Source organism: Symsagittifera roscoffensis, chromosome 1, assembly GCF_963678635.1.
Source record: "Symsagittifera roscoffensis chromosome 1, txSymRosc1.1, whole genome shotgun sequence".
Classification (NCBI taxonomy): domain Eukaryota; kingdom Metazoa; phylum Xenacoelomorpha; order Acoela; family Convolutidae; genus Symsagittifera; species Symsagittifera roscoffensis.
The window spans coordinates 949,927-1,020,827 of record NC_087062.1 but is presented as its reverse complement, the minus strand read 5'-3'; the positions used below and the strand labels follow the sequence as shown (position 1 = coordinate 1,020,827).

The following is a 70,901-nucleotide window of genomic DNA, read 5'->3' as shown; positions in this document are numbered from 1 at the left end:
ACGCAATTGTGATACTGGTAGACTCAAAAACTGGTGGTCAGGTGTTGAATCAGTAGACACAATTTTGTTATTTTGCGAAACTGATTTACTTAGTGTTTATTATTCTTACAGTTTGAAGTTCCTGTATGCGATTTTATTGTTTGTATAGAGAACAAATCTTCGACTCTGTGTGCTATGTTTGACTTAATGCTGAAAAAGTATGATCAACCTTTTTTATCAGGTCAGTCAATTTTATCATCAAACTTCATTAGGACAAGCTGTGCACTGGATAGGCGCATAAGTTGTTCTCTGTAGGTCACTTGGATTCAGAGACAAATCATTAAACATTTTCAAAAATGGAAGCGAATCGACTTCCAAAACTTCACTGCGTTCTGCGCACAAATAACCGCAAAACAAAGTGATAACCGCACATCAATTTTGCCACGAGTTATGCAACGAGCGAATATACCTTATCAATCTGGACTTCGCAAATGTAAGTGGATTCCGCAAAGTCTAAGCGCATTGGGCAAATCTAAGCAGGTTCCAAAAAATTGCTTAAATCATTAATTTTTAAGTGGTTTTTGCAAATTAGAAGCAGGTTTTTGCAAATATAAGTGAATTCCACAAATTTGAAATTCAGCTTCCGATTAGCAAGCGTTATTTTCAAATCGAATATAGAATTGTTTTCGAATTGAGAACATGCTTAAAACAATCACTTGAATCTTGGGTCAGTACGAAATCAAACTTCTATGCGTCTCCGGCTTTTAGTCAGGAGGTGAAAATTACGCTTGGATTAGAATCTAAACGAACTGTTTTTTTTTTTCAACTGGAAACATTCCATTCCAAAAAATGTCGGTCTAATATTTGACTGCATATGTTTTGTCGGCTTAGTTGCCACGTCGTAGAACTGAAGTTTTTGCACGCAATTTTCAATGTAATTGCTCTAAGTGTTTGAATTACTTCTGCATTTTTATTTTTTACTAGCCTTGATTTCGTCTATTTTACTGTTTTTTTTTCGCTGAAAAACTTTATTCTGCTTAAATGCTTTCCACTTATTTTCTATCGGCTTAGTGACTCAAATTGGGGTCATTTAAAGGAAAGCGTACATGTTATGCTTTATTCCGGAATGCTCAAAATTTCTTAACTTTTGCCTGCCAACAATTACGTGCTCATTTCTACGGTAAATAATCAAGTTTCGTCGCCTCAGTTGCCGCTTGTTAATGATTTTTTGAATTTTAGTTAATTGATGTCGATTGTGTTTCTGGACATGTTTTCCGCAAAAAGAACATGAATTCAGAAAGCATTTTGATTTTTTAAAAGTGACTTTGAAGTGGATTTTTGAATTTTTTTGAAGTTTTTTTAATATTCAGTGGCTTTCCTTTTCTGCCGTTAAGTGGATTCCATTGTTAAAAGTTTCTATGGATTCATCAAAACTTACATTAACATGAAGTTATATAGGCACATTAGTTTTGTCGCGGGTTCTGCAACACGCGAATATAGCTAATTGTTTCAGGTTCCGCAAATGTGAGCGGATTCTGCATACTGTAAGTGAGTTCCACAAAATTAAGCAAATACCAAAGAATTGTTTTTTTTAATGTAACTTTTTTATTGGTGTTTGCAAATTGTAAGCGGATTCTGCGAATGTACGCAAATTCCACAAACACGTAATTTTTAATGTAAAGAATCTATATTTGTATGTGTATTTATATATTTTAAATTGTTACGGAATTTTGTTGCGGAAACCTTAAATTCTGCTGTTTTTTAGCAAAACAGTGTTTTAGCAATTTATTCCTTGATTCCAAATCAGCGAAGAATTTCATAGAATAGTAGCACTTTTGCGGATTCCACGACAAAGTTTTTAGCTGTTTGCAAAATCCGGTTAACGTTAACCACATTTTTTCCGTACTATAGAATTGTATGACAAGCATTTTTTGTTGTAACTTTTCTATGTTTGGCCCTAAACTCAAATACCAAAAGTTTTCTGAAATTAGAAAACCAACAGGTTAAGCGGCATTGAATCGCAGAAAACACTAAAAATTGCTTAATGCCAAATCAGATAAAAGTTGAATTTCGCACGAAATCCTAACAAAAAAATGTTACGGCGGAAACCAGAAAAATTGCAGGAAACGAGAAAACTGAAAATCTGAAAAAGGGGACAGAAAAAGTTCCACCAATTCATTGCAGTCATAGTTCAACTTTTTAGCAGTAAAACAAAATCGGCGACGACAAGCAATTGTATCCTTAAAAACAGATGAATTTGGATAAAAAAAGAGCCTTCCGACTGCGCAAAGGCCGTTTCTAGACAAAAAACGCGTTTTCTGCAGAATATTTTATTCTCAATAAAGATAGGTTTGCTCGCAATTTAGACGGGAGTTAGCGATTATGGCGACAGCGCTGTGAGCATTTCAAACCTTAGTGTGCTGGTTTCAAAAATTCTTCGTTTTTAAATTTTCGTCTATTATCTATCTAATATCAATCGATCTATTATATATTTAAATGCGGGCTTCACTATCTCGCCATGTTAAAGCTTTTTCAACGTTTTATATTTGCATGTTTTGCAACCCCTAGGGTACTCTGAGGGGTTGCGAATCTTGCCTCCAATTCTCACTTCTCAAATCCTTTAGTTTTCGAGATATGACGTTTTTTATGATTTTTTTCAAAAAAATTTCAAAAATTTAGATTTATAAAAGTTTCAAAAAGTTGTTGATCTCAATCCTGTTGCTGGATATTTTGAGGGTACTCTCAGGGGTTGCAAATCTTGGCTTTGATTATGGCTGCTCAAAACCTAGTAATTTTCGAGATATAACGGTTTTTTGGTTTTTTTTTCAGAAAACAGATAAAAAAATTTCACAAAACTTGAAATTACCATATCTGTAGTGAGGCTCTGTCAAGATACTCTCATAAGTTAAGGATTTTTCCGCCAAATATGACTGCTCAATTCCTGGTAGTTTCCGAGATATGACGTTTTTTTATGATTTTCTCCGAAATTTTCTAAAAAAACTTAAATGTTAAAAAATTCCAAAACTTTGAAGATCTCAATCCTGTTATTGGAATCTGTGAGGGTAATCTCAAGGGGTTGCGAATCTTACCTCTTCATGTGGCTGCTCAAATTTTTGTGGTTTTCGAGATTTTACGATTTTTAGGTTTTTTCAAAATTTTTCAATAAACTCAGGTATAAAAAGTTTCGCAAAACTTGAAATTCTCATCTCTGTAGTGAGGCTCTGTCAGGGTACTCTCAGGAGTTAAAAATTTTGCCTCCAAATAGGACTGCTCAAAATCTTGCAGTTTTCCAGATATGACGTTTTTTGTGATTTTTTTTTCAAAAAAATTTCTCATGAAGTTTGAAATTCCTAACCTGTAGTTGGGGGGCTGTACGAGTAATCTCAGGGGTTGCAAATTCGGCCTCCATTTAAGAATGCCCAAATCATTTTTGTTTAAGAGATACAACGATTTTTGAGATTTTTTGGAAATTTTCATAAAACTCAAATTACAAAATAATTTGTTAAAATGAAATTCCCAACCCTGTAGTTTAGTACTTTCAAAGATTGCGAATATTTCCATCAAAAAAGACTGCTCAAATTCGAGATGTGAATTTTCTAAGAAAAAATTGTTTATCAGAAAAAAGTTCATTCCGCCGAGAAATCTTTACTTTAAATCTCTTTTCGCGCACCTTCAGCATTCATAATTGAAGAAGGATTTTTGCCTGCCTTCCACCAAATGAACTTGAATTAAACTCAAAATTGCGCATATAAATAAAGCATTCATATGTGCATCTATAAGTTATTAGAGCGAAAAAACATCACGACCTTCATATAAACGTCTGAGCTACGTTATCGACTCTTAACTAGGAAAAAGCATTTAATGTTCAAGTAGCACAGGATGTTCTGAGAACAGTAGTTAAAAGAACATGTGAAACAATAGGAAAATAGTTTTAAAACTTTTGTTTTAAATTGGGCATTTAGTAAAGGGTAATGAGCTAAATGAAAATTGCAAAGAATAAATAGAGTTAAAAATTGTTTGAAACTCGTCTAAATCTCAGTAGAAGTTTAGTCTCTAATCAGTTTGTTTCTATTTCAGTCTGAAAACTAAAAATTAAGATACCAGTTTTTTTCAACTTTCCATCTTAATCTTAACCTCGACAAAAAGAGACTAAACAAGTCGAGTTTGGTATGTTTTTTTTATCCCATTGTTTGAACGTGATTCAAATTGATTCCAGAAATTAATAGCATACCTAATTCAATTTCGGATCAATTGAGCAATCTCCCCCCCCCCATTCTCGCGTGGGGGGGAGATAGCTCAATAACCACTTGAAAATAGTTTGAATGACATGAAATCATAAACCATATTTTCCAACGACTGTGGAAAGCCAAAATTTACAATATCAAAGTTTCATTCAAATATAAAAAAGAATCAATAATCAGGCATAAAAAGCGAGTCTTTTCTTTCTTAAAATGACAAAAAGCTTTTGCGTACAATATTAAGCTGCTGCGAAGAACCGTTTCTGATATTCAGATACAAGGCTAGAGCACCAACCCTGGTAAATTGCTTTCCTCGATGAGACTATGGTCGCCTATACAAAAACTTGCAAAAAAAAATAATTTTTTTCATAAACTTCGAGTTATTTTTTCAAAATTTTTCTCGATACTCATATAAAAAAAACTTCAGTCGGTCAAATGATTGCGTGCTATAAACAAAACATCCATCTATTTCCGTTTGATGACGTCTTTTTGAAGAGTTTATTCGTTTTTGCTGGGAGGGGGGGATAGCTCAATTGGTCATTACGGGGGGGGGGGGGGGGGGGGGGTCGAGATTGCCCAATTGATCCTCAATTTCTTTTAACTAAAGAAATTAAACAAGAAATACAGAAATTGAAAAAATTGTAGTAAAATTTTTGTAAAATTTTTGTTCTATATTTTTCTTTGCCTTTTGTGTGTTTGAATTTCTTAATTCTTATCCTAGTGGGATTTAATTTTGTCTTTAGTGTGTTTTAATTTTGCTTTAAAATTTTTTTCCACGCATGACAAGTTACCACAAAAAATCACCGGAATGGATTTTTTTTCGTTACCAAAATCAGGACCAACAAGAATTTGACTTGATAAACGCCTGTAAAAAATTTCTTGTCGTAATTAAAGTTTGAAAAAAAAATAACTGACGCTATAACTACTTCCCTCGCCATTAAGAAACAATGCAACATTAAGATTCTTCTTTGAGCGGAATATAGCGATTTTCATCTCTTTGGCGGTTATCCGAAAATTTCTGATTGATTTAAAAGTTTTTTCAAACAATCATAAGCTTGCGTTTTGCTAAGATTTGATTTTTACTGCGAAAGAAGTCACCATTTCAAAAGCATGTGTTCTCTCTTCTTTATTAATGGTAAGTGTTTGAAGACAGGAAGTGCTATGACGCAATTGTGATACTGTTAGACTCAAAAAATGGTGGTCAGGTGTTGAATCAGTAGACAGAATTTTGTTATTTTGCGAAACTGATTTACTTAGTGTTTATTATTCTTACAGTTTGAAGTTCCTGTATTCGATTTTATTGTTTGTCTAGAGAACAAATCTTCGACTCTGTGTGCTATGTTTGACTTAATGCTGAAAAAGTATGATCAACCTTTTTCATCAGGTCAGTCAATTTTATCATCAAACTTCATTACGAGGACAAGCTGTGCACTGGATAGGCGCATAAGTTGTTCTCTGTAGGTCACTTGGATTCAGAGACAAATCATTAAACATTTTCAAAAATGGAAGCGAATCGACTTCCAAAACTTCACTGCATTCTGCGCACAAATAACCGCAAAACAAAGTGATAACCGCACATCAATTTTGCCGCGAGTTATGCAACGAGCGAATATACCTTATCAATCTGGACTTCGCAAATGTAAGTGGATTCCGCAAAGTCTAAGCCCATTGGGCAAATCCAAGCAGGTTCCAAAAAATTGCTTAAATCATTATTTTTAAGTGGTTTTTGCAATTTAGAAGCAGGTTTTTGCAAATATAAGTGAATTCCACAAATTTGAAATTAAGCTTCCGATTAGCAAGCGTTATTTTCAAATCGAATATAGAATTGTTTTCGAATTGAGAACATGCTTAAAACAATCACTTGAATCTTGGGTCATGATAAAATCAAACTTCTATGCGTCTCCGGCTTTTAGTCAGGAGGTGAAAATTACGCGTGGATTAGAATCTGAACGAACTGTTTTTTTTTTCAACTGGAAACATTCCATTCCAAAAAATGTTGGTCTAATATTTGTCTGCATATGTTTTGTCGGCTTAGTTGCCACGTTGTAGAACTGAAGTTTTTGCACGCAATTTTCAATGTAATTGCTCTAAGTGTTTTGAATTACTTCTGCATTTTTAATTTTTACTAGCCTTGACTTCGTCTATTTTACTGCTTTTTTTTTCGCTGAAAAACTTTATTCTACTTAAATGTTTTCCACTTATTTTCTATCGGCTTGGCGACTCAAATTGGGGTCATTTAAAGGAAAGCGTACATGTTATGCTTTATTCCGGAACGCTCAAAATGCTCAAAATTTCTTAACTTTTGCCTGCCAACAATTACGTGCTCATTTCTACGGTAAATAATCAAGTTTCGTCGCCTCAGTTGCCGCTTGTTAATTATTTTTTGAATTTTAGTTAATTGATGTTGATTGTGTTTCTGGACATGTTTTCCGCAAAAAAAAACATGAATTCAGAAAGCATTTTGAATTTTTAAAAGTGACTTTGAAGTGATTTTTGAATTTTTTTGAAGTTTTTTTTTATTCAGTGGCTTTCCTTTTCTGCCGTGAAGTGGATTCCATTTACAATTTCTATGGGTTCATCAGAACTTACATTAAAATGAAGTTATATAAGCACATTAGTTTTTTCGCGGGTTCTGCAACACGCGAATATAGCTAATTGTTTCAGGTTCCGCAAATGTGAGCGGATTCTGCTTACTGTAAGTGATTTCCACAAAATTAAGCAAATACCAAAGAATTGTTTTTTTTCTAATGTAACTTTGTTATTGGTGTTTGAAAATTGTAAGCGGATTCTGCAAATGTACGCAAATTCCACAAACACGTTATATTTAATGAAAAGAATCTATATTTGTATGTGTATTTATATATTTTAAATTGTTACGGAATTTTGTTGCGGAAACCTTAAATTCTGCTGTTTTTTAGCAATACAGTGTTTTAGCAATTTGTTCCTTGATTCCAAATCAGCGAAGAATTTCAAAGAATAATAGCACTTTTGCGGATTCCACGACAAAGTTTTTAGCTGTTTGCAAAATCCGGTTAACGTTCACCACATTTTTTCCGTACTATCGAATTGTATGACAAGCATTTTTTCTTGTAACTTTTCTATGTTTGGCCCTAAACTCAAATACCAAAAGTTTTCTGAAATTAGAAAACCAGCAGGTTAAGCGGCATTGAATCGCAGATAACACTAAAAATTGCTTACTGCCAAATCAGATAATAGTTGAATTTCGCACGAAATCATAACAAAAAAATGTTACGGCGGAATCCAGAAAAATGGCAGGAAACGAGAAAACTGAAAATCTGAAAAAGGGGACAGAAAAAGATCCACCAAATCATTGCAGTCATAGTTCAACTTTTTAGCAGTAAAACAAAATCGTCGACGACAAGCAATCGTATCCTTAAAAAAACAGATTCTCGAGCCGATCTGCAGTTTTCAAGTTGACTTTGGATAAAAAAAACAGTGCCTTCCGACTGCGCAAAGGCCGTTTCTAGACAAAAAACGCGTTTTCTGCAGATTATTTTATTCTCAATAAAGATAGGTTTGCTCGCAATTTAGACGGGAGTTTGCGATTATGGCGACAGCGCTGTGAGCATTTCAAACCTTAGTGTGCTGGTTTCAAAAATTCTTCGTTTTTAAATTTTCGTCTATTATCTATCTAATATCAATCTATCGATTATATATTTAAATGCGAGCTTCACTATCTCGCCATGTTCAAGCTTTTTCAACGTTTTTTATTTGCATGTTTTGCAACCCCCAGGGTACTGTGAGGGGTTGCGAATCTTGCCTCCAATTCTCACTTCTCAAATCCTTTAGTTTTCAAAAATTTAGATTTGTAAAATTTCCAAAAAGTTGTTGATCTAAATCCTGTTGCTGGATTTTTTGAGGGCACTCTCAGGGGTTGCAAATCTTGGCTTTGATTATGGCTGCTCAAATCCTAGTAATTTTCGAGATATAACGTTTTTTGTTTTTTTTTCAGAAAACAGATAAAAAAGTTTCACAAAACTTGAAATTACCATATCTGTAGTGAGGCTCTGTCAGGGTACTCTCATAATTTAAGGATTTCGCCGCCAAATATGACTGCTCAATTCCTGGTAGTTTCCGAGATATGACGTTTTTTTATGATTTACTCCGAAATTTTCTAAAAAAACTTATATGTTAAAAAATTCCAAAACTTTGAAGATCTCAATCCTGTTATTGGAATCTGTGAGGGTAATCTCAAGGGATTGTGAATCTTACCTCTTCATGTGGCTGCTCAAATTTTTGTAGTTTTCGAGATTTTACGATTTTTAGGATTTTTTCAAAATTTTTCAGTAAACTTAGGTATAAAAAGTTTCGCAAAACTTGAAATTCTCATCTCTGTAGTGAGGCTCTGTCAGGGTACTCTCAGGAGTTAAGAATTTTGCCTCCAAATAGGACTGCTCAAAATCTTGCAGTTTTCCAGATATGACGTTTTTTGTGATTTTTTTTCAAAAAAATTTCTCATGAAGTTTGAAATTCCTAACCTGTAGTTGGGGGGCTGTACGAGTAATCTCAGGGGTTGCAAATTCGGCCTCCAATTAAGAATGCCCAAATCATTTTTGTTTAAGAGATACGACGATTTTTGAGATTTTTTTGGAAATTTTCATAAATTTCAAATTACAAAATAATTTGTTAAAATGAAATTCCCAACCCTGTAGTTGTGTACCTTCAAAGATTGCGAATATTTCCATCAAAAAAGATTGCTCAAATTCGAGATGTGAATTTTTTTTGGTTTTCAAAAAAAAATCCTCTTTTACGAAACTTAATGTGAAGTTTCTCAAAATTTGAAATTCCCAACGTTGTAATTGGGTACTGTAAGAGTACTCTCAGGAGTTGTTAATCTTGCGCCCAAATGCGACTGCTCAATTGCTCTCAGTTTCCCAGATGTGAAGTTTCTTAATACATTATATACTTAGATTTAAAAAATGGCACAAACTTTTATGGTTTTTTCAAAATTTGAATTAAAAAATCGAATGAAAAATTTTACATTTGAAGTTACTCTCAAGAGTTGCAAGTCTTGCGTCCAAATGCGAATGCGCAAATGCTTTCAGTTTCCAAGGTGTGACGTTTCTTAGTTCATTTTTCACATATATAAAGCTTCACAAAATTTTATGGCTTTTCAAAATTTGCATTAAAAAACTTGAATAAATTCGAAGCACCGGAGGTGCGGTACACACTAGTTTAGAATTTAACGAGAGTAGATTTTAATTTTCAGATTTCCAAGCGAAATAAAAATGTTACCTTTGATCTTGTTTTCTCAAATTAGTTTAACTTTATCAAAATTGTGTCAATCATAAATTGTTCTAGAAATTCAAAAGCTTTAAGGACATCTATTTTTTCTTAAAAATTTGAAAGTTAAGATTTTTCATAAAACTAATTTTTTTCTGTTTACTTGCGTTCATTGACTCTTTTCAACTCTCTTGTCTGTTGACCATGTTCTGATTTTTCTCAAAAAAATTAGCATTTCTTGTCTGGCTGTACTTTTTTGGGAAGGTAGAAAAACAATCAGAAGATATTTTGACTAGATTGGGAAAGCTATTTTGACACACTAATGAGAATGAAGAGAACTTTGTTGTCAGTCGCAGAGGGGATGGGTAGTTAAGTATACATTTGGTCTTTAGAGATTTAGAGATAGGGTTCCATGCAGTAGCATTCGAATAAATGAACTACAAATTTTGCTGCTTTCAATTTGCAGAAAGTAAAAGAAATTCTGAGGAAGACTGTAAGAGCAGCAATGCCAATTTTCAGTTTCTTCAGTTTCGGCCAAAGCAGCATCCAAAACGGTCGATTCAATTGCCCTACTTCTAGCATCAGTTATTACAAACTAAAGAAACTGCTGAGCCGAGTTTGAAATCGTTCGGCTTGGTGCTGTTCGGCGCAGTCGCTCATAATCATCGAGCTGTTCGCTGGTAGTACTGGGAGAAATACACCTTCATCAGGAGCAGAGATGATTGGGTGTCTGCCTGATACTTTTGGCTTCTCGGCGCCGGAATTTGTTTCTGTAGCGTTCGAAGGAGGTCTTGAATCAGAAAAGCCTCCACTTTCTCCTTTTTCTTTTACCCGTTGTTTATGTGGATCAGTCAAACGTCTCTGCAGCTTCTTTTGGTTGCCTTTGATTCTCAAATACTCGAACAGATCGAATCCGAAGTCGACTATTTCCAAGATTGTGAGTACACTGAAACCCAGGTAGAGTCCCAAAAGACCCCCGATGTTGGACAAGATGTTCACTGTCTCATAAACAGGTCTTTCTGTTATAACAGTCGTGGACATGTCTTTCAAGAACACATTCACACTTCCAAAGTTGGACCGGAGCAGGTTGATCGCATTTTGTGAGCCTTCTAGTTTGTCTTTCCAATAATTTTCAATGACACCTAGCAAAAATTCTCGTGAAGTGTCGTGTAACTTGGAAGGTTGCGAGTTTGTGGTTATGAAGCGAGCAATGGACTTGTTGGTCGGCCATTCCAACTGCGATGGGATATTTTTAACCACCCCACCCCCCTACTTTTAGATAGGAAATTTGTCACAAGGTAGAACTTATTCACATGCAAACTTTTGAACTAGCTCTTCATGGGGGGGGGGGGGGGGAGATACTTGTTTATATGTGCCTGTGGGGTAGTTAAAAGGATCCCTGAGAAGTTCTGATGTCGAAAGAGTCAGTCTGGCATTCGTTTGGACATTGGCATTCATCGCTGGGACTGAAACTCTTGTCCATCGTACCAACACATCTGCGCTCTTCTATCATGTCGATTGTACACATAGATCCACTAGTATATCTCAAATCATCTGTGCAGTTGCATCTTTCCAGCTTCTCCCTCAAATTAAAATGTAATCATAATAGAAATCAAAATAATAAAAAAAACTACCAAAAAATTCCTTTTTTTTCGGCAAGCGCTCCCCCCTCAGTATAAGTATTTTTTGCCGCCCAAGGCGCCTGTAGAAAAATTTTAGGGTCTTTCAAAAGTGCATATCTCAAAATAGCACAAAGGGGGACACCTTGGGTTGGCAGTGGGTCGAAACACTGAAAAAGGGCGTCAGGTTACGAGCACGGCGAACCAGCGACATTTCGACTGAGAAGCAGAGACCATAAACTTCACGATCGATCCTCAATTGACATTGATTACACTTGATTGCGTGGCGACAATTGATTGCAAGCAAATAAGTGACAATTAAATACAAATGAATTTAATAAGACTTTTTGTTTGGTAGTTCCGAGTAACATTCCATATAGAATCCCTTACCCGCAAAGCTATGGACGTTTTCTTGTTTTGCATTGCGAAATAAGTTTACTTTGAGCTACTTTCACAATTATTATTTATTGCGTCCATTCTATCATTCGTCGCCTCCGCCTAAGAAACATAGTTTCTAATGCATAAGTTTTTTGCAGGGATGATTTTCGGGCGTTTTCATGGGCTAGTCAGCTGCTCTCTTCAATTTTTTAGATTTCTAAATTACATACCAATCCGTTAAGCAGTTTTAATTAAGTTGATGAAGTTCGTTTGAAGTGCAAATAAAGTGATTTATATGAAGTGAGTATGAAGTGTAAAATAAATGATTAATTTAAAAAGGTAAGTGGTTAGTAAAACTACTTTTGTTCGCACTTGAACTGGCAGTCTTCCTTGTTCTCAAATGATGCCAGCGATCCCTCTCCGTATGACGCACAATCACTGTAAGGTGCTGCAAGTTTCTCCATTTTCATTGGGTGAACACTCACCGAGTGATCAAAACCCGGAGGTAAGTTTAGTTCGTTCGACCAGTCGACAAAACTTGAGTTCTTCCCATCATTGTTGTCCCGATGCGTCACGAACATTTTCAAGCCTGCCGCCATCGTGAACAATCCCAAATAGTCAAACACTTCGAGGTTGAAAATAAAACTGAGCCCGAAGTTACGACCGCTGTTAGTTGTCGGTCGACGAAATTTGAATGTGTAGCACATTCCGTAATCTTGAGAATAAGTGTCTTCAATTTCACTACTCGTCACATAACTTGCCATCCGCTCTGCAACTTAAAACCAAATCCTGAAAAAAATCAGATTAAGTTTAGAGGCCACCTTTAACGCTGAATGATTTGCGCATTACAGTACATTCACAACTGCTGCTGAAAATTTTAATGCAGCTAATTACCAGCTTTGTACAGTGCTGATTTAAATTAACCGGACTAAACGCGTTAAACTTGAAATTTAAAACCCGTTTTTCTCAGATTGGATTAAGTTTAGGTGAAAACTTATGAAGACAAAACTTGCTTAGAATTTCAGCAGAATTATTATGGTGTAATTTGTTGTGCGAAATTCGGGCCCAAAATTTCACCCCAAAAATGGGTCATTTTGGCTTTTCTTAGTTAATCAAAAATTACGCCGAAAATACCCAGTTGCTCACAGATATAATTATATCAAAGTCAGCCCCTTACGTAGCCTAACAAACTTTAACAAGGGTATACTCTCCAAAAAAATTGCAAATCGTTTAAAAATTGTTTTTAAATAAAAAGTTGCTGTTTTATATAGTAAAAACGACCTTTTTTGTCTATCAAACAAAAATAAATTAACTTATACAATTTTTTGGAGAATATACCCTTCTTAAAGTTTGTTAGGCTACGTAAGGGGCTCACTTTGATATAATTATATCTGTGATCGACTTGTCATTTTTGGCGTAATTTTTGATTAACTAAGAAAAGCCCAAATGACCCAATTTTGGGGTGAAATTTTGGGCCCGAATTTCGCACAACAAATTGCACCATAATAATTCTGCTAAAATTTTAAGCAAGTTTTGTCTTCGTAAGTTTTCACCTAAACTTAACCCAATCTGAGAAAAACGTGTTTTAAATTTCGAGTTAAACGCGTTTTGTCCGGTTAATTTAAATCAGCACTGTATTAACGCGTGGGCTGATTTAATCCGGAGCTGAAAAAATCCAATTCACGGCTAGCTAGTTGGTCTTTTGAAGCGTTTGGCTAAAAATCTTTTAATTGGCACTTTACTTGGTGGTGGCGATTGAATAAATCTGACAAAAAAATCTTTTTTGATTGCGAAGTGCATATTAACCTCTGGGCTTGTTTTAATTTTTTTTCCTGTTTCGTCGATAGCTGTTATGCCGGTCCCACTGACCTGTTTTCTTATCAAACGGGAAGCATTCCCTTTCACAAAAAATTGTTGGCTCATTGTTTGTCTGCTTATGTTTTAACGGCTGAGTTGCCACATCGTAAAATTGTTTTTATTATGTACGCAACTCTTATTTTTGTTGTTTTTAGTGTTTTGATTTACCTCTGCTGTTTGCAATTATACTCGCCTTGACTTCCTACATTTTACTTTTTTTGTTTTTTCGCTTTAAGTTGTAACTTGTCCAATTGATTTGGCTGATATTTCATCGGGTCTGTGACCTAACTTTGAGTCGTTTCAAAGCAAACATTTTTTTATGCTCCCCTCTGAAACGCACAAAATTTTCAGATAAAAAAATTGATTTCGCCCTTATTAATTTCGGCTTACTGGACGGGTGACTTATTCATTTAATTTTTTGGTAGATTTTTTATGCACCTTTTAAATTTAATTTCATGAGATCAATAATAGCTCATGGTTTCCTGTTTTTTATACACGCCAACATTTCCTGTAAGAAAAAAGAAAAATTTTGAAAAAAAGCCTTAAATTTTCAGTTTTTTTGGATTTATGATTTTTGATTACACTTACGAGAATGTCTTTATTTTTTGTCTATGAGTGAAAAGTTTTTCGAAAAATTTTTTGAAAAATTTTCCAACAATTGCAATTTTGACTTGGCTTTTTTGCTAACAAAGATGTGTGATAAGTGTTGCACGAGATTTGGGAGTGCGCATTTTTCTGTCCTAAATGATTTTTCTGAAACTTTAGCATATACTTTTGTTTTCTCTAGATTTTTTTTTTCAGTTCCACTTATAGTTTATAGCCAATTAAATCTGTAAAGTGTGAAGAATACTCGGTAGCAAGGTTTTAAGCAACAGTTTTGAGTATATTTAGAAATTTTTGAATCTCAACTTTTTGGCATTTTGTTCGGAACGTTTCGATCTATTGGTTATGTGAACAAAAATGAACCGAGTTCGTGTACCCCGAATCCTTTTCATGTTTAGGCAATTGATGATTTTAACTCTTGCACAAAAAATTTTTGAAAAGTTTCCCAACAAATGCAATTTTGACTTGACTTTTTTGCTAACAAAAATGTGTGGTCAGTGTTGCACGAGATTTGGGAGTGTGCGTTTTTCTTACAAAATGAGGATTTTATCTTTAGCATATATTTTTGTTTTCTTTACAATTTTTTCATTTCCACTTCAGTTTATAGCCAATTAAATCTGTAAATTGTGCAGGATTCTCGGTAGCAAGGTTTTAAGCAACAGTTTTGAGTACATTTAGAAATTTTTGAATCTCAGCTTTTGGCATTTTGTTCGGAACGTTTCCATCTATTGGTTATGTGAAAAAAATGAACCGAGTTTGTGTACCGCAAATCTTTTTCATGTTTAGGCAATTGATTATTTTAACCATTGCACAAAAATGTTTTGAAAAGTTTTCCAATAATTGCAATTTTGACTTTACTTTTTTGCTAACAAAGATGCGTGGTAAGTGTTGCACGAGATTTGGGAGTGTGCGTTTTCTGTCCTAAATGATTTTTTTTTGAAATTCAGCATATGTTTTTGTTTTCTCTAGATTTTTTTTGGTTCCACCTATAGTTTATAGCCAATTAAATCTGTAAAGTGTGCAGAATACTCGGTAGCAAGGTTTTAAGCAACAGTTTTGAGTACATTTAGAAATTTTTGAATCTCAGCTTTTGGCATTTTGTTCGGAACGTTTCCATCTATTGGTTATGTGAACAAAAATGAACCGAGTTTGTGTACCCCAAATCCTTTTCATGTTTAGGCAATTGATTTTTTTAACCCTTGCACAACAATTTTTTGAAAAGTTTTTCAATAATTGCATTTTTGACTTGACTTTTTTGCTAACAAAGATGTGTGGTAAGTGTTGCACGAGATTTGAGAGTGTGCGTTTTCTGTCCTAAATGAGTTTTTTGAAAGTTAAGCATATATCTTTGTTTTCTTTAGATTTTTTTCATTTCCACGTCAGTTTATAGCCAATTAAATCTGTAAAATGTGCAGGATTCTCGGTAGCAAGGTTTTAAGCAACAGTTTTGAGTACGTTTAGAAGTTTTTGAATCTCAGCTTTTTGACATTTTGTTCGGAGCGTTTCCATCTATTGGTTATGTGAAAAAAATGAACCGAGTTTGTGTACCGCAATTTTTTTTCTTGTTTAGGCAATTGGCAATTGATTATTTTGATCATTGCACAAAAATTTTTTGAAAAGTTTTCCATTAATTGCAATTTTGACTTGACTTTTTTGGTAACAAAGATGTGTGGTAAGTGTTGCACGAGATTTGGGAGTGTGCGTTTTTCTTACAAAATGAGTTTATCTTAAGCATAAATTTTTGTTTTCTCTGGATTTTTTTTTTGGTTCCACTTCAGTTTATAGCCAAATAATTCTGTAAAATGTGCAGGATACTCGGTAGCAAGGTTTTAAGCAACAGACAGTTTTAAGTACATTTAGAAATTTTTGATTTTTGAATCTCAGCTTTTTGACATTTTGTTCGGAACGTTTCCATCTCTTGGTTATGTGAAAAAAAATGAACTGAGTTTGTGTACCCCAAATCCGTTTCATGATTAGGCAATAGATTATTTTGACCATTGCCCAAAGTTTTTTTGGAAAGTTTTCCAACAATTGCAATTTTGACTTGACTTTTTTGCTAACAAAGATGTGTGGTGTTACACGAGATTTGAGAGTGTGCGTTTTCTGTCCTAAATGAGTTTTTTGAAAGTTAAGCATATATCTTTGTTTTCTTTAGATTTTTTTTTCATTTCCACTTCAGTTTGAAGCCAATTAAATCTGTAAAATGTGCAGGATTCTCGGTAGCAAGGTTTTAAGCAACAGTTTTGAGTACGTTTAGAAGTTTTTGAATCTCAGCTTTTTGACATTTTGTTCGGAGCGTTTCCATCTATTGGTTATGTGAAAAAAATGAACCGAGTTTGTGTACCGCAAATCCTTTTCATGTTTAGGCAATTGATTTTTTTAACCCTTGCACAACAATTTTTTGAAAAGTTTTTCAATAATTGCAATTTTGACTTGACTTTTTTGCTAACAAAGATGTGTGGTAAGTGTTGCACGAGATTTGAGAGTGTGCGTTTTCTGTCCTAAATGAGTTTTTTGAAAGTTAAGCATATATCTTTGTTTTCTTTAGATTTTTTTTCATTTCCACGTCAGTTTATAGCCAATTAAATCTGTAAAATGTGCAGGATTCTCGGTAGCAAGGTTTTAAGCAACAGTTTTGAGTACGTTTAGAAGTTTTTGAATCTCAGCTTTTTGACATTTTGTTCGGAGCGTTTCCATCTATTGGTTATGTGAAAAAAATGAACCGAGTTTGTGTACCGCAATTTTTTTTCTTGTTTAGGCAATTGGCAATTGATTATTTTGATCATTGCACAAAAATTTTTTGAAAAGTTTTCCATTAATTGCAATTTTGACTTGACTTTTTTGGTAACAAAGATGTGTGGTAAGTGTTGCACGAGATTTGAGAGTGTGCGTTTTTCTTACAAAATGAGTTTTTTATCTTAAGCATAAATTTTTGTTTTCTCTGGATTTTTTTTTTGGTTCCACTTCAGTTTATAGCCAAATAATTCTGTAAAATGTGCAGGATACTCGGTAGCAAGGTTTTAAGCAACAGACAGTTTTAAGTACATTTAGAAATTTTTGATTTTTGAATCTCAGCTTTTTGACATTTTGTTCGGAACGTTTCCATCTCTTGGTTATGTGAAAAAAAATGAACTGAGTTTGTGTACCCCAAATCCGTTTCATGATTAGGCAATAGATTATTTTGACCATTGCCCAAAGTTTTTTTGGAAAGTTTTCCAACAATTGCAATTTTGACTTGACTTTTTTGCTAACAAAGATGTGTGGTGTTACACGAGATTTGAGAGTGTGCGTTTTCTGTCCTAAATGAGTTTTTTGAAAGTTAAGCATATATCTTTGTTTTCTTTAGATTTTTTTTTCATTTCCACTTCAGTTTGAAGCCAATTAAATCTGTAAAATGTGCAGGATTCTCGGTAGCAAGGTTTTAAGCAACAGTTTTGAGTACGTTTAGAAGTTTTTGAATCTCAGCTTTTTGACATTTTGTTCGGAGCGTTTCCATCTATTGGTTATGTGAAAAAAATGAACCGAGTTTGTGTACCGCAATTTTTTTTCATGTTTAGGCAATTGGCAATTGATTATTTTGATCATTGCACAAAAATTTTTTGAAAAGTTTTCCATTAATTGCAATTTTGACTTGACTTTTTTGGTAACAAAGATGTGTGGTAAGTGTTGCACGAGATTTGGGAGTGTGCGTTTTTCTTACAAAATGAGTTTTTTATCTTAAGCATAAATTTTTGTTTTCTCTGGATTTTTTTTTTGGTTCCACTTCAGTTTATAGCCGAATAATTCTGTAAAATGTGCAGGATACTCGGTAGCAAGGTTTCAAGCAACAGACAGTTTTAAGTACATTTAGAAATTTTTGATTTTTGAATCTCAGCTTTTTGACATTTTGTTCGGAACGTTTCCATCTCTTGGTTATGTGAAAAAAATGAACCGAGTTTGTGTACCCCAAATCCGTTTCATGAGTAGGCAATTGATTATTTTGACCATTGCCCAAAATTTTTTTGGAAAGTTTTCCAACAATTGCAATTTTGACTTGACTTTTTTGCTAACAAAGATGTGTGGTGTTACACGAGATTTGAGAGTGTGCGTTTTCTGTCCTAAATGAGTTTTTTGAAAGTTAAGCATATATCTTTGTTTTCTTTAGATTTTTTTTTCATTTCCACTTCAGTTTGAAGCCAATTAAATCTGTAAATTGTGCAGGATTCTCGGTAGCAAGGTTTTAAGCAACAGTTTTGAAGATATTTAGAAATTTTTGAATCTCAGCTTTATGGCAATTTGTTCGGAGCGTTTCCATCTATTGGTTATGTGAAAAAAATGAACCTAGTTTGTGTACCCCTAATCTTTTTCATGTTTAGGCAATTGATCATTTTTATCATTGCACAAAAACTTTTTGAAAAGTTTTCCAACAGTTGCATTTTGACTTGACTTTTTTGCTAACAAAAATGTGTGGTAAGTGTTGCACGAGATTTGGGAGTGTGCGTTTTCTGTTCTAAATGAGTTTTTGAAACTTAAGCATGTATCTTTGTTTTCTTTAGATTTTTGTTTCATTTCCACTCCAGTTTATAGCCAATTAAATCTGTAAATTGTGCAGAATTCTCGGTAGCAAGGTTTTAAGCATCAGTTTTGAGTACATTTAGAAATTTTTGAATCTCAGGTTTTTGACATTTTGTTCGGAGCGTTTCCATCTATTGGTTATGCGAAAAAATGAACCGAGTTTGTGTACCGCAAATCCTTTTCATGTTTAGGCAATGGATTATTTTAACCATTGCACAAAAATTTTTTGAAAAGTTTTTCAACAATTGCAATTTTGGCTTGACTTTTTTGCTAACAAAGATGTGTGGTATGTGTTGCACGGGATTTGGGAGTGTGCGTTTTCTGTCCTAAATGACTTTTTTTGAAACTTAAGCATATATTTTTGTTTTCTCTAGATTTTTTTTCAGTTCCACTTATAGTTTATAGTCAATTGAATCTGTAAAGTGTGCAGAATACTCGGTAGCAAGGTTTTAAGCAACAGTTTTCAGTACATTTATAAATTTTCGAATCTCAGCTTTTTGACAATTTGTTCGGAGCGTTTCCATCTATTGGTTATGCGAAAAAAATGAACCTAGTTTGTGTACCCCAAATCTTTTTCATGTTTAGGCAATTGATTATTTTTATCATTCCACAAAAACATTTTGAAAAGTTTTCCAACAGTTGCATTTTGATTTGACTTTTTTGCTAACAAAAATGTGTGGTAAGTGTTGCACGAGATTTGGGAGTGTGCGTTTTCTGTCCTAAATGAGTTTTTGAAACTTAAGCATATATCTTTGTTTTCTTTAGATTTTTTTTTCATTTCCACTCCAGTTTATAGCCAATTAAATCTGTAAATTTTGCAGAATTCTCGGTAGCAAGGTTTTAAGCATCAGTTTTGAGTACATTTAGAAATTTTTGAATCTCAGGTTTTTGACATTTTGTTCGGAGCGTTTCCATCTATTGGTTATGTGAACAAAAATGAACCGAGTTCGTGTACCCCGAATCCTTTTCATGTTTAGGCAATTGATGATTTTAACTATTGCACAAAAAATTTTTGAAAAGTTTTCCAACAAATGCAATTTTGACTTGACTTTTTTGCTAACAAAAATGTGTGGTAAGTGTTGCACGAGATTTGGGAGTGTGCGTTTTCTGTCTTAAATGAGTTTTTGAAACTTAAGCATATATCTTTGTTTTCTTTAGATTTTTTTTTCATTTCCACTCCAGTTTATAGCCAATTAAATCTGTAAATTGTGCAGAATTCTCGGTAGCAAGGTTTTAAGCAACAGTTTTGAGTACGTTTAGAAGTTTTTGAATCTCAGCTTTATGACATTTTGTTCGGAGCGTTTCCATCAATTGGTTATGTGAAAAAAATGAACCGAGTTTGTGTACCGCAATTTTTTTTCAGGTTTAGGCAATTGGCAATTGATTATTTTGATCATTGCACAAAAATTTTTTGAAAAGTTTTTCAACAATTGCAATTTTGGCTTGACTTTTTTGCTAACAAAGATGTGTGGTATGTGTTGCACGAGATTTGGGAGTGCGCCTTTTTCTGTCCTAAATGATTTTTCTGAAACTTTAGCATATATTTTTGTTTTCTCTAGATTTTTTTTTTCAGTTCCACTTATAGTTTATAGCCAATTAAATCTGTAAAGTGTGAAGAATACTCGGTAGCAAGGTTTTAAGCAACAGTTTTGAGTATATTTATAAATTTTTGAATCTCAGCTTTTTGACATTTTGTTCGGAGCGTTTCCATCTATTGGTTATGTGAAAAAAATGAACCGAGTTTGTGTACCGCAAATCCTTTCCATGTTTAGGCAATTGATTATTTTAACCATTGCACAAAATTTTTTTGAAAAGTTTTCCAACAATTGCAATTTTGACCGCAATTTTGCAATTTTGAAAAGTTTTCCAACGATTGCAATGCTAACAAAGATGTGTGGTAAGTGTTGCACGAGATTTGGGAGTGTGCGTTTTTCTTACGAAATGAGTTTTTTGAAACTTTAGCATATGTTTTTGTTTTCTCTAGATTTTTTTTTCATTTCCGCTTCAGTTTATAGCCAATTAAATCTGTAGAATGTGCAGGATGCTCGGTAGCAAGGTTTTGAGCATTAATTTTGAGTACATTTAGAAGTTTTTGAATCTTAGCTTTTCGACATTTTGTTCGGAGCGTTTCCATCTATTGGTTATGTGAAAAAAATGAACCGAGTTTGTGTACCCCAAATCCTTTTCATGTTTAGGCAATCGATAATTTTAACCATTGCACAAAAATTTTTCTTACTTTTTAGCCTAGAACCCCTTCAACCGATAGTTTCTTCACTTTTTGGTTGAGACACGTTATACTTTCATTTTTGGCATTTTCCTAATTTTCAGCCTAGAACTTTTTCAACCGATAGTTTCTTCACTTTTCGGTTGAGACACGCTATACTTTCATTTTTGCATTTTATTGTATTGCGAGTGGTTGCGAAGCTCAGCTTCGACTCTGGGGAATAAATTATTTTGATCATACTGTAACAGCATGTTTTTTGGGGTAAAATATTTAAAATTTTGAAGCTGAAGGTTGCGTACAATCGTCACTGCCTAAGTTTGATGGGACCAGCGTAGAATATTGAACTAAATATTTTTGTCGAAGTTTAAGGTCACCAGCGATAATTTATTTTGTTCTGACCACCTTGCTGAAAGGGACCGAAAGCAACTATGGGTTAATTAGCTGTTTTCCCGCTCAGTTTTAACTACGTCAGAGAAATTTCGACTGGGATCAAGTGCAATATCATATGAAAGCTCTGGTGATCGTGATTCAGATTTTTAATTTTTCAATTTAAAATACTACTAGTGTAAAAAAAACTAGTCTGTATATTTTTGGTCTAGACTAAGTCAGGTTTGGGGCGAGGTTTTTCGTGCGATTAAGGGCAACTCAGAAATTTCAAAGGGGTTCAAGAGTGATACTATGGTGAAAATTTTTCAAATTTTATCAATTGTCTTGGAACGTCGTCACATTTATTAAAAAATCTTTTTTTTTCAGGAAAAAGTTAAGAACTTGATCATACCAAGTTTTTACTTTTGCTGTTTGACTTTTGAGTTCTTTGTAGAGTTACTTCAATTTCGCTTGCTTGAAGTAAAAACAACTTGTGTAATAAACTTAATTGATTTTTAGGTTCAAAAGTTTTAATTTCTAGATCCGCCCTGTAATGATGCCTCTGAAATATCTGATGAAATTTTCTCCAAAGCCCAACGAAAAAAAAAAGGATAAGATTTTTCATTCAAAAAAGTTAATACTGTTTTTCCAGCTAACACCAGCGAGTATGAAAATTCTATGTATTTTTTTCGAAGTGACTTAACCTGCAGACAACAATACCATTTTAAAGGACACTAGTTTAAATATTTATGCTATACAACTGATTTATCTTTCACCCTGATTTGTACAATATCTGTTAAAATAAAAAAAAATTTGCAAAAAAACTTACTGACGTTGCCTTGTCCCAGTTTTTTTTGGAATCCACAACATAGCCAAAAATAGCTAAAAATGAACTCCTCAAAATAAACAGAAAAAAAAATTGCCTTTAGAAAAATTTTTGGGTCAAACGGACAAAAATGGATGTCGTGAAATAGTGTCAAAGGGTGGACTTAAAAATGCCAAAAAGGGACCTTTGGCGAGGGTGTCGAATCCTTGAGGGGGACAGGGGGGAGGTGTCAGCCTCTCCCCCCTAAAACCACCCTTGCACACTGAACATTGAAGAAGCCCTCTTTTCAAAAAACAATCGTGGCGAAAAATTGAAAACTTTTGTGACGATTGAAAAGTTGGTAAAATTAAATATTGTGGCCAAAAATTTAACGAAAATATCATGAGCAGATTTGAGGACTTGTCTGAAAAAATTATGTATGATTGTTTGAACTTACTTCAAACTCGTGGCTGAGCTCTTTCACTTCTTCGGGAGTTGCCATTGTGAACCAAGTGGCGAATCTGGGTTTAGAACTGAGTTCTCTTAGAAACTCCACGTACTCCACATAATCCACATTAAATTTGGTCGGATCTCGCCAAAACTGCAACTTACTTTTCCATCCACATGTTTCATCCAGACCAAACTGGCAGTCCTGTATCCCATCGCCGATCTGAGACTCCGTTACGTTCATGTTGAAGTGGCCATCGTCGTAGTCAAATCCAGTTCGCGGGCAGAAATAAATCTCGGGGTTGCCCGTTTCGAGCTCTCGCATGCTTTCGTTACACGAGTTCAGAAATTGGTCCGACTTGTCTCGGGGACAATCGTCGTACCCGTCGCAGAGGTGTTCACGCGGAACTACAGTGTCACTATGACAACATATGAAAAATTTGGTCAAGTCGGTCTCCCGACAGATTTGCCTGTTTTCGTCACTTCCGTCATCACAATCAAACAATCCATTACACCTTGAAAGAGAAAAGTGCCCAAAATTAATTAATCAATTATGACTGATATGCAAAGAAAGGGTATACTTCCGGCCACTTTTTCACGGCGCTAGCAAATTAAAGTAAACTAGCAAGCCTTTCTCCAGTAATCACTCAGCTCGAAAAACATAGTTGCTGTTCTGATCAAGCTATAAAACTTCGAAATCTCAAGCTGAGCCAGATCGTAAATCGGTTTGAGAACTCTACGTATCATAGAACGAATCAGTTCACGAAAAAATGAAACTTACTCTGAGCAAGCTATTCAAGCGACGAAACCTTAAATAATTCAAGTTAATTTCGCGAAGCGAATCGGAGTACAAAGTTACAAAGTATTTTTAAGCAAGCTGTCAAAGCTATTGAACTTCAATACTTCAAGTAATTTGATGGTGCGAATTGGTTGCAAAACACCCACGTTTTACTGAAGGAAGTTAATGAAGCTATAAGCAATTGAAATATTTCGAGTTGTTTAGATCGAAACACTTTGCGGAAAATTAGTTTTTTAAGCGAGCTAATGTAACGAGCTAATAAAGCGAATCAGTTCGAAAAAAAAAGAAATTCACTTAATCAAGCTAGTGTAGCTATGAAAAATTGAAATATTAAGTTAATTATTAGAAGGAAACGTTTGCGAAAATTAGTTTTCTGCGCGAGCTAATCGAGCCATGAACTACAAAAAATCTCAGCACTTTGTCGACCGAATCGTTTGACCAAAAGTTGAAGTTTTCTAAGCAAGCTACTCAAGCTATGAAACTTTGAATTTTTGCAATTTATTGCGTGGACCGAATCGGTCGCGAAAAGTTTCATTTTTTCTAAGCAAGCTTTTAAAGCTACGATTTTTGAATTATTTCAATTTAGTTCATAGACTGAATCAGTTCCTGAAACAATTAAGTTCTTCTAAGCGAGCGTTTTCAGCTAGAAATTTTGATATAATTCAAGTTATCTATAAACCGAATCAGTTTGCGAAAAACTTGAAGTTTTCTAAGCAAGCTTTTCAAGCTATGAAACTTTTAAATTTTTCAAATTATTCCGTGAACCAAATCGGTGCGCAAAAGTTTCCGTTTTTCTAAGCAAGCTTTGTAGGTATAAAACTTTGAATGATAAAGCTACAAAACTTTGAACTTTCATAAGTTTTTTGGGTAGACCGAATCGGTTCGCGAAAAGTTTAAGTTTTTCTAAGCAAGCTTTCAAAGCTACGAAACTTTGAAATACTTCAATTTAGTTCATAGACTGAGTCGGTTAGTGAAACAATTAAGTTCTTCTAAGCGGCGAGCTTTTTCAGCTGGAAGTTTTGATATAATTCAAGTTATCTATAAACCGAATCAAATTGCGAAAAACTTGAAGTTTTCTAAGCAACCTATTCAAGCTATGAAAATTGAAAATTTTCAAGTTATTTCGTGGACCGAATCGGTACGCGGATTTTTTTTTTTTACACAAGCATTATAAGCAAGCTTTTCTAAGAAGCTTCAAGCGATAAATAATTGAATGATAAAGCTAAGAAACTTTGAAATCTTTATTTATTTCATGAATCGAATCGGTTTTCGAAAAACATTTTCTCAGCATGGAGGTTGCTGTTTTTAGTTAATTCGTTTCAGACTGAAATTAATCTGTAAGCGCAAAATTTTGGACAAAAATAAGCAAGTACTGTCTGTCCTTGAAATTGGATCAAGTTCATTTTTCTCTGATGGTTGCTTTGAATGATTCTTAAACGTGCTCGATAGAAAAGTTGAAACGTTGCATCCATAGCGCATTCAGACTTTCGTTTAATATATAAGATACAAGCTCAAAAACATTTGATTAAGTCAGCGGTATAGTAAACGTCAATAACTCCGTTGACTCCATTTTTTTGATAATCGGGTGACAAACTTTGAGGCAGCAGGACACATAAAACTGGACCAATAAAAATTTCACCTGCGGAAAAATAAATAGCAATGTTTTCCAAAGTTGAATTTTTTTTTGAAATAATGAGAAAATAGATTTAAAGTTTTACGACTGGAAAAAATTATAGAGCAGGGTGTTTTTCAGGCACACTGATAAATCTCGTAGAAGTTCAACTTTTAAACTAATCTTTAAACCTATTTTTAGTCGTTTTTTGGGTTCGAAAAAACGCAAAAAGTTCTTCATGTGTCGAGAAAAAAATGGTTTTGGCCATCCAAACTCAAGGGTAGCCACGAAAATGCAACTGAGCGTGTATTAGCTTTGCGATCAGCAAGGTTATTGCTATAGGGTACTACTTTCTTCCAAAAAAAACATTGATCACGGGATGACTACAACTGTAGTTATCTTCATCTCTACTTGCGTCAACGAACAGACAGATGAAGAACTGAGCATTCCTGAGTATGTCGATTCGAAATGTTGCTATGTTGGTTGTAATTTAATCATTTATGATTTCATCATATCAGTTTTTTTTGTTTCTCTTTTTTTCTTTTACTTTTATTAAAAAGTGTCTGTTAAATTTTTATTTTGGCTTAGAAGCTTTTTTGTCGAGTCGGTTGAGCAGCAAAAAAGTTATCTCAGTGTTTTTAGGGTAAAAAGTTGTTTAAAGTTTTTGACAAAAAAAAATTTTTGGCGCACCGCGTGTCTACTCAAGATCTATCCGTGTTGTACGCCTTTGTTGTTGATTCTTCGTCTTTCATTTGCAAATTTGACTCTTTTTGATTGATTTCCGTACTTTCGTTCTCTCGTTTGAGTTTTCGTCTGATCCGCTTTTTCTTCTTTCATGAATGAACAACAAAGGCGTACAATGCGGTGCAAATCTCTGGATTGAAGCATACACAAAACCAAAAAACTATATCTACCTTTGCCTGCGTCAAGAAGCATAAACGGCAATTCAGGCAGTGAAGTTCGAGCATAGACCTAAAAAGTATCAAATATGCGAGTTCAGAGATTGGTCTGACTTGTCTCGGGGACAATCGTCGTACCCATCGCAGAGGTGTTCACGCGGAACTACAGTGTCACTATGACAACAATGAAAAATTTAGTCAAGTCGGTTTCCTGACAGATTTGCCTGTTTTCGTAACTTCCATCGTCAGAATCAAACGGTCCATTACACCTTGAAAGAGAAAAATGCCCAAAATAATTAATCAATTAAGATTGATATGGAAAGAAAGGCTATACTTTTGGCCACTTTTTCGCGGAGCTAGCAAATGAAACTAAATACAAACTCAAAAACATTTGACAATCCAGCGGTAAAAAAAACGTCAATAACCCCGTTGACTCCATTTTTCTTTATAATCGGGTGACAAAATTTTGAGGCAACAGGACACATAAAACTGGACCAACAAATATTTTACTTGCGCAAAAATGAATAGCAAAGTTTTCCAAAGTTGAATTTTTTTTTTGAAATAATGAGAAAATGGATTTAAAATTCTACGACTGGAAGATACAATAGAGTAGGGTGTTTTTCGGGCACACTGATAAAACTCGTAGAAGTTCAACTTTTAAACTAATTTTTAGACCTATTCTTAACCGTTTTTTGGGTTTAAAAAAATGCAAAAAGTTCTTCATGTGTCGATAAAAAAATGGTTTTAGCCATCCAAACTCAAGGGTAGCCACAAACATGCAACTGAGCGAGTATTAGCTTTGCGATCAGCAAGGGTATTGCTATAGGGTACAACTCTTTTTCCATAAAAAAACATTGATCACTGGATGACTACAACTGTAGTTATCTTCATCTCTACTTGCGTCAACGATCAGACAGATGGAGAATTGAGCATTCCTGAGTATGCCTATTCGAATTTTTTCTGTTTTGGTTGTAATTTAATCATTTCTGATTTCATCATATCAGTTTTTTTGTTTTTAATTTTTCTTTTTAGTTTACTAAGTGTCTGTTAAATTTTTATATCGTTATAGAAGCTTTTTTGTCGAATCGGTTGAGCAGCAAAAAAACTATCTCAGTGTTTTTTGGGTAAACATTTGGTTAACAGTTTTTTCTTTAAAAAATTTTCGGTGCACCGCGTGTCTGCTTAAGATCTGTCGGGGTTTTACTGCTTCAGAAGTATTATTCAGATGCTCATTTGATAACCAATTGTCTATTTCTTGGCATGTTTTCATGAAAGAAGTTTTTGCTAAAGACAAAATCAAGAAAAATGTAGAAAAGTTTTGGCAGATCAATTTTTCACTGATTAATGTGTTTTCTAAGGCTTTTGTCTCTATTTTCATTGGCTTGTTTTTCAGGCTATGTATAGATTTTATCGCATGTAATACGATGCATCGCGTTGTTTTCTCTCCAAAACTTCTACAGTTGAGGTAAACCAGTTCAACTATTTCGGATGTTTTTTGTTTTTGGAGAATAAAATTTTGAAGTTGGTACACAGATAAGCATCCTAAGCTATTGATGCATCATTTTTTATTGGTCTTGTACGTCAAAAAAATATATATGACCCTCACGGCTCCAGAGAAAGTATAAACGTAATCTCTTTAGCATGGCAAGTCTGTCGATCATTTGTGGAAAAAAAACAATTTTCAATAGACTTCATTACGCCGTTTCTTCATTGTCTCAATTAAGAAAGAACCAGAGATGTACTCCAACAAGAGTTTTTTGACGCGAAACATTTGACAATGTCAGCGGTATAGTAAACGTCAATAACCCCGTTGACTCCATTTTTTTGATAATCGGGTGACAAACTTTTGAGGCAGCAGGACACATAAAACTGGACCAATAAAAATTTCACTTGCGGAAAAATAGATAGCAATGTTTTCCAAAGTTGAATTTTTTTTTGAAATAATGAGAAAATGGATTTATAGTTTTGTTACTGGAAGATACTATAGAGTAGGGTGTTTTTCAGGCACACTGATAAATCTCGTAGAAGCTCAACTTTGAAACTAATTTTTAAACCTATTCTTAACCGTTTTTGGGTTCCAAAAAATGCAAAAAGTTCCGCATGTGTCGAGAAAAAAATTGGTATTGGCCGTTCAAACTCAAGCGTAGCCTCAAAAATGCAATTGAGCGTGTATTAGCTTTGCGATCAGCAAGGGTATTGCTATAGGGTACTACTCTTTTTCCATATAAAACATTGATCACGGGAGGACTACAACTGTAGTTATCTTCAACTCTAATTGCGTCAACGAACAGACAGATGGAGAACTGAGCATTCCTGAGTATGCCTATTCGATTTTTCTCTATGTTTGTTGTAATTTAATCATTTCTGATTTCATCATATCAGTTTTTTTTTTTGTTTTTTTATTTTTTCTTTTTTTTTTACAAAAAAAGTGTCTGTTAAATTTTCATATCGGCATAGAAGCTTTTTTGACGAGTCGGTTGAGCAGCAAAAAAAAGATCCCAGTGTTTTTAGGTTAAAAATTTGCTTAAACGTTTTTCTAAAAAAAAATTTTCGGCGCACCGCGTGTCTGCTCAAGATCTGTCGGTGTTGTTACTGCTTTAGAAATATTATTCAGATGCTTATTTGATAACCAATTGTCTTTTTCTCTGCATGTTTTCATGAAAGAAGTTTCTGTTAGAGACATAATCAAGAAAAATGTAGAAAATTTTTGGCAGATCATTTTTTCGCAGATTAATATGTTTTCTACGGCTTTTGTTTCTATTTTCGTTGGCTAGTTTTTCATGCTATGTGTAGATTTTATCGCATGTAATCCGATGCTTCGCGTTGATTTTATCTCTAAAACGTCTACAGTTGAGGTAAACCAGTTCAAATATTTTGGATGTTTTTTGTTTTGGTACACAGATAAGCATCCTAAGCTATTGATGAATCCTTTTTTATCGGTCTTGTACATCAAAAAAATAAGTGACCTTCACGACACCAGAGAAAGTATAGAGATAATCTCTTTTGCAGGTAAGTCTGTCGATCATTTGTGGAAAAAAATAATTTTCAATAGACTTCATTACGCTGTTTCTTCATTGCCTCAATTAAGAAAGAACCAGAGATGTACTCCAACAGGAGTTTTTTGACGCGAAACATTTGACAATGTCAGCGGTATAGTAAACGTCAATAGCCCCGTTGACTCCATTTTTTTGATAATCGGGTGACAAACTTTTGAGGCAGCAGGACACATAAAACTGGACCAATAAAAATATCACTTGCGGAAAAATAGATAGCAATGATTTCCAAAGTTGATTTTTTTTTGAAATAATGAGAAAATGGATTTATAATTTGATACTGGAAGATACTATAGAGCAGGGTGTTTTTCAGGCACACTGATAAATCTCGTAGAAGCTCAACTTTGAAACTAATTTTTAAACCTTTTCTTGACCGTTTTTTGTGTTCCAAAAATGCAAAAAGTTCCGCATGTGCCGAGAACAAAAAATGGTATTGGCCATTCAAACTCAAGCGTAGCCTCAAAAATGCAACTGAGCGTGTATTAGGTTTGCGATCAGCAAGGGTATTGCTATAGGGTACTACTCTTTTTCCATATAAAACATTAATCACGGGAGGACTACAACTGTAATTATCTTCATCTCTACTTGCGTCAAAGAACAGACAGATGAAGAACTGAGCATTCGTGAGTATGCCTATTCGAATTTTCTCTATGTTGGTTGCAATTTAATCATTTCTGATTTCATCATATCAGTTTTTTTTTGTTTTTCATTTTTTCTTTTTTTTTTTACTAAAAAGTGTCTGTTAAATTTTTATATCGGCATAGAAGCTTTTTTGACGAGTCGGTTGAGCAGCAAAAAAGTTATCTCAGTGTTTTTAGGTTAAAAATTTGCTTAAAAAATTTTCTAAAAAAAATTTTCGGCGCACCGCGTGTCTGCTCAATATCTGTCGGTGTTGTTACTGCTTTAGAAGTATTATTCAGATGCTTATTTGATAACCAATTGTCTTTTTCACTGCATGTTTTCATGAAAGAAGTTTCTGTTAGAGACAAAATCAAGAAAAATGCAGAAAATTTTTGGCAGATCATTTTTTCGCAGATTAATATATTTTCTACTGCTTTTGTTTCTATTTTCGTTGGCTAGTTTTTCATGCTATGTGTAGATTTTACCGCACGTAATCCGATGCTTCGCGTTTTTTTTTCTTTCTTAAACTTCTACAGGTGAGGTAAATCAGTTCCACTATTTCGGATGTTTTTTGTTTCTGGAAAAAAATTTTGAAGTTGGTACACAGATAAGCATCCTGAGCTATTGATGCATTATTTTTTATCGGTCTTGTACGTCAAAAAAATAAGTGACCTTCACGACACCAGAGAAAGTATAGAGATAATCTCTTTTGCAGGTAAGTCTGTCGATCATTTGTGGAAAAAAATAATTTTCAATAGACTCCATTACGCTGTTTCTTCCTTGCCTCAATTAAGAAAGAACCAGAGCTGTACTCCAACCGGAGTTTTTGTTGCGTTCAGTAATATCCCCGTGGAAAACTAAATATTTTGAGATGGTGCAGTCAGCACAAGAGCAGAAGAAACCACTGCCCGGGTCGAGATCCCGCTCAAAAACCGCACAAGATTTGAGCGGTTCGAGCGGTTTTCCAGAAAGATTTGAGCGGTTTGAGCGGTTTGGGCGGTTTGGGCGGTTTTTTTGGAAAAACCGCTCAAACCGCTCAAATCTTGCTTAAAAAACCGCTCAAAAACCGCGCATTTCTTGCGGTGATTTTTGAACGGTTTTTCAAGCAAGATTTGAGCGGTTTTTGAGCGGTTTTTGAGCGGTCTTCCCGGGTCGAGGTCCCAGACATGGTACGAAAAAGTAATCAAAGCTTGTGCTTTGGTTGATGATCTGAAATCACTGCCTGATTCTGATCTAACTCAAGTTGGCGAGCGTGGAATTACTTTGAGTGGCGGGCAAAAGGCAAGAGTAAACTTAGCCAGAGCGCTGTACAAAAACTTCGACGTTTATTTGCTCGATGATCCCATAATTGATGATCCCTTCTAAAACATTAGTAAGAGGTGAGGGGGGACATCAACTCTAGTAAGAGGTGGGGGGGTTGGTGTGCGATCTTATAATCGATTATTTTTGTTATTTTGTAGAGACTGACAATAAAAATCCTGACAGTATATTTGTTGTGTATGTCTAAAACATTGAACATGTTCAGTAGAACAAATACAGCGAATATTAAGCTTACAGCAAGTCCGCATAGACTAACGGATAAGGCGTCTGACTTCGAATCAGAAGATTGCGGGTTCGAATCCCGCTGTGGTCGACTTTTTATTATTAAATCTTGCGCGATTTTTGAGCGGTTTTTTTAGATAAACAGCTCAAAACCGTTCAAATCTTGCGCGGTTTTTGAGCGGTTTTTTTTAGATCAAACCGCTCATTTTGAAGCAAGATTTTGAGCGTAATTGTCTAAAAAAACCGCTCAAACCGCTCAAATCTTGCTTCAAATTAGGTGAAAAATCTCGACTCGGGTGTTTATCTTGCCATTTTGACCCAAACACAACCGAAGTCACCGCTCGATTGATCTGAGCGGACGATAAGATAACGAATGTAGATATTTGCCAAAAAAAAACCGACATTCATGAAAAAAATAAGATCGACCGACAAAACCAAATAGAGAGCGGTTTTCATTCATGAAAGAAGAAAAAGCGGATCAGACGAAAACTCAAACGAGAGAACGAGAGTACGGAAATCAATCAAAAAGAGTCAAATTTGCAAATGAAAGACGAAGAATCAACAACAAAGGCGTACAATGCGGTGCAAATCTCTGGATTGAAGCATACAGAAAACCAAAAAGCTATATCTACCTTTGCCTGCGTCAAGAAGCATAAACAGCAATTCAGGCAGTGAAGTTCGAACTAAAAAGTATCAACTACACGAATTCAGAAATTGGTCTGACTTGTCTCGGGGACAATCGTCGTACCCATCGCAGAGGTGTTCACGCGGAACTACAGTGTCACTATGACAACAATGAAAAATTTAGTCAAGTCGGTTTCCTGACAGATTTGGCTGTTTTCGTCACTTCCATCGTCAGAATCAAACGGTCCATTACACCTTGAAAGAGAAAAGTGCCCAAAATTATTAATCAATTAAGACTGATATGCAAAGAAAGGCTATACTTTCGGCCACTTTTTCGCGGAGCTAGCAAATGAAACTAAATACAAACTCAAAAATATTTGACAAACCAGCGGTAAAAAAAATCGTCAATAACCCCGTTGACTCCATTTTTTTTTGATAATCGGGTGACAAAATTTTGAGGCAACAGGACACATAAAACTGGACCAACAAAAATTTTACTTGTGCAAAAATAAATAGCAAAGTTTTCCAAAATTGATTTTTTTTTGAAATAATGAGAAAATGGATTTAAAATTATACGACTGGAAGATACTATAGAGCAGGGTGTTTTTCAGGCACCTTGATAAAGCTCGTAGAAGTTCCACTTTTAAACTAATTTTTAAACCTATTCTTAACCGTTTTTTGGGTTTAACAAAATGCAAAAATATCTTCATGTGTCGATAAAAAAATGGTTTTAGCCATCCAAACTCAAGGGTAGCCGCAAACATGCAACTGAGCGAGTATTAGCTTTGCGATCAGCAAGGGTATTGCTATAGGGTACAACTCTTTTTCCATAAAAAACATTGATCACGGGATGACTACAACTGTAGTTATCTTCATCTCTACTTGCGTCAACGATCAGACAGATGGAAAACTGAGCATTCCTGAGTATGCCTAGTCGAATTTTTTCTATTTTGGTTGTAATTTAATCATTTCTGATTTCATCATATCAGTTTTTCATTTTTTCTTTTTATTTTACTAAAAAGTGTCTGTTAAATTTTTATATCGTTATAGAAGCTTTTTGTCGATTCGGTTGAGCAGCAAAAAATTTATCTTGTGTTTTTGGGTAAACATTTGTTTAAAAGTTTTTCTATAAAAAATTTTCGGTGCACCGCGTGTCTGCTCAAGATCTGTCGGTGTTGTTACTGCTTTGGAAGTATTATTCAGATGCTAATTTGATAACCAATGGTCTTTTTCTCTGCATGAAGAAGATAATTTTGTCACGAATATGTTTGTCATCGCATTTAAGATATACAATTTTATCTGCCAAAAACAGAAGAAAATCAAAAACGTGCTTTTGCAACAAAAACGAGACCGACCGTGATAAGAAATGGATACGGAGCATGTTCACGGTGCTCATGCCAAACGAGAATATATCTGAAGAAATGCTAGTGGAGACAAGAAAACCCAAGAAGACACAATTATGCAAGAAGGATAGAAACCTCAGCATTATCCCTTACACGCAACCCACCAGAAAACCCTTTGAGCATCAAACAAGAAGCAATGGGATTTGTAATCAAACGGAGCATCAAAACGCAGTTTGGTAGAGGCTGGGGAAGAAGAACTGCTGCAAAGCTTAAAACAGAAATCAAAACGCCCTTTGGTAGAGGCTGGGGAAGAAGAACTGCTCCACAGCTTAAAACAGAAATCAAAACGCCCTTTGGTAGAGGCTGGGGAAGAAGAACTGCTGCAAAGCTTAAAACAGAAATCAAAACGCCCTTTGGTAGAGGCTGGGGAAGAAGAACTGCTCCAAAGCTTAAAACAGAAATCAAAACGCCCTTTGGTAGAGGCTGGGGAAGAAGAACTGCTCCAAAGCTTAAAACAGAAATCAAAACGCCCTTTGGTAGAGGCTGGGGAAGAAGAACTGCTCCAAAGCTTAAAACAGAAATCAAAACGCCCTGTGGTAGAGGCTGGGGAAGAAGAACTGCTCCAAAGCTTAGAACAGAAATCAAAATCCCTTTGGTAGAGGCTGGGGAAGAAGAACTGCTCCAAAGCTTAAAACAGAAATCAAAACGCCCTTTGGTAGAGGCTGGGGAAGAAGAACTGCTCCACAGCTTAAAACAGAAATCAAAACGCCCTTTGGTAGAGGCTGGGGAAGAAGAACTGCTGCAAAGCTTAAAACAGAAATCAAAACGCCCTTTGGTAGAGGCTGGGGAAGAAGAACTGCTCCAAAGCTTAAAACAGAAATCAAAACGCCCTTTGGTAGAGGCTGGGGAAGAAGAACTGCTCCAAAGCTTAAAACAGAAATCAAAACGCCCTTTGGTAGAGGCTGGGGAAGAAGAACTGCTCCAAAGCTTAAAACAGAAATCAAAACGCCCTTTGGTAGAGGCTGGGGAAGAAGAACTGCTCCAAAGCTTAGAACAGAAATCAAAATCCCTTTGGTAGAGGCTGGGGAAGAAGAACTGCTCCAAAGCTTAAAACAGAAATCAAAACGCCCTTTGGTAGAGGCTGGGGAAGAAGAACTGCTCCACAGCTTAAAACAGAAATCAAAACGCCTTTTGGTAGAGGCTGGGGAAGAAGAACTGCTCCAAAGCTTAAAACAGAAATCAAAACGCCCTTTGGTAGAGGCTGGGGAAGAAAAACTGCTCCAAAGCTTAAAACAGAAATCAAAACGCCCTTTGGTAGAGGCTGGGGAAGAAGAACTGCTCCACAGCTTAAAACAGAAATCAAAACGCCCTTTGGTAGAGGCTGGGGAAGAAGAACTGCTCCAAAGCTTAAAACAGAAATCAAAACGCCCTTTTGGTAGAGGCTGGGGAAGAAGAACTGCTCCAAAGCTTAAAACAGAAATCAAAACGCCCTTTGGTAGAGGCTGGGGCAGAAGAACTGCTCCAAAGCTTAAAACAGAAATCAAAACGCCGCTTGGTAGAGGCTGGGGAAGAAGAACTGCTCCACAGCTTAAAACAGAAATAAAAAACGCCGTTTGGTAGAGGCTGGGGAAGAAGAACTGCTCCAAAGCTTAAAACAGAAATCAAAATGCCGCTTGGTAGAGGCTGGGGAAGAAGAACTGCTCCACAGCTTAAAACAGAAATCAAAACGCCATTTGGTAGAGGCTGGGGAAGAAAAACTGCTCCACAGCTTAAAACAGAAGTCAAAACGCCCTTTGGTAGAGGCTGGGGAAGAAGAACTGCTCCACAGCTTAAAACAGAAATCAAAACGCCCTTTGGTAGAGGCTGGGGAAGAAGAACTGCTCCAAAGCTTAAAACAGAAATCAAAACGCCCTTTGGTAGAGGCTGGGGAAGAAGAACTGCTCCAAAGCTTAAAACAGAAATCAAAACGCCCTTTGGTAGAGGCTGGGGCAGAAGAACTGCTCCAAAGCTTAAAACAGAAATCAAAACGCCGCTTGGTAGAGACTGGGGAAGAAGAACTGCTCCACAGCTTAAAACAGAAATAAAAAACGCCGTTTGGTAGAGGCTGGGGAAGAAGAACTGCTCCAAAGCTTAAAACAGAAATCAAAATGCCGCTTGGTAGAGGCTGGGGAAGAAGAACTGCTCCACAGCTTAAAACAGAAATCAAAACGACATTTGGTAGAGGCTGGGGAAGAAAAACTGCTCCACAGCTTAAAACAGAAATCAAAACGCCCTTTGGTAGAGGCTGGGGAAGAAGAACTGCTCCAAAGCTTAAAACAGAAATCAAAACGCCCTTTGGTAGAGGCTGGGGAAAAAGAACTGCTCCAAAGCTTAAAACAGAAATCAAAACGCCCTTTGGTAGAGGCTGGGGAAGAAGAACTGCTCCAAAGCTTGAAACAGAAATCAAAACGCCGCTTGGTAGAGGCTGGGGAAGAAGAACTGCTCCAAAGATTAAAACAGAAATCAAAACGCCGTTTGGTAGAGGCTGGGAAAGAAGAACTGCTCCAAAGCTTAAAACAGAAATCAAAACGCCGTTTGTAGAGGCTGGGGAAGAAGAACTGCTCCACAGCTTAAAACAGAAATCAAAACGCCCTTTGGTAGAGGCTGGGGAAGAAGAACTGCTCCAAAGCTTAAAACAGAAATCAAAACGCCGCTTGGTAGAGGCTGGGGAAGAAGAACTGCTCCACATTTTAAAACAGAAATCAAAACGCCGTTTGTTAGAGGCTGGGGAAGAAGAACTGCTCCAAAGCTTAAAACAGAAATCAGAACGCCCTTTGGTAGAGGCTGGGGCAGAAGAACTGCTCCAAAGCTTAAAACAGAAATCAAAACGCCGCTTGGTAGAGGCTGGGGAAGAAGAACTGCTCCACAGCTTAAAACAGAAATAAAAAACGCCGTTTGGTAGAGGCTGGGGAAGAAGAACTGCTCCAAAGCTTAAAAGAGAAATCAAAATGCCGCTTGGTAGAGGCTGGGGAAGAAGAACTGCTCCACAGCTTAAAACAGAAATCAAAACGCCATTTGGTAGAGGCTGGGGAAGAAAAACTGCTCCACAGCTTAAAACAGAAATCAAAACGCCCTTTGGTAGAGGCTGGGGAAGAAGAACTGCTCCACAGCTTAAAACAGAAATCAAAACGCCCTTTGGTAGAGGCTGGGGAAGAAGAACTGCTCCAAAGCTTAAAACAGAAATCAAAACGCCCTTTGGTAGAGGCTGGGGAAGAAGAACTGCTCCAAAGCTTAAAACAGAAATCAAAACGCCCTTTGGTAGAGGCTGGGGCAGAAGAACTGCTCCAAAGCTTAAAACAGAAATCAAAAAGCCGCTTGGTAGATGCTGGGGAAGAAGAACTGCTCCACAGCTTAAAACAGAAATAAAAAACGCCGTTTGGTAGAGGCTGGGGAAGAAGAACTGCTCCAAAGCTTAAAACAGAAATCAAAATGCCGCTTGGTAGAGGCTGGGGAAGAAGAACTGCTCCACAGCTTAAAACAGAAATCAAAACGCCATTTGGTAGAGGCTGGGGAAGAAAAACTGCTCCACAGCTTAAAACAGAAATCAAAACGCCCTTTGGTAGAGGCTGGGGAAGAAGAACTGCTCCAAAGCTTAAAACAGAAATCAAAACGCCCTTTGGTAGAGGCTGGGGAAGAAGAACTGCTCCAAAGCTTAAAACAGAAATCAAAACGCCCTTTGGTAGAGGCTGGGGAAGAAGAACTGCTCCAAAGCTTAAAACAGAAATCAAAACGCTGCTTGGTAGAGGCTGGGGAAGAAGAACTGCTCCACAGCTTAAAACAGAAATCAAAACGCCGTTTGGTAGATGCTGGGGAAGAAGAACTGCTCCAAAGATTAAAACAGAAATCAAAACGCCGTTTGGTAGAGGCTGGGAAAGAAGAACTGCTCCAAAGCTTAAAACAGAAATCAAAACGCCGTTTGTAGAGGCTGGGGAAGAAGAACTGCTCCACAGCTTAAAACAGAAATCAAAACGCCCTTTGGTAGAGGCTGGGGAAGAAGAACTGCTCCAAAGCTTAAAACAGAAATCAAAACGCCGCTTGGTAGAGGCTGGGGAAGAAGAACTGCTCCACATTTTAAAACAGAAATCAAAACGCCGTTTGTTAGAGGCTGGGGAAGAAGAACTGCTCCAAAGCTTAAAACAGAAATCAAAACGCCGTTTGGTAGAGGCTGGGGAAGAAGAACTGATCCAAAGCCTAAAACAGAAATCAAAACGCCGCTTGGTAGAGGCTGGGGAAGAAGAACTGCTCCACAGCTTAAAACAGAAATCAAAACGCCGTTTGGTAGAGGCTGGGGAAGAAGAACTGCTCCAAAGCTTATAACAGAAATTAAAACGCCGTTTGGTAGAGGCTGGGGAAGAAGAACTGCTCCAAAGCTCAAAACAGAAATCAAAACGCCGTTTGGTAGAGGCTTGGGAAGAAGAACTGCTCCAAAGCTTAAAACAGAAATCAAAACGCCGTTTGGTAGAGGCTGGGAAAGAAGAACTGCTCCAAAGCTTAAAACAGAAATCAAAATGCCGTTTGGTAGGGGCTGGGGAAGATGAACTGCTCCAAAGCTTAAAACAGAAATCAAAGCGCCGTTTGGTAGAGGCTGGGGAAGAAGAACTGCTCCAAAGCTTAAAACAGAAATCAAAATGCCGTTTGGTAGGGGCTGGTGAAGATGAACTGCTCCAAAGCTTAAAACAGAAATCAAAGCGCCGTTTGGTAGAGGCTGGGGAAGAAGAACTGCTCCAAAGCTTAAAACAGAAATCAAAATGCCGCTTGGTAGAGGCTGGGGAAGAAGAACTGCTCCACAGCTTAAAACAGAAATCAAAACGCCATTTGGTAGAGGCTGGGGAAGAAAAACTGCTCCACAGCTTAAAACAGAAATCAAAACGCCCTTTGGTAGAGGCTGGGGAAGAAGAACTGCTCCACAGCTTAAAACAGAAATCAAAACGCCCTTTGGTAGAGGCTGGGGAAGAAGAACTGCTCCAAAGCTTAAAACAGAAATCAAAACGCCCTTTGGTAGAGGCTGGGGAAGAAGAACTGCTCCAAAGCTTAAAACAGAAATCAAAACGCCCTTTGGTAGAGGCTGGGGCAGAAGAACTGCTCCAAAGCTTAAAACAGAAATCAAAAAGCCGCTTGGTAGATGCTGGGGAAGAAGAACTGCTCCACAGCTTAAAACAGAAATAAAAAACGCCGTTTGGTAGAGGCTGGGGAAGAAGAACTGCTCCAAAGCTTAAAACAGAAATCAAAATGCCGCTTGGTAGAGGCTGGGGAAGAAGAACTGCTCCACAGCTTAAAACAGAAATCAAAACGCCATTTGGTAGAGGCTGGGGAAGAAAAACTGCTCCACAGCTTAAAACAGAAATCAAAACGCCCTTTCGTAGAGGCTGGGGAAGAAGAACTGCTCCAAAGCTTAAAACAGAAATCAAAACGCCCTTTGGTAGAGGCTGGGGAAGAAGAACTGCTCCAAAGCTTAAAACAGAAATCAAAACGCCCTTTGGTAGAGGCTGGGGAAGAAGAACTGCTCCAAAGCTTAAAACAGAAATCAAAACGCTGCTTGGTAGAGGCTGGGGAAGAAGAACTGCTCCACAGCTTAAAACAGAAATCAAAACGCCGTTTGGTAGATGCTGGGGAAGAAGAACTGCTCCAAAGATTAAAACAGAAATCAAAACGCCGTTTGGTAGAGGCTGGGAAAGAAGAACTGCTCCAAAGCTTAAAACAGAAATCAAAACGCCGTTTGTAGAGGCTGGGGAAGAAGAACTGCTCCACAGCTTAAAACAGAAATCAAAACGCCCTTTGGTAGAGGCTGGGGAAGAAGAACTGCTCCAAAGCTTAAAACAGAAATCAAAACGCCGCTTGGTAGAGGCTGGGGAAGAAGAACTGCTCCACATTTTAAAACAGAAATCAAAACGCCGTTTGTTAGAGGCTGGGGAAGAAGAACTGCTCCAAAGCTTAAAACAGAAATCAAAACGCCGTTTGGTAGAGGCTGGGGAAGAAGAACTGATCCAAAGCCTAAAACAGAAATCAAAACGCCGCTTGGTAGAGGCTGGGGAAGAAGAACTGCTCCACAGCTTAAAACAGAAATCAAAACGCCGTTTGGTAGAGGCTGGGGAAGAAGAACTGCTCCAAAGCTTAAAACAGAAATTAAAACGCCGTTTGGTAGAGGCTGGGGAAGAAGAACTGCTCCAAAGCTCAAAACAGAAATCAAAACGCCGTTTGGTAGAGGCTTGGGAAGAAGAACTGCTCCAAAGCTTAAAACAGAAATCAAAACGCCGTTTGGTAGAGGCTGGGAAAGAAGAACTGCTCCAAAGCTTAAAACAGAAATCAAAATGCCGTTTGGTAGGGGCTGGGGAAGATGAACTGCTCCAAAGCTTAAAACAGAAATCAAAGCGCCGTTTGGTAGAGGCTGGGGAAGAAGAACTGCTCCAAAGCTTAAAACAGAAATCAAAACGCCGTTTGGTAGAGGCTGGGGAAGAATAACTGCTCCAAAGCTTAAAACAGAAATCAAAACGCCGTTTGGTAGAGACTGGGGAAAAAGAACTGCTCCAAAGCTTAAAACAGAAATCAAAATGCCGTCTGGTAGAGGCTGGGGAAGAAGAACTGCTCCAAAGCTTAAAACGGAAATCAAAACGCCGTTTGGTAGAGGCTGGGGAAGAAGAACTGCTCCAAAGCTTAAAACAGAAATTAAAACGCCGTTTGGTAGAGGCTGCGGAAGAATAACTGCTCCAAAGCTTAAAACAGAAATCAAAACGCCGTTTGGTAGAGGCTGGGGAAGAAGAACTGCTCCAAAGCCTAAAACAGTAATCAAAACGCCGTTTGGTAGAGGCTGGGGAAGAAGAACTGCTCCAAAGCTTAAAACAGAAATCAAAACGCCGTTTGGTAGAGGCTGGGGAAGAAGAACTGCTCCAAAGCTTAAAACAGAAATCAAAACGCCGTTTGGTAGAGGCTGGGGAAGAAGAACTGCTCCAAAGCTTAAAACAGAAATCAAAAGCCGTTTGGTAGAGGCTGGGGAAGAAGAACTGCTCCAAAGCTTAAAACAGAAATCAAAACGCCGTTTGGTAGAGGCTGGGGAAGAAGAACTGCTCCAAAGCTTAAAACAGAAATCAAAACGCCGTTTGTAAAGGCTGGGGAAGAAGAACTGCTCCACAGCTTAAAACAGAAATCAAAACGCCGTTTGGTAGAGACTAGGGAAGAAGAACTGCTCCAAAGCTTAAACCAGAAATCAAAACGCCGTTTGGTAGAGGCTGGGGAAGAAGAACTGCTCCAAAGCTTAAAACGGAAATCAAAACGCCGTTTGGTAGAGGCTGGGGAAGAAGAACTGCTCCAAAGCTTAAAACAGAAATTAAAACGCCGTTTGGTAGAGGCTGCGGAAGAATAACTGCTCCAAAGCTTAAAACAGAAATCAAAACGCCGTTTGGTAGAGGCTGGGGAAGAAGAACTGCTCCAAAGCCTAAAACAGTAATCAAAACGCCGTTTGGTAGAGGCTGGGGAAGAAGAACTGCTCCAAAGCTTAAAACAGAAATCAAAACGCCGTTTGGTAGAGGCTGGGGAAGAAGAACTGCTCCAAAGCTTAAAACAGAAATCAAAACGCCGTTTGGTAGAGGCTGGGGAAGAAGAACTGCTCCAAAGCTTAAAACAGAAATCAAAAGCCGTTTGGTAGAGGCTGGGGAAGAAGAACTGCTCCAAAGCTTAAAACAGAAATCAAAACGCCGTTTGGTAGAGGCTGGGGAAGAAGAACTGCTCCAAAGCTTAAAACAGAAATCAAAACGCCGTTTGTAAAGGCTGGGGAAGAAGAACTGCTCCACAGCTTAAAACAGAAATCAAAACGCCGTTTGGTAGAGACTAGGGAAGAAGAACTGCTCCAAAGCTTAAACCAGAAATCAAAACGCCGTTTGGTAGAGGCTGGGGAGAAGAACTGCTCCAAAGCTTAAAACAGAAATCAAAACGCCAATTGTAAAGGCTGGGGAAGAAGAACTGCTCCACAGCTTAAAACAGAAATCAAAACGCCGTTTGGTAGAGACTGGGGAAGAAGAACTGATCCAAAGCTTAAAACAGAAATCAAAACGCCGTTTGGTAGAGGCTGGGGAAGAATAACTGCTCCAAAGCTTAAAACAGAAATCAAAACGCCGTTTGGTAGAAACTGGGGAAGAAGAACTGCTCCAAAGCTTAAAACAGAAATCAAAACGCCGTTTGGTAGAGGCTGGGGAAGAATAACTGCTCCAAAGCTTAAAACAGAAATCAAAACGCCCTTTGGTAGAGGCTGGGGAAGAAGAACTGCTCCAAAGCTTAAAACAGAAATCAAAACGCCCTTTGGTAGAGGCTGGGGCAGAAGAAATGCTCCAAAGCTTAAAACAGAAATCAAAACGCCGTTTGGTAGAGGCTGGGGAAGAAGGAAGAACTGCTCCAAAGCTTAAAACAGAAATCAAAACGCCGTTTGGTAGAGGCTGGGGAAGAAGAACTGCTCCAAAGCTTAAAACAGAAATCAAAACGCCGTTTGGTAGAGGCTGGGGAAGAAGAACTGCTCCAAAGCTTAAAACAGAAATCAAAAGCCGTTTGGTAGAGGCTGGGGAAGAAGAACTGCTCCAAAGCTTAAAACAGAAATCAAAACGCCGTTTGGTAGAGGCTGGGGAAGAAGAACTGCTCCAAAGCTTAAAACAGAAATCAAAACGCCGTTTGTAAAGGCTGGGGAAGAAGAACTGCTCCACAGCTTAAAACAGAAATCAAAACGCCGTTTGGTAGAGACTGGGGAAGAAGAAGAACTGCTCCAAAGCTTATACCAGAAATCAAAACGCCGTTTGGTAGAGGCTGGGGAAGAAGAACTGCTCCAAAGCTTAAAACAGAAATCAAAACGCCGTTTGTAAAGGCTGGGGAAGAAGAACTGCTCCACAGCTTAAAACAGAAATCAAAACGCCGTTTGGTAGAGACTGGGGAAGAAGAACTGATCCAAAGCTTAAAACAGAAATCAAAACGCCGTTTGGTAGAGGCTGGGGAAGAATAACTGCTCCAAAGCTTAAAACAGAAATCAAAACGCCGTTTGGTAGAAACTGGGGAAGAAGAACTGCTCCAAAGCTTAAAACAGAAATCAAAACGCCGTTTGGTAGAGGCTGGGGAAGAATAACTGCTCCAAAGCTTAAAACAGAAATCAAAACGCCGTTTGGTAGAGACTGGGGAAGAAGAACTGCTCCAAAGCTTAAAACAGAAATCAAAACGCCGTTTGGTAGAGGCTGGGGAAGAAGAACTGCTCCAAAGGTTAAAACGGAAATCAAAACGCCGTTTGGTAGAGGCTGGGGAAGAAGAACTGCTCCAAAGCTTAAAACAGAAATTAAAACGCCGTTTGGTAGAGGCTGCGGAAGAAGAACTGCTCCAAAGCTTAAAACAGAAATCAAAACGCCGTTTGGCAGAGGCTGGGGAAGAATAACTGCTCCAAAGCTTAAGACAGAAATCAAAACGCCGTTTTGTAGAGGCTGGGGAAGAAGAACTGCTCCAAAGCCTAAAACAGAAATCAAAACGCCGTTTGGTAGAGGCTGGGGAAGAAGAACTGCTCCAAAGCTTAAAACAGAAATCAAAACGCCGTTTGGTAGAGGCTGGGGAAGAAGAACTGCTCCAAAGCTTAAAAAAGAAATCAAAACGCCGTTTGGTAGAGGCTGGGGAAGAAGAACTGCTCCAAAGCTTAAAACAGAAATCAAAAGCCGTTTGGTAGAGGCTGGGGAAGAAGAACTGCTCCAAAGCTTAAAACAGAAATCAAAACGCCGTTTGGTAGAGGCTGGGGAAGAATAACTGCTCCAAAGCTTAAAACAGAAATCAAAACGCCGTTTGGTAAAAGCTGGGGAAGAAGAACTGCTCCAAAGCCTAAAACAGAAATCAAAACGCCGTTTGATAAAAGCTGGGGAAGAAGAACTGCTCCAAAGCTTAAAACAGAAATCAAAACGCCGTTTGGTAGAGGCTGGGGAAGAAGAACTGCTCCAAAGCTTAAAACAGAAATCAAAACGCCGTTTGGTAGAGGCTGGGGAAGAAAAACTGCTCCAAAGCTTAAAACAGAAATCAAAACGCCGTTTGGTAGAAGCTGGGGAAGAAGAACTGCTGCAAAACTTAAAACAGAAATCAAAACGCCGTTTGGTAGAGGCTGGGGAAGAAGAACTGCTCCAAAGCTTAAAACAGAAATCAAAACGAACGGGGACAACAATACCCAGCAGAAAACATAGAAACCTATTCAACGCCTGCAAAAGTTGTGCTACAAATGCGGCAAACTTCTCTCCTCCCAACAGGCCATTTTTACTTTGACCGGCTTAAAATGTGTAGAATTGTGGGAAATTGTGTAAAAATGTGGGAATTTCTGGAATGAATTTTTTATCATAAAATACAGAAAATGAAAATTTCCAACCAAATTCTCAAAAAATCAGCAGCAAACAATTACCTCAAAAACATAGAAAAAATCGAAAACTAGAAGAAAAATTTTTACCACAAGAAACAAAAGAAAAATTTCAACAACGACAATCATCATGACTCCGAATTCAACCACGGAAAGATTACGAAACTTTCATCCCACAATCTTGAATTCTAAAGAAAGTTGAACTTCAGAAACCACTTTCCAATTAATTAATCATTTAAAACTTTTTAAATGTAGCAAAAAATTTTTCTCTTTTCCAAATTTCTTCTTTACTTTCCTAAAAAATTAGTTCAACTTCAGTCAATCAGAATCTTTTTAATCATCACCCTATTCTGACACCCTTTCAATAGCCGACACACTGCTCACTTCAAACACATATGAAACTATAACTTAAAGACCTCCAGTTCCAAAATAAGCAACACGCTTTTATTTCACAACTGAAATTAACAAAATGTAAAGGCTACAACCGTGTCCTATCAATCAGTACAAAAGGCAACAATATAGTCTCAACTTACTCTTCACATTTTCTTCAAGGAAAAATATTAAATAAACCTGAAAAAAATACGATATGATCATTTAGCCTAAGAGAGATATAACTCCTGAATACCCTCAATCATCCAATAAATAAAAACAAAACTAGGAAGCTCATTCCTAGGCCTTTAGACTAGCCCTTACTAGGAATTGCCCATATCCAACCCACCTGTGAAAAATCAATCCGACCACACTCAATTTTTGACTCGGAAAACAAAAAATAATTCGACGGAACGAATCATTTCTCAAAAGCTTCTCTCTCAAACAGTTCGACTTCCCGAGACAAAAATTTCATTTTTTTTATCGAAGACACCCTTAAAGCATTCCTCCTCCTCCTCATAAATTTTTGCAGTTTTTTTGTAATTTTTGATTCCCTCACAAAAGTCTACCTCAACTTCTCAAAAACCTCGGACCACCTCCTCAGGTACGATATTTCAACAACAATCTAAATAAGATATACTTATTCTTTTAGTAAGTTTTGTCAACTTTCTAGTTTCCCTAAATTTGACAAATCTAAATGTAAAAAAACGAAAATAATCACTTTTGAACTAGCAACAATCCTCTTAATCATTTTCATAGAAAACTATTATAAACTACATAGATTTTATTCATCAGAAAAAAAAATCGAACATTTCGAAATTGCCAATTAACAAACAACACAACAAACCCCACCGACTACGACGTCCTTGTAACTTCCAACAACACCAACGCTTAGTCAAATAAACCAACCCCAATCATCAACACGCATTTCATTTCAAGCAAACTCCTGAACATTTGAAGAGAGACACGCGTTACTATCAGAATCTTTAAAATCCGTAGTTAGCCATGCACCTCTAAGCCAACCGCAAAACGAATCAACATACAACATCTATCCTTCTCTCCAACAAGACCTTAATAGAACCAGAAATCTTAAATAAAATCAAAATCAATTATCTACAATAGATAGACAAATAATCCATCTCAGACGAAATAGAAATTTTACAACACCCAGAGTTCATTTTAGTATACCCTCATTACCATTCTCAAATCCTCTAGACCCTTTCAGTTACACAATTCAAAGTACCCCCACCGTTAAAAACAATTTCACAACAAAGTATTCCAAATATACCATCATACTACTTAGGATCAACCCCCAAGTTCGTGAAAATCCCTTTAACCACCCAACTTCAACACAAATTTTTTCAATAGTTCATGAAGTAGTGCAGTTTTTTCTTCAAAAGCAATATATTCATAAATTTAAAATTCAATGGTAGTAAAATAATATTTCTAATGTAAATTCATAAAAAATTGCAAAAAAATTGAAGAAAACTAAGCTTTTTACTAAACACTTCTTTTATAAATGTAAATTCTTCACTCGCCCATAAATCACACACTCTTTCCACAATTGCATAGTTCGTCCAGGAAGAAATGTTTAAATAGTGAATTTCAAGTTTTAACTTTCACTGATAACAACTCTAACTTATTTTTACACGTTTCAAACTTTCCCTTAACCCGGTTGGAAGGAGTTATGGAAGTAAGCTAAACTAACCAACGCAGCTTACTAACGCCATAAAACCACAAGCTAATAGCATGACTAAGAAAGAAAGTCCCACGATACCCGAACCGGATTAAACCCAGATCAAAACTGGATAAATTGTTCATTTGAAAGCCACCTTCAAGTTTTATTAAAACCAAACAAAATCCAAGAAGTCGAAAGACAAAGCCAAGTCAATTTATTCTACTTTTGAGAAAAAGACAAAACCAAAACAACAAAGAAAAACACGAAATGAAAATATCAAAAGGTTGAATATATAAAGAGACTCTGCACAAGAGACCATAAAAATATAGCCCACTCTGGCCTCACCTACCAGAAAGACGTCGCTGGAAGTACATGCCCTCAACATGCACTACGACTCCGATACTTTATTTTTCATAAAAGTGGTTCCAGGGTGAGCAACTTTTTAAAATAACAGAACTGAAATAAAAATGCTTTTGCGATAATAACTAATAATAAATCAAAACTAAAAAAAAAACTTAACTAACAAGATGTAAATATATAAAGGCAATATGTAAAGGTTTCTTAGAGCTCAAGGAACGAGGACCAAAGGAGATGACAACTCGACTACATTCCAACTCTGGAATGGCAAATCTATTTGTTTTGTTGCCGGAGTCACTACCCTCAAAGGATTTTAAGTATGGACTCAACATCGCAGCAAAGGAAACCCATTGAACCAGACCAATGGCCATCTCGAATTCACATACAGATCCTAGTCACTTGGCACTTCACACAGAAAAGTCAAACTTCACCCTGCACGTAGTCTCAGCTTAATGAAATCAATAAATCATTGCGTCGATCAGAAGTCTTGACACTATCACCCAAGACTACCCACGAATAAAAAGACCCATTATGGAACACGAACAAAACAATTTTTTTCCATCTACACTAACAACTACATCTCTCCCCTCTTCAGGAAGTCACTGTGAAACTTTCAAAGGAAACTACATCACCCATCCTTCAATACATTAAACAAAAAAACTCTCTAAACCCCGGATGGGTGGAACGAGTTCTAAACTAGTGCTTTTGTCCAATTTTATTATTGATAAAATTACCACTATAAAATATTACTAATTAACCAATCATTTTCCATCTTTAACATTGACACTTATTTGTAAGTGCTGAAACTACTTGTAGTTTCAGCACCAGAACAATTTGAATAAATCTTAGACTACAATTGTTCTCCTTCTGGATAAACTCCAAGAACTAACTCGCGAAAACCAGTATACACTAGATCTATCAAGACTAGGAGATATAAGAGTAAGATTCAGATTGGTATTAGACTAAGAAGTTGCACGAATCTATCCGGCCGAAACTAAGATTGCGTGACGAACAGACGGTGTACCTTATCTAAAATTACTCTATGAGTACAGACGAAAGGTCATAACTCAGTAAGTATCAGTCAGTGAGTGTTTTTGACTTAATGTAAGTGAGTTTCGGTTGAAATAGCATTTGTTTTCTCCAATTATAATACTAGAGGCTGCTATTGAAAAAGTGTAGCTGAAAAAAGCAGTAGATTATGTTTATTTTTCTATAATCAACTTTCTTTACTTGGTTGATCCAAAAAATTCATAAAGTCCATGTAACGCATAAAACTTTCCTAAATGCGGCGTAATATTTTGGTTGAATACGGGGCGGGGGGCGGGGGTTGGCTTCCAACTCACTTCAACTGAGGATCGATGCACATGCCACTTTTGCACTCATACTTTGAAGTGGGACACTTTCCACACAGCTCGGTTGATTCATCCGACCCATCCAAGCAGTCTAGTCTCCCATCACACACATCCGCTTGAGACACACAGGTACCGTCCTCACATTGTAACTGGTTGTTGGGAGACACTCTCAGTCTGTCGTCGCATCCATCCCCATCTTCTACTTGGTCTGCGGCAGAATCACCAAACTTGCATCCTTTCTCCTCAACTATTCCCAAATCATTTCTGTCAGCTCTGCATTCACCACTCAAATTTCTGCTGCTTTCATTGGAATTACGAACTATTGCCATTTTTTCGTAAACTAATCGAAGACCAACAGCTTCCTTATTAGAAAAAATTAAGGCTTTTTGGAGTCCAGTAAAATACGGCGAGGCTGAACTGTCATCTCGCTCTGCATTTTCCACTACGAATTGCTCCAACTCCGACTTTTTGAGTTTGTTTGCGTTGCAAATTGTGACAGCTGGGAAGTTGAGCTCAAGTCTGTGCAGCACCTGCAAGTTGACAGTGATTGGATGGCTGCTGACATCATCCCACATGGTCCCTGAAGACTCTTTTTTCTCTGCCCCCCCCCCCCCCCTCACTTCGCCCTTTTTCACCTACGAATTTTGAAGAAACTTTGGCTGACAACGTCCAATCATTATAAAAATTTGCATGTGCTCACTAATTAGGCTATTGCAAGTTTGGTGTATTTGATTGGACTTTATAGCACCTTATAAAACCACTCGTTACCCCATTTAACTGATTGGTGTGTTATGTGAGGGCAAGAAAGGGTGGGGAGGGGTTGTGATCAGAAAAAGAGCCTTCCTATCTGCCACATTAGAACACAGGCACTGATGGTGACAGCCCAAATCCAGAACAGCTTCCGTTTGAAGTTAGTGGTCGCTATCACTCTGGGAACCCCATGTGCACTGCAGTCCAGCAGCCAGGCCCTCACAATCCACAGGAAGGAGACCATCTCCTCCCTATCTGCTGACAGCTTCCCATCCGTTTCCATTCTCTTTAATCAGCCGCTGCCTGTTTTTTGACGCTCACCATAAACATAATTACTTTTAATGAACCACTTCAAATGAAATAGTTTAGCTTTGTTTTTCTTGGCCAATCACAATTTCACCTGAACTAACTTTGAATTTAAAACAGTAAAGGGAAGTCTTTTCATTTTAATTACTTCATTAAAATAAATAATTTTTATGATGATGAGTTTTAATAAAATGAGCAGCCGTAACTAGAAACAGTAAGATTGATACTAATACTAATAGCGGAGCTCCCATATTTTGTTTCCAAAGAAATATTCTTTGGCATATGTTTTTCTCAAAAATCTTTTTTCTAATAAAAAAATTTCAACAAAATTTTAATGATAGTCGATGTTGCAAGCCTTTGCTTTACTTCATTATTTTCAATCCTGACTTTTTGTAAGTGCTTATCATCTTTTCCATAATGCACCAGAACAGATTGCATATTTTTGTGAGTTCTGTTGTGAGCAACGTGTTGTGAGCTTGCCAACAGAAGGTAGAACTTGGATAAATTTGGGCCGGTTATCACGGCGAAGCGACAACGCGCGCGTAGCCTCTTTCGCCAATTTCAAAACCAGATAAAGAGCTCAGTTGTCTCTGACCAACTGAACTATTAATCGAATATAGGCTAGAGTGCATAGCATAGTGTAGATTGGATTATAGGGTAAATTAGTATAGGGTAGAATGACTTAGGGTGGATTGAAATGGAGTAGATTGTCATGGAGTCCCATTCTCAAAGATCTGCCATTGAATTGAGCAATGAATAAAACTGACTTGAATAAGAGAATTTTGACCTTTATGAGGATGGACACAAGAATAGCTGGTCACTCGGAAAGTTTTGACCACGTTTTTTTTGCAAAAAGAAACCTTGAAATGTTTTCAAAGTTTAGCGTCTTGTATCCTAATTTTACGACCAAAGAATTTGCTTCAATGCTTCAATGGAACCCATTAATCCGCTAACGCGTGTTATAAGATCTCAATATATCGCCCATTGACTATCGCAAATTGGTCAAGTAAACAGTTTTCATACCCCCATTATTTTATAAAAAAATAATCACAGGTGAAATGTCTTTTTAAATTTGAGCTCAGGAAAACAATATCTTTCAGATGACACAAAAAAAACAATCAAAAATATTTGGTACAAAATCGAAATATACTAAAAAACCACCCCTATCAAAAAAATTGCGCGCTTTCGTCGACAAACGGAACAAGCGCTTCAAACTGAATTTTCTCAATACTGAGAACAGGGACGGATCCAAGATTTTCTCGAGGGGGGAGGGTTTTCAAAAAAAAAGAAAATTTTGTCCATTTTTTTAGACTGAGAATCGAGAAGACGTATCGAAAGTTTAAATTAGTAATAGAAATTTCTCGCTGAATGTTCCGACTGCCTTTTAATGTTTAAGGAGCAGTAATAACCTATAAAAATAAAATGTAACAAAATAAAATGAAAATTTTTTTTTCTAAAATTTGAATTTTTTTTGTGAAAATCATCACCCACACGCCATATTAAGTACAAAAGGATAAATTTCGCTCCTTGTAACAAATCAATTATGGCAAATAAGCTTCTTAACCAATTTCGAAGGATTTCAAAGACGGATTAAATCTCCGCTTACGCGTTAATAGCGCAAAATATAACGCTCGTTAATTGTCCCAAATTGGCCAAACTGGCAATCTTAAAACCCCCATAACTTTACGAAAAATGATCACAAGTGAAATATCTTTTCAAATTTAAGCTCAGGACAACAATACTTTTTGAAGGATATAAAGAAATTCCGTCAAAAATGGCTAGTTAAAAAGTCGAAATTTGTCTGAAGAAAAAAAAACCCACCCCGAGCACAAATATTCCGTTACTTTCGTATCGAAAGTCGGAACAAAAACTCAGCAACTTTTTTGAGCTTGGAAATGTTACAACCAAGCAAAGCGATTTCGTGGTCTGAACACTACATAATGAGTATTGTAGTCTGAACAATACATCTATAATGGATTAATTCCCTGGCTCAGATTTCGAGTATAAGCGATTACAATCCATGAGTGTTCACTGCGGGTCAATACATTGCGAAACATTTTTCTCATGATAGGCTGTTTATGCGCAGATTTAAACTAAGCCATCATTTTAATAATATTTTGGAGGATGCTAATTGAAAATTTCTTATTTTTTGGCGCGGTAATTTTTCTTAAATTTTGAGAAAGTAATATTTGTTTTTTTTTTGTTCCGACTTTCGATAGAAAAGTAACGGAAAAATTTGAGCTCGGGTGGGTTTTTTTTCTTCAGACAAATTTCGACTTTTAAACTAGCCATTTTTGATGGAATTTTTTTATATCATTCAAAAGCTATTGTTGTCTTGAGCTTAAATTTGAAAAAATATTTTCACCTGTGATAATTTTTCGTAAAGTTATGAGGGTTTAAAGAATGCCATCTTGGCCATTTTGACCAATTTGGGACAAATTAACGAGCGATATAGTTCGCACCATTAACGCGTAAGCGGAGTTTTAATCCGTCTTAAAATTGTTCCAAATTGGTTGAAAGAAGCTTAATTGCCATAATTGATTTGTTACAAGGAGCGAAATCTATTCTTTTGTACTTTATATGGTGTGTGGGGGGATGATTTAAAAACAAATTCAAAATTTAGAAAAAAAAAGTTTCATTTTACTTTATTTCATTTATTTTTTTAATGTTATTACTGCTCCATAAAACCTCAAAAGGCAGTCGGAACATTCAAGGCTTCGCCCTGATACGAGCAGTCTTTTTATTTTTAACATCGCTGATCTTGTAAAAGTCAATAGTTTGTTTTCGTTTTCAAATTTTCAAAAATCAATTTGTTAGAAGATCTATCTTAGTGGCTTCTGAAATTTTGTTTTTGATTTTCTACCATATTTTCACCTGTGATAATTTTTCGTAAAGTTATGAGGGTTTAAAGAATGCCATTTTGGCCATTTTGACCAATTTGGGACAAATTAACGAGCGATATAGTTCGCACCATTAACGCGTAAGCGGAGATTTAATCCGTCTTAAAATTGTTCCAAATTGGTTGAAAGAAGCTTAATTGCCATAATTGATTTGTTACAAGGAGCGAAATCTATCCTTTTGTACTTTATATGGTGTGTGGGGGGATGATTTAAAAACAAATTCAAATTTTAGAAAAAAAAAGTTTCATTTTATTTTATTTCATTTATTTTTTTAATGTTATTACTGCTCCATAAAACCTCAAAAGGCAGTCGGAACATTCAGGGCTTCGCCCTGATACGAGCAGTCTTTTTATTTTTAACATCGCTGATCTTGTAAAAGTCAATAGTTTGTTTTGGTTTTCAAATTTTCAAAAATCAATTTGTTAGAAGATCTGTCTTAGTGGCTTCTGAAATTTTGTTTTTGATTTTCTACCATATTTTGCTGTTGATTGATGTCAAAAAAGAACTTCTGATAAATGCAATTTTTTCTTTTTTTACCTTTTGATTTTATGATGTCAGTATTGGACAACAAATGAAAAAAAAAATCCATCTTTTTTATTTAAAGAGTCAAAGATTCGCTTCCTCAGCTCAAAAGCAGGGATTATGATTTTTTGAAAGACTCCTTCTGAAAGGCCCATACTTTTGAAAGTAGTTTTTTGTATGTTTTTCTTAGACGTGTGTCATCCTCGCTTTTTGCATTATTGAAGATAACAATTTTGATGATTTGTGTGCCAACCTTGCCTGCATCGGGAGTTGAAGCACTGAAATTAAGAGTTTTAATGCTTACTACTTTTTTGAATATTTGTTGGTTTTTATTCGATTTTTGTATCATCAACTGCAAATTCTTAGAACATGCGTAAAAAGTGCTTGACAAGTTGTCTAGTTGCATGGATTATCTAATCCTCTCGTTTGAACCATTTTCTGTGTCGAAATATGTTGTCTTTCAAATTTTTTTCAGCTTAACTGTTTTCTTTTTTACAACTGTGATAGATTTTGTGACGAACAGAAAAATCCTTTTTGATTGCGCTGTTTTTGAGTAATTTGAGATTTTATAATACAACGTATTTTTTGTCCTTCTTTTCTCTGGCGAAATTGTTTCGGGTTGTTTGCGTTTTTTCGCTTAAATTGGTTTCCTGGGTCACAAAATTAAAACTGTCTTTTTTGATTGGTTTCCCTGCAGAACAATTACAGATTAGTTTTCTCAGAAGTAAACATGATTGAACGTCAAAAAAATAGAAGGGAAGAAAAAATAGTCGCAAGCCCTAGTGCTTTTCTTAAAAAGTCTCCATTGTTCATCGAAGAATTAATTAAAGGGTTCCATGACATTCTACCCTATTCCAATCTACCCTATGCTAATCTACCCTATACTATTCTATCCTACATACCAATCTACCCTATACCAATCTACCCTATACCATTCTACCCTATAATTAAAGCAATTGAAACTTACCCCATCCTCTTGAAGAATCCGAAACAGTATGTTTCCGAACAAATCAAAGAACCATTAATTATGATCAAAGAATAATTGACGCACGTGAACAAAATATCAAAGCAACGTAAAACTTGCGCGTTCAAAATGGAAATGAGTTCAAAGCATGAACGAACAGAAATTTTAATCCAATGTTGCTATAGAAATGCGTTGCGGCTATTTCTTAAACAAACAAAAGTCATATCACATCAAGTCGACATAGCGTAGCGGATAATGCCTGTGTTTGAAAATCAAAAGGTCGAAAGATCAAATCACCAAGAAGTCAAATTTTGAATGAAATTCGAAAATTACTGAGGGTTTGACTAGTTGATCACAAAAGGAGGGGTAGACCCCCCAGTACCAGGCCAAGGCGGTACTGGGGGGCGGGGTGAGGGAGAAGGTAAAATTCTTTTGGTATTGGCCTCTATTACCTCCCAAAATTTCAGCCCTCTACGGCCACGGGAACCTCAAAAAGTGTATGTTTTTTAGAAATTAAATTGAATTTTTGAAAAATTCACAAAGTTTGTTAAAATAAACTGAGTTAGGAATGACTTAATTGCGCGAGAGAATACAAATAGGTTAAAATAGAATCTTTGTTAAAGACTCAAATTGAGTCCAAAAATTTAGACTCAAATGAATTAACACGTGCTGTATCTTTCCGATTCTAATTAGGACTTTGAAAGATTACATTATGATACCTCATTATGGTATATAGGGCAGATTAGTATAGGGTAGATTAGTATAGGGTAGATTGGCATAGGGTAGATTGGTATGTAGGATATAATGGCATAGGGTAGAATGGTATAGGGTAGTTTGGAATAGGGTAGATTGTCCTGCCACCAATTAAAGATATTCTTTTGCAGCACTTTAAATTGCCCGGAAAAATCAACCTCGGTCTAGAAAAAAATAGATTATCCAGAATTTTTCTTTCATGTAATACTTTTTTTTTGTTTTATAAATTGAATTTTTAATATAAAAGATTTGATATAATACTAAAAGTAACATACTATTAAAAAGTAAGGGTCAAATCATTTTTTATAGATTTTTATTAGGTAGCGTTCAATATAAAAATAAATGCAGTGTGTTTTTAGCCTGCTGAAAGCGAATTGTCTCTATTGGGTGATTGGGATTTGAACCTGGATGCTGATTTGTTTTGCGAGTTAGTCGAGTTGTTGCTTTCTTTGCTGGCGGTGGAACTGTTTGGGTTAGTGGAGTTGGAAGCATTGCTGAAGTTGGCTGCCATCTTAGCCGAATGCTGGCTCCGTCGATACTTGCTCTGCATAGCCTCGTTGTAGAGTATTTCCATATTCTGTCTACTTTGAATCGGACTGACAGCAAGTCCTCGTCTCGCTTTTTCCCAGATTTCCATGACTACGTCAATTGATTCGTGCACCATCGGCGGAATGACTTGGTCCAGAACTTGACAGTTAGTAGCCAGAGCAGGGTTCACATTGATTTCAATCAGGTAAACTTTCATGTTTTCGTCGATCATAAAGTCGAATCCGAGTAAGTCGAAAGTTCCGATGCGGCTCTTCAAAGTACATTTAACAGCTTGGAAGCAGTGGAGCATGATTCGCTTAGCTTGCTTTTCGAACACTTTGTACCACCAATCTTCTTCGATGCCTTTCGACTTCATGTAGTGTTCGTTTATGTAGTCATTGGCTCTTTCGTAACTCCAAACTGTGTCGTCTTTCAACTTCTTGTACCTGGGATCTTTTTTCTGGATGTACTGGTTGTTCAAGTGGCCGATTAAACTGTTGTCGTCTAATTTGTAGTCGTCGATGCACAGTCGCAGATAGCCGGGGTGATAGAGCACCACGAAGGGCGCAGTCGATGCTATCAGCATGTAAGCTCGGATGTCAATCTTCTTATTATCCAGCAACAACGGATGTTCAATGTATCTTTGAATCATTCTATCATAGTTATGACTCCGTTGTTTGTAGGGTGAAGACTTCTTGCTGCTATTCAGATCGTTTAATTTAGCATCCAGATCTTCTAAACTTCGCATCAGAAAAATCCCAATGCCTTGATTCAATCCGTTCGGCTTGCAAATCCACGTTTCGCCCGCCTTATACGTTTCCCTGAAAGCTGCGTTTTCTGTCTTGTTATTTAGTTTAAAAGTTTCGTTGAAAAAATCAACCATTTTCAAATCATTGTTTGCTGCAGTATTTGGTTTTCGCTCAACTTTTTGTTGCAGATGTCGCTCGTAAGCTCGCAAACTTTCAACGAGGCCAATTTTGGTAGTTAAACATGATATGTTACTGATATGATTGGCTACTTGTTCCGAGTCTCGAAACTCGTCGTAGTCAATTTGGTTCACACATTGCATCCACTTGAACTTGTAATTAGGCCCTCTCTCCTCCGTTCTCGTCCATTGCATGTGTTTCACGAAGTGATTCTCGACTAAGATTGTGTTATTTCCTCTGCAGGCGTAGAATTGGTTCGGCAGCTCAATGTATCTCCTACCCGACTGCGGGTTCCTAACCAACGGCGGCAACGTCGGTAGTACATTTCGATGCCAGGCGCCGAAATCGATATCGAGAGGGTGTTTGGCCAGAGATTTGATACATTTTTCAGTTGCGTCGTAAGGGTGGACGGAGGGGTCCGTGATAACAGGGGGGATTCTGGCATTCGAAGGCAGTGGCGGGCGAACTTCGTAATGCTCCTCGTTGTCTTCTTTATCAGTACCGTCTGAAAACGTCTCGCCATTTGCATCTTCTCGCTTTTTCTTAGCCGAGGCAGATTTCTTTTCGGCTTCCTGGGACGGCTTTACAGTCGTACTAACCCTTGGCTTGCCTCGTTTTGCATAACCTCCAGTGCCCTTCATGGTGGATCCAGTTGAAGGATTGGAGGCTACTTGTTTTGGGTGTATTTGGGCAGCTTGAGCTATAGGTGTGGCTTTTATGACTGGCCTCTTACCACTAGTTGATCTAACTGATCTTGAGTTGCTGGGGCCTCTGCTTCTAGGAGGCGACTTAGAAAGGACAGAAGCCCTCGAATTGTGTGAATGCATATTCGGCTTGTCACTTCCCACCCTCTCGTTCCCGGGGATGTTCAAGTGTGTCTTATTCTGGGCGCCTTTGCAGTTTGCCGCCTGATCTTCCTGGCTGTGTTCTTTGGCCGGTCTTAATCTTGTTGTCTTGACTCGGTCGTTTTCAGTCGAATTCAAAACATCTTCCGGTCGTTGATTTTGTACCGTGTCTTTATTATGTTGTTCGCTCCTCTGTTTTTCACTACTGGTTTCGTTGTTTGTTGCTACCGCATTTGAGCTGCATTTAGTTGGAATGTCTCTGCTGATTCCGTTGCTTTCATTAAAAGCTTTTCCTTTTGAAAATACTTCCATAGTCACTATGCTGCTTTGGTTTATATTTTCATTATTATTTACCTTGGCGTCGCCGTCACAAAGCTGTTTATTTTTATTCTCTCCTCTCTCTCTCTTTTCAAGTCTATTGCTCAGTACACCTGTACTACGCACCGTCACTTTACAATCCTCATTTTCTTGAGCAAAATTACGGCTCTTTTCCAGCCCCCTTACCCAACTTATTTTCTCTGAAATCTAATTTACCAAAGCATTTTTACAGTGACCCTCAATGATTCAAAAATAAAAACAAAGCGTGAACAAGTAAGCAGATTTGAAGAACTAAATGTTTCTTATGCGATTTGCCGTATCAAAACTTTTAGACAAATTGGATCTCTTATACTATTCCCCTCCCGACTAGGATACCAAGTAACGAATTGTCATCCCTACAAAGAAACAATATTGCTCGTATCAGGGCGAAGCCCTGAATGTTCCGACTGCCTTTTAAGGTTTATGGGGCAGTAATAACATTAATAAAAATAAAGCTAATAAAATAAAATGAAAAAAGAAAATTATTCAAAAATTTGAATTTTTTAAATAAAAATCATCCCCCCACACGCCATATAAAGTACAAAAGAATAGATTTCGCTCCTTATAACAAATCATTTATGGCAAATAAGCTTCTTTCAACCAATTTGGAACAATTTCTAAGACGGAATAAATCTCCGCTTGCGCGTTAATAGCGCGAAATATATCGCGCGTTAATTGCCCCAAATTGGTCAAAATGGCAATCTTTAAACCCCCATAACCCTACAAAAAATGATCACAGGTGAAATATCTTTTCAAATTTAAGCTCAAGACAACAATACTTTTGAATGATAAAAAAAATTTTCGTCAAAAATGGCTAGTTAAAAACAAATTTGTCTGAAGAAAAAAAACCCATCCCAAGCACAAATATTCCGTTACTTTTGTATCGCAAGTCGGAACATGAATTCAGTGGTTAAGCATATGTAAGTTCTGTACCTAATAATTAACCTCTCGCTTTCGCAAAGGGGAGTAGTTGGAGAGATCTGACAAAATTATTGGCTCTTTTCGACTTTCCGCATCCATATTTGAGTTTGAGAATATGAAAAACAATTTTAACGTTGTCATAATGCAACAAAATTTTGCATTGTGAACAAACCAACAATTGCGAGCAGATTTGTTATTGTTCTGACTTTCGATACGAATGTAACGGAATATTTGTGCTCGGGGTGGGTTTTTTTTTCTTCAGACAAATTTCGACTTTTTAACTAGCCATTTTTGACGGACATTTTTTATATCATTCGAAAGCTATTGTTGTCCTGAGCTCAAATTTGAAAAGATGTTTTACCTGTGATCATTTTTCGTACAGTTATGAGGGTTTAAAGATTGCCATTTTGGCCATTTTGACCAATTTGGGACAATTAACGCGCGATATAATTCGCGCTATTAACGCGTAAGCGGAGAATTAATCCGTCGTAGAACTAGAAATTGATTCAAATTGTTTACAGAAGCCTATTTGCCATAATTGATTTGTTACAAGAAGCGAAATATATTGTTTTGTACTTTCAATGGCGTGTGGGGGGATGATTTTCATCAAAAAGTTTTCAAATTAAAAAAAAAAAAATTCATTGATTTTATACGTTGCTTATGTTATTACTGCTCCATAAACGTTAAAAGGCAGTCGGAACTTTCAGGGCTTCGCCCTGATACGAGCAGTCTTGTTTATACTTTACATTGTAATATCACGAATTTACACCCTATACAATAGTGGACAAAAATAAACGCAAGTTCCGGTATTTATTCTCTAAAAAGCCAGTTTTCAATGTACATTTTGAACAAAATTGTTACAAAGACCAAGAGTACAAGAGCAAATGATCAAAGCTACCTTCTATGAAAGTATCAAAGTTTGGTTTCAGAGACTGACCAATGTAATCCGGGTATGAAAACGCCAGATTTCATCGTCTGCACTAAGTTTTTTACTTCGCGTGAAAGAGTAAAAAACAGTCGAGTTAAGTAAAGTTTTCACACTGATTATTTCAATTTTTTCGCTGAGAATGTTTCACTTTTTATGAACATTTTTAATTTTTTACTCCGCTTATTCGGCTCTTTTCCAATTTGCCACATCCCTCTTAAAATTACAAAATAAATTGCAAAGTTACGTTTGGATGCAGTTTTCAACATGAAAACTCATTTCACATCGACTTTATCCTTTGAATTTCAGAAAAAATTAAAGATGGAACTGGAAAAGAGCCGCATATTCGAGAAAGAGTTCACTACGAAACAAAACTTAAAGCAGATGAGGAAATCTGGCGTTTTCATACCCGGATTATCTCTGAAACCAATTTTTGATACTTTCATAGAGGTAGCTTTAATAATTTGCTCTTGGTCTATGTAAAAATTTAGCTGAAAATCGATGTTGTCCAAAATGCACATTGAAAACAGGCTTTTTAGATAGTAAAAACCTGAATTTGCGTTTAATTGTGTCCACTAGTGTAACATGCAGAACAATTATAAAAATGGAAAGTTTGAAATATGAGGAAGGGTGGGGTGTGGAAAGATCCAATTTATTTTGTGAGCTCTTTCTACCGTTTACGTCCAAGCTGCATGTATTATATTTTTATGTTTTGTTCACGCTCAATAGTAAAACAAATGGTATGTGAGTTGAGTGCCCTTTCAAACACATTTTGTCTTTTTACAGAACCCTGAAAAGCCATAAAAACACACCAAGATTGGTGTCTTTATCTTGTGGGGGAAACAACGGAAGAAGAGCCATTTTGTGATTTTCGAGGGGGTGAGGTGAGATGCTGGAAAACAGCCGAATTTACCAGAATTGTTTTCCTCTTTACCGTCTCTGGCACTGGAAAGAACGATGGGGCTGCTAACTTCTCTTTTTCCTCGGCTTTTCGATCCCTTTTTGGAAGCATCCGAATCGTGATTTTCAACTCCGCAGTTAATTTCAAATGGCTCGGAGAAATTCAAACGAGAGTTTCTCCTTGAGCTTGCAACAATGACGTCGCTCGAAGCCGAAGCGTTAGGAGTGTCCCGTTTAGCCGATCGATGTCCTAGTTTATTCAATGTTGGCTCTCTTGAATGCGCACTTCGTCCTTTTTCATATGGACTTACATACTTTTCGTTCGCGTGCAGCCGAGTATGCGACTGGCCATTCGTCTTTCGGCTGAAATCCGACTGAGATTTCGATCGATCTCTGCTTTCCCGATCACTCGAGTTCAAATGTTTAGTCTTGGATGAGTTCGAAGACATCCTCAATGACGTGTCGTCTTGTGATTTGATCAGATCGCCCGAGCGTGACTCCTCATTTGCGAACGATCTGGATCCGAGAGGCGTAGAACGACGTTTCTTTGTATCTTGCCGCTCGTCCGCGTTCGGATTCTTTTGTGCGGCGGCCATTGTGATTCCCCGATGAAGTCCCGTGTTCGACTTTGTTCTGGACTTTGAATCATGATGGGAACGCGAAGTTGACGATTTGTTGCGTCTGTCACTTTTGGGGGGCTTTGATGCCACGATCGAATCAGACAAAACGTCCATCTCTTCAGGAAACTCGATATGATTGGATCCGTTTTTGGAAGAGTTATCCACAGCTTGATGTTGTTTTTCTTCTTCGTTGATTTCTTGCGAGTTTTCAACAGAGCCTGAGGATCCCATGAGGCTCGGGTCCGACTTCGAATTGCGTTTTCTCGCTATCAAATTGTGATAATTTCTATTTCGTGTGTCGCTCAGTTGAACTCGGTTAGACAGCGACGATGCACGAGGTTTGAAGTTGGCAGTGTCTGTTATGGAATACTTTTGCTGTTTTGGGTTGAATTGGGAAACGCTGAAGGTCAAATTTGGCAGCTCGCCTCCTTTCACTAAAGGGTCAACTTCTGAACTATTCGGGGCAAGAATTGAAGATTGATTACTTAATCTAACCGGCTGTGCACCTGGTATAGGAATTCTGGAACTTTTATTTGAGTTATTCTGTATCATCTGTTTGTATTTATCTAAGACTACCAACTTTATTTTCGACTTTGGGTTCTTTTGAATTAAAATAGTATTTTCTCGATCAAGGCTTTTAACTAAAGCTTTTCCACGTTTCGAGTGTTCGGGTTCGGAGTCTGATGGTTTGGGCGCGAAACTTCCAGTATAATATGCTGCTGTAGTGGACAAATTGGGTTGGATTGAGAGAGCTTCGGTTTTTCTTTCATCTGAGTGGGTTTTCAGCGTAACTTCAGATTCTTCACCCAAAGCCATAGAAGTGGAATGAAAGTAGAACGAAGAATGAATATATGTTAGCGACAAGCATTTAGCTTTCTTAACTAAAACTGTACAAGACGACAAAAGTCCTTAAAGTTTTGTCAAAAGTGTGACTATAATAAAAGCATTAATTCTATTTTTTACTTTGTTAAGCTTTTAAGGATTTGATAAATTGTTTTTTATAACGCGATAGCATTTTGTCTTCACAATGTAAATACTTTGTTCGAAGTTTTTTTTTCGTTTTGTTTAGAGGCATGATGGTATTTTTGATTCACGTGCTATTTTAACGATTCGCGTATAACTCAGTTGAAGCAATAACTTACCTCAATTCTTTTCGATCCGATCGTAAGAAATGAAGCCATAAAAATCACCACCATTTTAATCGAGTCAAGTGCTTGCGACAGTTTTCACATCGACCTCACATAAACCGAATATTCGCTCAAAAACTGATCGAGAATGCAATGCGGTCGCGATTTTTGACCAGGAAATAAAAGCCTAAATAATGAAACGCCTCCATCAATTATTGATTTTGGGCTTTTTTTTTCACTATAGACCCAAAGTTATAGTTTTTCTGACTCTTTTTCCTTTTCCCCCACCTGCAATTTTTTACCAGGCCGTTTTGCAAAAGAGCCGTTTTTCTTTCAAAAAAGGAAAGACAAGCTTCTTGGAAATTGAGTTAGAACCGATGTGGTTAACTCATAGAGTAATTTCGGATAGGGTACACCGTCTGCTCGTCACGCTATCTTATTTTCGGCCGGATAGATTCGTGCAACTTCTTAGTCTAATACCGATCCTAATCTTACTCTTATATTATCTAGTCTCAGGTTGTTTAACTAGTCTCTGCTAGGCTCAATAGATCTAGGGTATACTGGTTTATTGCGGCTGCTGAAGTTCTCTTGGAGAGGCAACTAATTTCTAAGTTAAATTCAAATCTCTCTGGTGCTGAAATTACAAGTAATTTCAGCACTTACAAATAAGTGGGTTGTTAGTTAGATGGATCATGATTGGTTAATATTAAATACTTTACAGTGGTAAAATATCTAATTTATCCAATCATAAAATATAGTTTAGATCAGGTTCCACCCATCCGGGTTTTACAGAGTTTTTTAGAATTGTCTTTCTGCAATTCAAAGGATGGATGATGGACGTTGGTATTTGGCGAACATCATATTCTTATCCGGTTTCTCTTGTTAGAGAAGTTCCAGGACGCTGGAATGATGGATATCAGTCGTTGTGTTTTCTTGTGACAACGACTGTGTTTCCCAACGAAATCAATCTGATTTCAGAATGGTTTGCTATGACGGGTTTTTCTGTTTTATGTAGAGAACTTCTTTTGTGTTCGACCTCGTCTGGGAATGGCGTGGAGATTGTGCGTGGAGGGGATGCCTTGTTACTCGGATCTGTACGTATACTTGAACATCGAGGTGGTCATTGGTCTAGTTCAATGAAGTCCTTTTCTGCGAAGTCAAGTCGTTACTCTAAATCCTCTGTGGACGGAGTTGTGATTGTGGACGGCATATTGGTTGTGGTTGGCCATTCTTTTTCGAGTGAAGTGGGGTCATTTTGTCTTTGGATGTTCGTCTTTGTTGTTGTATGCTGATCTATATACTGCAAGGTATAATTTACATTTTATAAAATTTTTATTAGTTCAGTGTTTTAATTATGATTTTGGTTAGTTGTTTTCACAAAAGCTTTTTGTTTTAGTTCGATTATTTTGAAGAGTTACTCACCCTTGAGTACCTCTTATTAAAAATAGAAGTGTGGTCACAAAGCGTGTATGTAGCGCGGTGGGTTAGGCCGGCTATAGAGCATGGTCAGGACGTCCTCTCTGGTGGGTTGGGCCAGGAGTGGGAGTATGATTTCGTGCGGTTTCTGTGAGAGGTCCTGTTATGTGATAACGTTTTATGTCGGGTTTGTGGTGGTTTTTCTTATGTTTCGTTGGTTGTGTCCTTTTTTCAAAAATCAAATTGTTTTTGGTATGGGTTTGTCTTTCGACTTTTTTGTGTTTTATTATTCCTTTCTTAAACTTTATAATAGTCTTCAAAAGAATAAATTATCCAGTTTTAAACTGGGTTAATCCGGTTTGGGTACCGTTGATTTTCTTTTCTTAGTCATGCTGTTATTCTATGATTTGTGGTGTTTAGTAAGCTGCGTTGGTTAGTTTTGTTTAGTATATAATTCCTTTCCAACCGGGTTAAAGGAAATCTTGAAACTTGTTATCGTGTGTTAGAGTTGTTGAGTGTGAAAACTTGAAACTGAAATTCATTATTTAAACAATTCTTCGTGGGCGAGCTGTGCGAGTTTGGATAGAATTTTTGTGCGAGTGAATGGAAATATCAAAAGGTTAGTACTGCACTTTTGTTTTATCAATTTACTACATAGAATTTTAATTTTACTGCTAGTTTTGGGGAAAATTTAAGTTACAAATTTTCATCATTATTAAAATTACTGCTTTTGGGGAAACAATTTATAAATTAATTTACTACATTGGTATGAATTTTTTTATATTTATCTAGTGCAAAATATTAATAGAGTTTTAGAAGAATTTTAACAAGTTTTTTATTTTTTATTTTTCTTCTCTGTTTTTTGCAGATGATCTTGGGATGAAGACTAAAAATCTAAATGAGACATGAATAAAGAATGGTTAATTTTAATATAAATTTATTAGTGAAGAGTATGTATACATTATACTTACTTGTTAGTCGTCGGGGAAAAAACCGTGGGGGAAGATGTCGTGTATTATGTCGGAGTTTGTTAGTAATTTTGCTAGTATGCGAATGATGTTTTTAGTTTGAAGCAGTGGCCAAAGCAATTGAAGTGCTTTAATAGTTTTTAGTTCTTCAGTGCCAACTGCAAACTCATAAGGTGTGTTTTGAATGAGATTATATAATTTGTGATTGTATTTAGTGTTGTGGATGAATTCTAATATTGGGATTTCTATAGGTTGGATAAATTCGTGTGGGATAAGGAAGGGTCTGGATTCTTCTGCGTTAAGGGTCTTCGTGATGGGACAAAATATATACATTTGGGTTTTGGGATCATAATTGTGGAGGATACCGTGAAGGTTAGTATCTTTGATGCAATATGTGAAATTAAGAAAAAATGGTGAAGTGTATTTAGAGTGAATAAACTGAAAACGGTGGTGTGGTTGTCTTGATGGAGTGTGTAGATCAAAATGATTTTGTATGAAACGATAATATGTATATGTGTGGGTTTGTTTAGTGCGTAACATAATGTCGTGTGAGCAGTGCAAATCGCGTTCATGTGATGCAAGGAAGTGGAAGGTTAGTGAAAATAATTGAAATTTTTCTTCAAAACTTTCGTAAGCTTGCATGTCGGTTAGTGCTTCAGAAATGGTGTGATCAAATTTTCGATCAAACATATCGAGTGTAAATACATATGGTGTTTTGATGAAGATTTTTTCTGTGATTTGTGGGTTAGCGAAGCGATCATCATCTAAAAATTGGTCTTGGTTAGTTCGGATGATGTTATGATCGTATTATTCTAGCGTAAATTCGTTAGCTCGGGGTGCAGTGAATGTTTTTAGTGACTTTTTATATCCTATATAAGTAAATTGTCTATGTGTTAGTGGTGTGGTGAGTCGATATAGCATATCTTGATTTCTTTCTATATCGTTGTGAGTATTAGATAATGGTAGGCAAAGGGGATTAGTAAAATGATAATATGATGTCCAATGAAGTGTAGGCATTAAAACATGTTCATCTACAAAACTACGTGTATCGTTAGTGTCGTGAGGGGTGTTTAAAGTATATTGTGGAAATGAAGGTAAGGTGATTGCTAGAAAATCTTTCGTTTTAGTGTGATGTGGATGATTAATATATTCACGGGCTGTTCCTGGTTTGGTTGGGAATGGATGGTTTGGGAATTTTCTTTTAAAAATGCGATAAGCTCTATTAGTGCTATTTGATGATTAGGTGGAAGTGGATGATTGTGCTAATGATGCAGAATAAGCTGAAGAGGGTGTAGGGGTAGGTGGGTTTGAGGATTCTATTGTGGAAGAAATCTGATTTATAGTGGGGGTGTTAAGGTGTAATGGTTGTTGTTGTAGGGTGATACAATTATCTAGTTCTTGGGAGATTTGGGGAATATCTGGAGAATTGGATGATCGGTCTGAATGAAATGAAGAGTAGGTTGGGGTGACTTGTGAAGCATAAGAGGGTGTAGAAATGGATGGTAGTGGGTTATTTGGTGGGATTGGTTGAAAAGGAGCTTTTGAAAAAATTGAGGGGTTGGTTTGAAAATTATTGGATGGAGATGGTTCAGAGTCTGCAAATTCATCAGGGGTTTCAATATTAGGGTTATTGAGTTGTGAAATGGAGTATAAAACTGAAATATTTGAATTAGTGTCTGAATTCATGCCTGATGTTATATTATTAGTTGGAAAATCGGGTGGCGGGAAAGAAAAACGTGGAATTATTGTAATTGGAGTGTTGAGGTTGGTTGGGTGGGAATTTGAGCGGTGTAGGGATCCAAGTTGTCGGCTCATCGTGGGCTAAACAAATTATTATTTTGAGATTGAAAAGCGGTGGTGTGGGGTTGTTCGATAATTTGTTCATATGTATTTTCATCTTGTGAATGATGTGTCATTATATGTTGTATGGGACTTTGCGATATGTTTGGTCTAAAATTTGGATTATGTGTTATTGCTAAATTTCCAAAATTTCGTGGGACTAGGGATAATGGATGGTTATGTGGTAGGGGTGGTAACTGTGGCGCTGTAGGCGTTATTTCTATATTATTATGTTCTTCGTCGTACGTGTTCTGTCTTGTCGCTATTTTTGTATTGTATTCTTTTATTTGTGCGTCTAAAAGAATTTTGTTTATTGACGATGAAAAAATTCCAAAAATCCTGCAAATAGTATGCGTGCTACACTTGCTTGTCTATTTACTTGTGTATGTATAGCGCAAGTATTATAGATTCCTTTTAAAAGTGAAGAAAGAAATCCTATAAAGTTAAACATTGCGTATAGAATAGTCAATTTTTCTAAGATGTAATAGGGCCATCCTAGAAAATCAAGAATTTCTTTTTTTAGTGTAACAAAGCTAAAAATATTTGTAGGTGAGATATCTTATGGTCGGTTTTTTTCACCGTTTAAATGTATTTTATCTTATATATCCTTAAAATATCCGCTGTAGTCTTGTGTATAAATGTCTGCAAATCCTGCGGTTTCGGCAAGTTTTCTTAAATTTTGGTCGATTGATTGTCGTTGTATTGTATCCATTTGTGTTAGTATTTCTTGAAATTGCTGTGTTCTAATGTGATGTTGGATATCGGATTTTGAATATATTCCAATTGATTGTAAGTCGATATTTGGGTTTCGAGCAATAGCTCTAATGCTTTCTGGTGAAATTTTTTTGAGTGATTGCATTAATGTGGGGTATGGGGTATGAAGGTAATATTTATCTTCATCAGGATTCAGTTGTTCTACATTGTGGCTTTTTTCTGATCCACATGGGACTGCGGTATCCCAGAAATAGGTTCGTCTTGAAAGTGTGTCAACAAAATGTGCTTTATTTTTATAAAAGATAGGGATTCTTTTATAACATCGTTTATCTTCAAAAACATATAGTGGTGATACTTTTTTGGTACAGGTATAAAACCATAAAAATGTTTCCTTTGTAGTCTAAAAAATTTGATCTATTTCCTGATAGTAAATATCCTGCGTAGGGTATTTTTAATACTGCTAGTGCAAGTGATTGTAAGATTTGTGTCCGTTCTAATTCGCATAGTTGGTGAAGTGTTTCTAATTCAGAGAGTAACATTTCCTGAAAAATTCGGCTAATTGTGTAGTCTAATTTCATATCTAAGTGAATATCATAGTGAATATTACCAAAATAAGAATTATTCATTAGTGATAGTTCTTGTAAGCGTGTGGTTCTAGTGTCATGTGGCTTTAGATGTCCACCAGGTTGACCATTACTTTTTTGAAAATTAACTGGTATATATGATGTTCCTTCGTTTAGAGGATGACTTGTGGCATAAGGGTCAATTTTTATTTTTCCAGTGGTCATGTCGAATCCTTTTTCGTATTCAACTAATATTTCAGAATATTGCGTTTTGTGAAGTGGGTTTCTGTATTTGCATGCAAGTTCTGTTTCTTGATATATTTGAAAACGTGTCAATTTATTTTCTATATTGTGAATGTTTCTAAAATCAGTACTTTGTTTTCGTGATGGATTTACTGTTCATATGGAATTGATTGTATAAAATATTTTTCGTGAAATTTTATCATTCGGGCGTGTATTTTTGCTACTTGAAATGTTGTACATGTATCTTCGGGAAACCAAACAATTGTTGCTTGTGTTCGTGTTGTAGGGTCACAATAGCCTTGATTGTTTTTACAAGGTAATCTAATTCCTTGATAGATCATTGTGTTGTCAGATAAATCTCGTGTGAGTTGTATTTTTTCGAGTTGTTTTTTCCAATCGAAAAACATTATCTCTTGATATCCTTTATTTTTTGTGCATGCTTTGCAGTTTGATGGGTTATTTATACCAATGTGTGGTATCCAGTGTTTATCGTGTATGTCATAAGTTAATCTTCCGTGTGCGCCGTTATATGGGTATTTTTCATCTAGTTTTCTATGTCCTTGATATCTTTCAAGTTCTGCTTGATGTACAGAATCTGCAAAAACTTGGAAATATACTAACTTTCTGTCGGTGTTTGTATTTCTTGTGATATTCAGTCTGAGTAACTCGTTTTTACAATCTTCGGGATTGAGATGTAAAAGTCGTTCGATATTACTCTGGTAGAATGATTCGTGGTCAAGTCGGTTATTATTTCCATTTGAGACTTGTGAACAATGTACTTCCTTTTCGGAAAATGTTGCTGTGAATTTATATCCTATAACTGTTGTTGCTCGGGCTTTTGAATAGAGTGTCGCAATTACATTTGTAATTTCTATAGCTTGTGGTTCTGTTTCGCATTGTGATACTTGATTTAAAGCATATTTGTGTAGTGTTTTTTGTTCATTTTCTTCACAATCGTAATGTGTTACTAATAAGTCTTGGGGTCCTGTGCGGGGAGAAGGATTTATGTTCTGATCGGAAATTACTAGAAAAAAGAGTTGGAGAAAAATTAATTTTTTTAGAATATACATGTGTATGATAATCCTGAGTATGGGTTATAAAATATGATGTAACCAATTTTCTTTTTGGTATATCTGTCGTATTTATATATTACTTCAGTTGTTATAAATGGTGGTGGTAGTGATTGAACTGTTATATTTGGTGGGTTTAATGGGCAAGGATGTTGAGCAATGTTGTTTAGTTTAAGCGTGATTTCAAATTTTAATTATAGACTATTTTGTTGGAGTATTTGGATGTTATGATCACGAATGTCTTCTTGGATATCTTGTCTATATTGTAATCTATTAAGTGCCCAGTTGTGTAGTCGGTTACTTTCTGGGTGCTGTCCAAATAATGGTGGGGGTGCTGTGAATGTATTCCAGTCTAATCTTAGAGGGATATTTGTTGATGATTGATCTCGGTATCTAGCATTGAGGTTATTTGGAAAATTAAAAGCAAAAGGTGTCGGTGAAATTTGGCTTATTGATGGTGATGATGGTAGTGATAATGTTCCTGGTAGTGATGATGATGTTGTTGTATCGGTAGAAAAATCTATTGGATCATTTATTAAATTGGGTTCACCTTGTGTGAATGATTGTGTTGTCCAATATGGTAGTCGTGATGTTTGGTTTGGAGGGTTAAAGGGATTTTCACGTATTTGTTCAGATGTTGGTGTTGAACCTAAGTAATCTGAGGGCAGACTTGAGATGCTACGTTGTGAAAGAAGCGTAGGGGTTTCTGGTAATATACCAATTGGGTTTTCCGGAGTACTTTGTGATGGGGATTGGGGTATATCAAAATGAACTGGGGGGGTTTGAAAATTTCTGTTTCGTCGAGGATGTATAATTTGTCTATTTTTTTCAACTGTATTTTGATTTTGACTAAGATTTCGTATTCTACTTAATTCTTGTGGTAGTGTTGGGTACAAGTTATATGTTGGTTCACTTAGAGGTGCTTGTCGTTGAACTGGTTCTAGTGCTTCAGATAAGCGAGCGTGTCGTTCTTCAAAGGTATATGGGTTATCTTGGAAAGAAATTCGTGTAGATGTTTGGGGGTTTTGGGTAGTTGTAGGTGGTGTTGGGTTATCTTGGGATGATGTCGGTGAAGACTGACTGTGTGATTGTTGATTAGCAATTTTTGAGGGTTTTTTATTGATATTTTTTAGTGAAAACATTTATGTTTATTGTAGTATTCTTCTAGAAGAAGAATTAGAAGAATTGTTGCTAAGGCGAATGTTATGACTGCCTTCTTTATACATTTGCATATGGTCAAGATAAGGGATGATACAAATGTTATAAAAATTACAAATAGTAAAAAAATATCTGTTCTACTAAAAATGATTCGTATCATTTAGATAAGTTTTGTGTCTCGTACCTGTGAATATGGTCAATGGCTTTTGAAAGTTGGAGGTATAGTTCAAATATGGAATAGAAAATTTAAAAAATATTGCAAAAAATGATTAAGATTATTACAAAAGCTTCAAAGGTATCAAAAAGAAATATGAATAAAAGTTTAAATATTGTTAAAAAGTTTTGAAAATGTTGAGAATTATGTTGACTGATCGAGAGAAGAGCATTTAAGAACTGGCTTCTTGATCGAATCTTTTTTGTTGTTTGGGGCAATTTTCAAGTGTGGTCGAATTATTTATTGGTTTTTTGACAAGTGGGTTGAGTTTTGCGAAATTTGTTGGGGGCGAATTTTATGGTGTTCGGGAGGTCTTCTTTTTCTTTATTTTCATTTGTCAAGTGATCTGGGGTATTTTTGAGATTTTTATACTTTAGGCTAATTTAATATGGTCGTTCTTTTACTTTAGGCTAATTTAACATTTTTGTTTGGGGGGTATTTGAGGTCTGAGTTGGGGAAATATTGTTGATCTTTGGGTTATTAGATAAGGGAGGGTTATAATATTATGGTGATATTTATTTTAGTTGTCAAGTTGGAATAGTTTGCTTATTTTTGACCTGGAGGTTGTAAAGTTATAGTTATAGATATGCCTGGAGTTTAATATCTTTCGTCTAATTGGTTTGTGTTAGAGTTATAGAAGGTGACGGAATGAATGAATCCTATTGTCTAATTTTGAACTAGAATCGCTGCGTGTTTGTCAGCATGTTTTTTGAAAAATGAAAGTTCAAAATATTTCAGAGGTGCAGAGATTATTAATTGTAAGATTAAAGCTGTTTTTGAAATTCAAGTTTCTTTAATATTTTAGATTGTGGGATGAATGTCTTGTAGTTTTTGTTGATTTTTTTATTTTGGTTTTCGAGGTGAATGTCATGTTGTTCTTTTGTTTCATTTTCCGTATGTGAGTTATTTTGAATAACTTTTAAACCTGTGAAAGAATATAACTGAGTTAGTTCGCGTAGTGCGTATTCTTTTGGGTAATAAGGTATTAGATTGTTTCGATGTTGAACAATTTCTTTTTGGTCTGAGTCGGTGATTTTATATGTTACCTCAGTGGGTTTGGCAATTATTTGGTATGGTCCTTTACGAAGGGGTTGTAACTTTTTAGAAATTCCTTTTTGAGTCTTAAAATTAGGTATTAAAACAAATGTTCCAATTTTTAAATCGGAGGCTGGTGTAAAGCGTGAATTTATTTGTTCATTAATGTTTTGCCTTTGTAACAACTTTTTTGTGACTTTTTGGTAAATTTCATTGTGTTTTTTATCTCTATTTAAAATCCATTCGGTGTGTGTACCGGAGGCTAATTTAAGAATTTGTGGGTGATGAAAATGATCATCATCATGTGTGTGTAAAGGTACGTTATAACAAATTGAGTCTTTATTCGGTTGACAATGACTTTGTGCGTTTTTATGAGAGTTTGCTGTAACCATAATTGGTTTGCGTGGCTTTTGATTAAAAACCATTTCGTATGGTGACATTCCTAGAGTTGTCGTAATTTGTGAATTATATGCTAAGGGAAATAATTTTATATCTGCTGACCATTCGGTGTATCTTGTATCATTTCCATTGATGATACATCTAAGATATTCTTGTAGTGAACGGTTCATACCTCCGAATAAGCCGTTTGTCCAAGGTCCATGAGATGTACGTGGTTTGTGTTTGATGTTATATAAATGACATAGTGTGATGATTTCATTATTTATGAATTCTGTAACGTTGTCTGTAACTAAAATTTCAGGTAGTCCGAACTTGGCTATCCAGTGTTCATAAAGTGTTGTGTAAGCGTAATAAGCGTTACAATGTGGTACTGGGTTAAGTGCTACATAAATGGTAAATGCGTCAACAATTACCATAATGTAGGAGTTTCCTTCAGATGATGGTGAAATTGGTCCTTTTGTATCAAATGAAATACGATGGTTAAAGTATAAACTTTGTCCTTAAAAATTTTGTTTCTGTGCTATTTGTTTTTGATTTGGATAAGGTTTATTTAGCTGACATACTATACAATCATTGCATAGTACTTTTATCCAAATTGGTGCATTTGGGAAATAGAAATTTTGTATAAAATTTGAATATGTTTTCTCTGATCCAGAGTGTCCTTTAATGTTTTGTGTATGTGAAATGTTAAAAGATATGAGAATCATACTTAAAGGGAGACAGGGAACTGTAGATTCATTTAATTGGTTTTCTAGAAGGTCTGCGTTTTCATTAATTGTTGTATTATTAAATTTTCGAAAATATCGGAGGAGTGTTTTATTTCCTAAAATTGTGGTATCTGCCTTTACGGGTTTAGTTTCATATTTGTGCCATGATTTTAGTTGTCGAATTACTGGGTCAAGATTTTGATATTGTTTCAAGGTTTTAATTGTAATTTTATCTGTTGGGGAGAGAAAAATGTTTTCAATTTCTAATTTAGATAAAGGAA

General features: G+C 36.4%; 2 protein-coding genes and 1 non-coding gene across 3 annotated transcripts; 1 reads left to right on the top strand and 2 right to left on the bottom strand.

Moving 5' to 3' along the window:
- Positions 1–10,843: 10,843 nt before the first annotated feature.
- LOC134856775 (very low-density lipoprotein receptor-like) lies at positions 10,844–47,525 on the bottom strand. The gene is made up of 4 exons (XM_063873045.1): positions 46,942–47,525; positions 22,325–22,829; positions 11,819–12,247; positions 10,844–11,044 (listed from the first exon to the last, which is right to left on the bottom strand). Exons 1-3 carry the CDS (start codon positions 47,523–47,525, stop codon positions 12,200–12,202), a joined length of 1,137 nt encoding a protein of 378 aa, XP_063729115.1. The 3' UTR covers positions 10,844–11,044; positions 11,819–12,199.
- Positions 30,859–30,931, top strand: Trnar-ucg (transfer RNA arginine (anticodon UCG)). The gene has a single exon. It is a non-coding gene; the product is annotated as a tRNA-Arg (tRNA).
- Positions 47,526–53,430: 5,905 nt separating the features above from the next.
- Positions 53,431–60,293, bottom strand: LOC134856903 (uncharacterized). The gene is made up of 2 exons (XM_063873197.1): positions 58,561–60,293; positions 53,431–55,911 (listed from the first exon to the last, which is right to left on the bottom strand). Exons 1-2 carry the CDS (start codon positions 59,981–59,983, stop codon positions 53,501–53,503), a joined length of 3,834 nt encoding a protein of 1,277 aa, XP_063729267.1. The 5' UTR covers positions 59,984–60,293; the 3' UTR covers positions 53,431–53,500.
- Between the last annotated feature and the right edge of the window lie 10,608 nt (positions 60,294–70,901).

Excerpts from the sequence above, each read along its gene's own strand:
- LOC134856775 (XM_063873045.1), bottom strand. The coding sequence starts at position 47,525 with ATGTGGGATGATGTCAGCAGCCATCCAATCACTGTCAACTTGCAGGTG. Across the intron at positions 22,830-46,941 it reads TGCATCGATCCTCAGTTGAA|GTGTAATGGATTGTTTGATT; the intron begins GTGAGTTGGAAG and ends TTCTCTTTCAAG. Across the intron at positions 12,248-22,324 it reads AGCTCAGCCACGAGTTTGAA|GATTTGGTTTTAAGTTGCAG; the intron begins GTAAGTTCAAAC and ends GATTTTTTTCAG.
- LOC134856903 (XM_063873197.1), bottom strand. The coding sequence starts at position 59,983 with ATGGCTTTGGGTGAAGAATCTGAAGTTACGCTGAAAACCCACTCAGAT. Across the intron at positions 55,912-58,560 it reads TAAAGAGGAAAACAATTCTG|AAAATGAGGATTGTAAAGTG; the intron begins GTAAATTCGGCT and ends ATTTTGCTCAAG.